This window comes from Anser cygnoides, chromosome 1, assembly GCF_040182565.1.
Source record: "Anser cygnoides isolate HZ-2024a breed goose chromosome 1, Taihu_goose_T2T_genome, whole genome shotgun sequence".
Lineage (NCBI taxonomy): Eukaryota > Metazoa > Chordata > Aves > Anseriformes > Anatidae > Anser > Anser cygnoides.
The window spans coordinates 190,617,864-190,673,878 of NC_089873.1; the positions used below are offsets into that span (position 1 = coordinate 190,617,864).

Below are 56,015 nucleotides of genomic sequence, written 5' to 3' on the forward strand. Positions count from 1 at the left end.
TGGCATTTCCCAAATTGGCTATGGCACGTCACTGAGTAATTTAGACTATGATCTTCCTACAGTCTTCCAAAACAGTAATAAAAATTTGAGGTTTAATTCACTACATTTAATTTATTGCTGGTTTTAAGCCTATGTTTACCAATGCTAATTAGTTGTCTGAAAGCAAATTACTTGCATGAAAGACATGTTACTTTTCAGACCCTAGCATGCCTTGGGCAAGTGACTTGTGTTTTTATGGTCCTGCTGATGGATCATGCATCTGGCACAGTAAACCAGGGACAAAGCCATAGCGTTTCACCATGGGTCCAGCTCCTGGGGCTGCCTGGTGCCCTCACTCCCCACAGAAGCCCTCTGATGCGGTGTGAAAGAAGCTTTGACCATTTCAGGAGGTCCTAATTCTGTAGTATCTAGCAGAAAAAGCCTTATTTCAATTTAAGTGGAAACCTATGGGCTGGCATGCACTTGGCTAGCTAGTAAAGATTTGAAAAACCTGAGCACGTCACTACCAAGGCTCAAGTAATGGTGAGAAAAGCTAGAGTAAGGATAGTAGAAGGGTAAAGAGATACTTGAAATGTTTTAAATCACAAGCAAAGGCATGATGAGGAAAAAAAGAAGACTTTATATCTTTTCAGTTGAGGGTGATTCAGTGATGGGTGCATGATAAAGGCAAGAAAATAGGGCTTTAAAAGGCAACAGCAGCCTCTCCAGGAGAGAGCATACAGTATCCTCTTCGTGCTTTGGTACAGACTTCAACTGCCACCCACCAAGTGTGAAACCTCCCTTCCCCACCTTGCGGGGTCAGCTTTACACACTTTTACATGGTTTTACACACATGCCAAAGGGGAGGATCAAAGGTGGGTTCCCAGCACACTGGTTCCCAGCCTGTGGGCACACAAGCTGGGAGCGGAGGCACGCTGCGCCTCGGTGGCTGTGTGGAACAGGGACTGATCCTGTGCAGCACAGATGCTGCTGTTTGAATTTGAAATGTCACAGGAAGTCGCTGTGTTTGATTCCCAGGTGCCTGATGGGTCTCCACAGACGGAAATCAATGCCATTAGTACTGGAGCACCACTGTTTTCTCACTACCTCTCAGCTCCGATCAATCATGACAGGCTGCTACCATCCCATTCACTGTCCAGATGGCAACATGCAGTGCCTACGTCTTACAAGCTCTTATATGTAAGAGAAAAGGAGGCTCTTTCCAGCTGTAAACAGCGTATCTGCTCAGTAGAAGCCACACAACAACCCTGTGCTCCTGCACTGGGAATACATGAGGGAGGAGAAGGTAGGTACTCAGAGCTGTTTCATTGCACAGAGATTTAGGATCACAGAATTACAGAATCGTTAGGGTTGGAAAAGCCCTCCAAGATCATCTGGTCCAACCACTCCCTCACTACCAATGTCACCCACTAAACCATGTCCCTAAGCATCAGGTCCAGGCTTGCCTTGAACACCCCCAGGGAAAGTGGCGCCGTCTTCCCTGGGCAACCTATTTGATGTGCTTTGGTCTCTCATCCCTGAACCGACGACCATGGGCGCTGGTTCATAGTATGCACCCACTCTGCAGGGCAGTAGGAGTTGGGATAAAGGCACCTCTCTAGCAGAAAGCCTCAGGGAGGACATACACCCATCTGCCAGAAAAGAACCAGTTAATTCCCTCTCCTATGATGCATTCTCCTAGACTATCTTCAGAGCATCACCCAAGCACTGCGTTATTTCTTCCATTACATGTGAAAATGTGCAGTTAAATACTAATAGACTCATCCCTGAATTTAGAAGGGTGTTTACGCCTCTTCTTGCATTGAGATTGGCATTTTTCTCTTTAAAGCAGCAGATTTGAGGATGATGCAGCTTGCTGTGTGGGTATCTCAGGTTTGGAAGTAAGAGGGTGTTAAAAGTTAAGTTTCATGATTTTTAACCTTAGTCAAGAGTCCTAAAACCCTCCTTTTGGTACCAACCATAAGATTTTGGGTGAGGCCGACTGTGGAAGCTTGAAAACTCAACCAGAAACATGGAGATTGCGTAGATCGAGGCATAGAAACTACAATTCTTCATCTACAAAAGGTACAGGAAAGTTTTCTCTCTCCCCCTCAGCCCCTCTATCCCCCTCCTTTTGAAAACTACATAATCCAAATACAACCGCACTCACTCACTGAAGCAGATTAACAGATTTTATCTGCTGCCTTCGTGATGTTTCTGAAACATCCTTTGATAACCATTGTCTGTGAATGACATTAATCATACAAATCAAGAAAATTAGTAAAAAACAGCAACATTTCTGATACTCTGTGCCTTTATCTAATGTGATGGAAATTAGATGGCATTTCAGTAGTCATTAAAGGGATTTACTGGCCTTAAATTATTCTGTGTAAGCATTTATAATCTGTAACTACCAAACTTCCCTTTATTATGAAAGAGGAAATCTTTTAAAAATCAATTTAAAAGATTCCTTTCCTTTCCATTACAGAGGTAGGTCCTATTGTCTTAAAACTGAAAGGCTGTGGTTCACATTTTAATCTTTTTGCAGTTGTGCTGTAAGTTAACACCAATGTACAGTTTCCATGTATTCTTTTGGATGCTGTTTGCATCCTTGTGGACAACTAGCTTAAAACTTCACTGGTCACTTTTGTGAAGGGCTTCTTGCATGAAGACATCACCTTCCATTGCTTTATTCTTGTGGTTATTAATACGAAGTTTTCATCAATGATATTTACGTGTCATTTTGCCAGTTGCTGTTCAGACACATAATAAAAGACATGCCCTGCCCATGTGCATTAGATAACCAAGATTACTCAGTAAATATAACTCTCCTAAAGACTGTGCAAACAGTTTGTGTTTCATGCTGCACTTTCCTAGTTCTTCATTCTCCTTTTCTGGATTCATTGGTTCCTTTTAAAGCCTTTCTTTGCTACTGTGCCTGTTGCCACATTCAGCCAGCTTTCTTCACCGTTGACTATCGTGTCAAGCTGAATTGTCGCATCCAAAGCAAATCCCAGCCTGATAAGAAGTGACAACATGGCAAACAGGTTTTGTGTCTCTTCCATGGGTCGCTTGATTGAGCTGATACAGCCTTAAATTCTGATTGGCTCAGCTTCCCTTGGTTGGTCATCTGGTTATAACGTCCCTCCGGTGCTCAGTCAACTTAACACGCCTGAATAGTGAGAAGAGAGTGGTAGTAAAGACATACAGCTATTTCCCTTAATACCAAACTAGAACTTCCCTGAAAAGGCACCAACATGTGTTGAAAATGAGGCTACGTCTAATGGATATTTTGTCCATTGCACAGAAAAATAATCCCTGGAAATGCATGGTCAGTGCTTTCCAGCTGAGATAACCTCTCTCAGTAGACCAAGAAATGCCACATGACCTTTATGCAATCTCACCACGCTGCTCCTAAAACATCCCTTGTTGACAGAGTTAGGTATGTGAAGCAGAATAAGTCCTTGCTAACATTCTCCAGCCCCGAGGGGGTCCCAGGTGGGTTGGAGCTACTAGCTGCAAGCCTCTACAGGCAGTCAGCCCGTGCTGAGAGCTGGACAGATCACCTGTGAGAACCAGCTGTGATGGCAGACAATTGTCTAAAGGGAACTAACTGTATTGAAGACACTCTGCCTTCATCAGACAGCAAAAATTAGCCCTCTTTACTGACCCAAGTTGCTCTAAACTCTTAGTGTCCAGTGGGAAATTATACTGGATTGCGGCTCTGGCCCCATTCAACCTACCTAGCTCAGCCTAGTAGCTACTAGCTACTCAGCCTACTAGCTCATTTAGTAGCAGGTCAAATCGCTGTGGTTTCTTCCTGGCATTGGATGATCAGTGCAGAAAAAAGCCTTTATCATTCTGCCATCAACAATCATTTGTACTCTGGGGCTCAGCCCGACTCCTAGCATAGCTCCAATGACCTGAGAGCAGCCTGCATCCAGGGCTGTACCCAGGGCTAAATCCTCATCTCTCAAGGGACCATGATCAGAGGAGGCCTCCAAGATAACCTTGGATGGTTCAAACTGCCCAGATCAGTACTCCTGGACGTGGAAATGACTGTGGAGTTATCTGAGAGCACGAATTGCTGCTGTAATAGTTTTGCACGTGACTGCTGTCAAGGAGATGGGAATGTGTCCCCTGCCCAAGATAGACCAGAGACAACAGCTCAAACCATTGGGGATGAAGCCAAAGACCATTACTGTGATGCCTTTTTGTGTGTGGTAGATGTGTAACATTCTTTACTCGTGTAATGTCTGCTTGAACGGCTTCAGATAGTATCTAGCCAACGCACGGGGTGGGGTCGCTGCGGGCGCTTTCCAGGAAGAGAACCGTGTCTTCTGGCCTTCACGCCCTCTGAAGCTTAAAAGCACCTACAGCCAACCCTCTCTAGCTAAAGGGCAGTGGAGATCTGTGACAGGAAACCCAGAGCGAGGAAAATAACGAGTTCTGAGAAGAGACAGCGGGCACTGACCATATGGGACGACCGATCTGCCACGTCTCCCGGAAGGCTGGGCCTGCCCACGGTCACCTTCCTCAAGGACTGCTCCGCCAGGGGGATCTGCTTGTGCTCTGCGGGGAGTCTGGGGCCAGCTGGATTAGTTGCAACAGGCACGAAGCAGCTTTATCCTGGACCCCGTAATAACCCATTCTTATTTCAGGCAGCAACTTGGCTTTGATGAAGACTCCAACTTCTTTTACACATTTCAGATAAATGCTCTGGGCTGACCTGAACACCTGCCAGCTCTGTTTGGGTCAGAGGAGTGTGTGTGTTTGTAGGTGTACCTGTCCCTGAGGGCAGAAGTGGTAAATGTGAACCTCCTCAGGAGCAGGAACACAGCTGGATCCCCTGGCGTGGCCTACTGGGGCAGGCTGACCAAAATCAGTAGCTTCACTTGGTGTCACTCCATGACAAAGGTAGCACTCCTCAGCACCACCACATTTAGAGAAAGTATGCAAAAGGACTGCGTGAAGCACATGTAGCTCAGCATCTCACCCCCCTCTCTCAGCCGGTTTCATTCACTGAGCTCAGTAATCAGATACAACTGTCTGTGAGGAATGATGGCCTTCAGTCACTGGCTCTTCTCCAGATTCTCTCTGACACTTTGGGCAGGTCCTTTGCAGCTGCACTTATGACTTACTCTTGTGTGTGGATGCACGACAGCACCCACACCTGCTCTGGCTCACCCAACTACTCTGCAGAGCTTTAAAACTCCCCAAAATGAGCGTAGGGAGAAAGACGTAATGGCATCTTTAGTAAGCCATCTGAAGAATCTGATCTAATTAGATTCGAGATGGGCTAGATGCATCTAATTTAGGCATTTTCATGAAGAAGTCTGGAGAAACCTTAACTTCTTTCAATGGGTGGTGATTAACGCTCTGATTAACCCCTGTAAGAGCCACCTCCTCTCCAGGCTTTGTAGGAAGGAGGTTCCAAGAGATGTTCTGAACTTGGGTTTACTGGGATGCCCACAGTAGATGCCATGAAGCCCCATTGGGTGTTCCTTCTTTGTCCACCTCAAAGCCAAAATATTCTGTGGCATGTCTCCCAAGGGACATCCACACCAATCTTCCATGCTAGAAGCATTTTCTCCTGGACACCTGCCTGCGAAATGGACACCACTACTCTGGTGCTTTTCACAGATCATGGTTCCACTTGGCACACAGTAAATGCCACCGTCCATGTGGGGAGCCACGGTGGAGATGTTTTCTCTTGGGTACTGACTGGGGAGCTGGTGACCTTCGTGTTTATGCTGCTGGGGATAGGTAGCAGGTGTCAGAATGGTGTGATTTAAGAGCTTTCACCCAAGGCAAAATTAATAACGTCTGCTGCTTTCTTTCACACTTCTGTAAGGCTCTTGATTGAGTCTTGATTGATGGCCATGATTGATGGCATGAGCAAATCCTTGTTGGCGCCGTCTCGAAGGCAGGTGCCTATAAATGAAACAAAAAAGACAAGGAGGAAGGTGTCTTGCAGGGCTCACAACTCCCCTATCAGTGCTGGAAAGTTGACGTGAGTGGCTTGTTTAGGGGGGTATATTTGCTGACAAAAGTCTGTGCAAACAAAGACCTTGCGAGAACGTACAGGGAACAGCTGCTCTGTATCTGGGAAAGGTAAATGCAGTTTGCAGAACAAACTCGCTCTAATTCAGGCAAATACTGTTACAAGCACTGTAGCTGAAAAGAAAACATGTTTACTGGGATGTTAACATGGCTCATATCGAGTGCAAGGAAACGGGGAAAATGCCTGTGTCTGTAAGCTTGCTGCCTGAAGCAAGTAATTCCTGCCCAGAATACCCTTTTGCATGAGGTGTCTTGCCCTGACCGAACAGCCTCAGTACCTAGGATGGAAAGGTGCTCAGCACGTACCGGAATCTGTCTCCACAGACCCAGGCCAAGCACCAGCCCCGTGCTCGTATTTGCAAAAAACACTTGTTACTCCAGTTGCTCATTCTGAGTTGCTCCAAGGGCTGTGCTGTGGAGGCATGGGGTGCTAAGCACCTTCTGGAAATCAGCACCTGTGAGGCATCCCCAAACTGAGCATCCTGAGCCAGTCAGAATGTGATCCGTTGTTTCTCTTTTCCCACCTCAAAGACCACTGCCATCACCCTCAGCACCCCGAAGTGTGAATGTTCATAACCTGTGTTGCTACTAAAAAAAAAAAAAAAAAAAAAGTCTAATTCATTATAGTACAGGTATCCAGATCATGCATTTCTGCAGACCCAGAGAAGCCCTCTTCTGCCCTCAGTAGCAGCCCAGGACAGAGCGGTCACCTGCAGCCCCTGTGCCTGGCCAGGGGACACTTGCCACAGCAGAGGCTGACACACTATTTTCTACTTCCTAGACCTGTCACCAAGCTGGGACGTGGCTACTGAGCAGGTTTCTAATTTACGGACAGCTGGTTGAAAGCCAGGCCACACATTTAAGGAAAGAGCAATTAGGTGTCCTTTTATGTGATTAATCTGGGCAGCAATAGGAAGGCATCACCCAGGGCAGAGCTGAGCCATGCAGACCGAGGGATTTCCCTGCGGTCGGCTCAGCTGCTGCAGGAGTGCTGGCTCGATAAACAAGAGGGATACAGCCCAGGAGAGGCTGCAAACCAGCTCTGAAGCCAGATACTTGCTAGAAACACAGGTGAGGGGGCTGTGTGTTTGGGGAATGAAGTCTAGGTCTGCCACATGGGGCAGAAAAAAAGTCTTTCTTTTTCTAAACCCTGTTTTTCTTTCTAAAAACAAACAAACACAACCCAAACTTGTCAGTGACAGCAGCAAATTCAGCCAAGCACGAATCTCCTCATGACAAACAGAGCGGGGCATGGGAGTGGCTATTTCTGAACCTCTTGCAGCGAAGCCGAGGGGCTGAGCAGCACGTGTGTCTTTGGAATTAACTGTAGACACCCAGGGATGGGGTTTGGGGAGGATTTTTGTGTTTTATGGAAAGACTGAGCAACCATCAGTTCATAGAATCATAGACTCACAAATCATTAAGGTTGGAAAAGCCCTCCAAGGTCATCTGCTCCAACCATCCCCCTGCCACCAATGTCACCCACTAAACCACGTCCCCAGGCACCACGTCCAACCTTCCCTTGAACACCCCCAGGGACGGTGACACCACCACCTCCCCGGACAACCCGTCCCAATGCCTGACTGCTCTTTCTGAGAAGAAATGTCTCCTCATTTCCAACCTGAACCTCCCCTGGCACAACTTGAGGCCATTCCCTCTGGTCCTATCACTAAACAGTGCTTATTAATAATTAAGCTGGGTAGCAGAAAGATGTTTTCAATTGATTTTAGAAAAGAAAAAAAAAAAAAAAAAAAAAAAAGGAAAAAAAAACACAACAACAACAACTGGAAGTTTCATGTCCTTAAGGAACGAGGAGTGAGGAGGGGCTGGCGGTCTCAAGCCATCGGATGCAGAAGGAGCCAAGCCCTGCAGGGAATCCTGCGGGGGTGCAGAGGGGGATTTTCTGCTGGGACGCCCCCAGCCCTGCCCTGACCCCAAATCACCAGCGGGGCCAGAAAACCCTTGGGGCTCCTGTGCCAGGAGCGTGCCCTCGGTGCGTGGGTGACACCTACCGGGGTGACACCGAGCAGTGTCCGGCTTCCCGACTTCTTCTTCGAGAGAACAGCTCGAAAAGTGACATTTTCAAGGCTTTTCGTGGACTGCGTCACCCCCAACCGGTGGCTTTGCGGTAGAGCGCCCGGTTCTCCTGCTCAGCCCCTCAGCAGGTATCTTCAGCTCCATCAGGCGCTTTTATGGCTGCAAATAAAACCGTGCCCATAAAGCGATACTCGAGCCTGTGGGCTGTTGTAACTGCTTGTTTACCTGTCCCAAGGTGAAAGCCGATAATTTTTTATTTGTAACTGTATAAGGCTGCGTGTGCCATGTCAGGAGTGCGCCCCTGGTTTTCTGACAGCTGGCCAAGAGCTGGTGTTCGACTGCAGCGGTGCAACTGCAGGAAATCTTTAAACGGGAGTGGAGATTTGTTCCTCTGTAATTACAATTAGAGCTCGGAGCTGCTGCTTTAATTGAAAATTTGGAACCGGTCCGGAGCTACTGAATGTGTTTTCTGCACAGAAAAATGCAGCCATTGGTCTTAGGATTTCGGTAAAAGTGACAAAATAATGGTCATTTCTCTCAATTTCGTTTGCTTATTTGTTTATTTATTTTACCTTTTGAAGGGTAGAAAGTAAAATTAACAAAAAATAAGTGCTTAAATTAAAAAAAAAAAAAAGCCATTAAAATAATTAATCTAAGAAGCAATAAGCAAAATAGAAATACCCGTGTCCTTTCAAAAAGCAAGTAGATTCAGGCTGGCGGCTTCTGCTGCCATCCAGTAACATCGTCCTGTAGTTAACAGATCCACCTTCAATGAATTGTCCTGGCTGGATGCAGCCTGCTGAGTGCACGGATGTGGGCACAGAGCTGCCAGACGGCTGCAGCTGGAGCAGTGCTGCAGCAAAGTCTCTTGCAGGAGACTGTCAAGCCTGCTCTGCTTGATTACAAGCTCTTAATCCATGCAACAAACAAAAGTAAATAAATACAGTACTTAAAGGCTCATATTCCAAGGTGAATAGAAAGCAAACAACATTCATTCTTTCAAATGTTGTGATTTTAAAGCCTTTTATTATTTTGGCACCTGCCCTACAATTTGTGAGTGCTTAGGCAAGGTAAGGCTGCCGTAGATGTTGTAGAAGCAGCGCCTTGGCATTCGCACAGAATAACACCACTCACAGCCACTGCAATATTTGCAGTGCCGTAAGCATTGATCCAGCTCGTCCTCTCTTCCTGTGTTATCTCTCCACAGATACAGTCAGTTCCTAAAGCACAGGACTGGGGCAGGAGGAGTCCTACTGGAATACCAGCAAGATTCATGTACCCACCTGTGATATGGATTAAAAAGCGAGCTGTTGGTGGGAAAGCTGGCTCAATCTGGGCAAAGGCAGCCTCAAGATCAGCCCTAATCATGCGTGTAGATGGACTCTGCGATACCATGTCTTTTTCTGTGTTGGCCATTCCCTAAAGATGAGCACTCAATTTCTCTAAATTTCTTATTGCCTCTTCCCAAGAGTGTGACTTCCCATTCGATACAGCTCAGCACCATCTCGCTGCTGCTGTTCCAGTCTCCAAGGCCACCCGTCCTTCCCTTACAACGATCCTCCTGTGTGCTGAGCATGCATCTGCAGGTACCATCCCAAGCAGGTAGGAGGTGTTACCTGCCTTGGACACCAAGGAAATCCTGTCTGAAATCAGTCCTTGTGGAAAAGTCCAAGTTACCTGCATCTGTCCCTGAACTCACCTTACACACACACATCATGTTGGAGCCCTTTTTCAATGAGTTGTCTGAAAATTTCTCATACACTGTCCCACGAGATGCTTTTCAGATGTCCACAGAGATTAGATATTGCTTTTCCCCTATAAAATGATGGCAAGTTAATCAAGTTAATCTGGCATGACCATGTTATTTGCAGATCTACTTTTTTTTTTTTTTTTTCTGTTTTCTGTTTTGCATCCACTTCCTTGGCATTCATTATTTAGCTCTTCATAATTTCATCTGAGATTTTGCATGCTAGCAGGTGCAACCTAATGGGGCCATAGTTTCTCTGGTTTCCCTTACTCCTTAGTACCTTCTACTCAGCCCTCCTTCATTAGATCTTCTGCACATTTAGCGGGTCTCTATTGCTGCTGCTAAACCCAATTGATTTGACTTTATAAATTCTGTTATATTCTTTTCTAACCTAAATATCTACAGAGTGCTTCCATATGACCTCCAGGAAAGCTTCCCTATGCTCCAAAGCAGAGCATTAGTTCATCTGTTAATCACTACTCCCCCAGAGTTAGCAGTCAGTGCTATAAATCAGAACACCATAAGCAAGCACAGTGTATTTTACATGTGATACAGATGAGTAATGTTATGCCTCATCTTGTGAAATGTAAAATAAACTCCTGCAGGATATACAGGAATGGCAATCATGCAGAAAATGATTTTTTTCAGACTGTCAACCATGTGGAAAAGAGCATTTAGTGGCTTTAATGTCTGATCTCAGACACTAGACTTGCTGAACTTTAATGCAGATTATTTTGAGGCATTCTTTTGAATAAGATCCTACAAGGAAAAGTCTTGCATTTTAAGATTCTGTGCTATTTTTTTACAATAAGGTTTAGCTTATATGTCCTTTGGTAAAATTCTCACTTCTCCCATTAGATGGTCTGCTCACCTACACCCAGCTGACATCTTCCTGCCCAGAGACAATTTAGTGGTTCTTTACAATTGTCGCTTTTAAAGTCCTTTGGAATTTACAGCTGTATAAATGTCTGTGGTATTCTGTAAAAGACCGGTTAAGTGAAAATCCTGGAAATCTGCCCAGCCTTGATATTACCAGGAATTTGGATTAAAAATCCAGTGTGACTGGTTTGGGTAGGAAAGAGATTAAGAAAAGTCATTTGGATTGATAGTTCCTAATAATCATGATCTGAAAGACAGAATATTTTGCTCTGCTTTTGCCTTGTCCAATCCTTTTAAGCATTTTTTTTTTTCTGCAGAGGAAGAAAGTCATTGTACTCTGCTGAGCGAGGCAGCAACATCATATGGGAATAGGGCATTTGCCTTTGGTCCTGCCTGCTTTGGGATAACTACTAGCTCAAATACCGCAAGGTGGAGCCAGCAGGCAGGAGAAACGAGAGCAGGACGGGACAGGGGAGATGGAGCTGACTGCAAGATGAGCAGGGTTATTTAAATTCGGTTGGTCCTCTGTGCCTTCCGAGGTCTTCTTCTTCAAGGCTGGCTAGCACCCGACCAGACCTCTTTTCTCCGGTTGTAAAAGGATTTTAATTAAAAACTCTTCTAACTGCTCTTATTATTTCATGTTTCTGCACTGCACTTTGTAACTTCTTTAAGGATCCAGATCAGGATGCTGTGGGGCAGTTGGCGTTCCCTCAAAAATTTTGCTTTTATAAAAAGACGAGCACTCCTGTTGTTTCCTCTAGTTCACAACAACTGTTTAAAACCAAGTGAAGTGGAAAATGTAATTATCTGTATGTCTTAATCCTTCATGCTTCATTTCTTTTGGATTAATGTTTGGCCATGACTATTTTTGTTACTTTGTCATTATAAAATCAGAGCACAATCCAATGTTTCTTTTCAGAAATCACTTGTTCTGCGTTCTGCATTTTCATCACAGGCAAAGGAAGGCATTTTTCTCAAAGAAAAATGTTGGGACCCTCCTGACAAGGTGGAACGCAGTCTTTCTGCGGAGCAGGTATTGAGCTCACGTCCCACTAAATTGTTGTTGAGATACTTCCCATCTTTGAGATGGGAGGATCAAGTCCTGCTTTTACTTAAATACTAAAATTCCACTGCATTTTTTTTTGAGAAGCTTGGGATGGAGCTGTAGGGCTGCTGTTGCCAGGGGGTGGAAATTGGGCCAGGTCTTCGAGGCCGGTAACACCCTGTAATTGATCAGTCCATACAAGCTGGGCTCACACACCGTTCCTCAAGCTTTTCTTGTATGTGCTGAAATAACACAAGCATTGCAGTGGATCGAGGGAAAGGTTAGACCACATCTAAATACCGGGTCCAGTTTTGGGTTCCCTGGCACCAGAACGACATTGACTTGTTGGGGTGAGCCAGAGGCCACTGAGATGCTCATGGCTGGAGTACAGCCTTGGGAAGGAGCTGGGCTTGTGGAAACTAAAATACAGCCCATGACAACCTGTGACTAACATGGTCCACCACCAAGCCCCAGTAGCAAACTCCAGGCTTTGCCAGGATGCAGAGAAAATCTCACCCTTTGTGGCAGTATTGCTGGAGGTCAGGAGCTCTGAAGTGTCTTTCTCCCTCCAGAGATGACTGAGCAGCTAAAGTTAGTTCATAAAAACCCAGTGCGAGGTCAGTCCCTAAAGGTCGTGAGGAAATCTGCACTACATGGACTAGAAGCCTAAGTTTCTTGAGTATTTACCTACTACTTGAACAACTGATTTGTTGTTGGCCAGCCAACTTGGTCTTGATTTTTAGCTTTCCCCAGTAAATGAATGGTTTGCCAGGCCTTTGTCATTGGTTTTCACTCATGCAAAAATTAACCAATATACAAGCTTTCTTCACAGGTTACTCATTCAATGCATGTAAGTCCACCATATCTACTCCAGCTTCTTTCAGGTGATTCAATCAACATTTCAACAGCAATATTTACATCTATCTGAAGAGAATAAGTCTTTTAAAATCCACAGCTCTGTCAGATTTTAAAGGAAACAGACTCTGTAGACAATAACATCCCATAGGGTCATGTGTAGTGCTGAAAATGACATGGGTGTGTTCAGCAGCTCCTGCCCTGAGATTTGCATTTGGGTGCCCCGCTGATTGATGCTGTGCTGCTGAGGTAGCCACAGAAGCTGATATTTCCTGCTCCCTGGGCTCAGCCCCTGTTCCTTGGTCAGGCAAGGACGTAATCACACTTGTTGTCAAAGGTGGAAGCTGAAGATGCTTGGCAGTGCAGGATATCAGGCCTCCCGTGCAAGCCTATAAATTCAGCTATAGATGTCAAGCTGAAGTAGAGAAGAAAATTGATAGAGCTGTCTCTAACATAGCTGCTGTCTTACAGGCTCCTTACAGACCATTAACACAGTTCTTGTTGTCCATGATGGTACCAATTGTAGAAGATAAACATCCTACCATCTTCCTGACTATATCTGCAAGCCATAGGAAGGGACAATAAAGATTTTACATTCCATTTTTGTCTCAAAGACACAAAATACGCAGTGAGATTTTCACTTTCCTCAAAGAAGCTGGTATACTCTAAAGTTTAAGCAGTTCAAAAGCTGTTTGCATGATGTAGCCACCCCAAGAAGATTTCAAAATTTTAAAATAATATAAATAAATTATACTTTTTTATTATTATTATTTTATTCTCCTTAGCTTGCTGTCCCTGCAGTAGCGCTGCACCAATGAGGTAATGTCAGAGAGAAGTGTGACATTTCGGAACAAACATTTAAGAGCTACCGCAGGTTATATTTGATAACAGAGGAGGTGCCTGGCAGTCTGTGACCTTTAGTGTAATAAAAGAGTGGAGTAACAAGGATCAAAATCTAAATCCTGAGAATCCACAGGGAGCACGGCTGGTGCTGGGCCTTGGCAGAGAGGCACTCCTGGAGCTGTCTGTCACAGCTGGATGTGCCATATTTGCTGTGCTGTCCCCACTGAAATGTCACAGCCCGTTTCTTCCAGCCCAAGCACCCAGCAGCAGCACGACGTGCTTGTGGCACAAGGCTGCACTGGCTCTGAAAGATTTCCCATCAGTTGGCCTAAAGGCAGAAGATAAATATGGGTGCTCTCTGCCTTGCAGCTCAGCGTAAACAGTTGTGTGCATACTTGCCTGTGTCAGTGTTTAGCTGAAAACAGCATTTCCCAATATGCTTGCCTTCAGAGGAGATGAGGGAAGACACATGCTCCAGATGCATGGCCGAGCACAGCGCTCTATGGGGTTCAGTGCAACTGTATGAGCGTTGGCTTAAAAACCCACAAAGAATAGAGTAAAGCTTTTCCAACTCTTACATTAGCTTCATTTTTTGAAAAAGAAAAAAAAAATAAAAAAGAAAAGAGAGAAAAAGAAAAAAAAGGAATGAAGAAAAAAGAAAAAAAAGAGAAGAGGAAAAAGAAAAGAAGAAAGAAAAGAAAAAAATAATAGAAAAGAGAAAGGAGAAAAGAGAAAAAAGAGAAAAGAGAAAAGAGAAAAGAGAAAAGAGAAAAGAGAAAAGAGAAAAGAGAAAAGAGAAAAGAGAAAAGAGAAAAGAGAAAAGAGAAAAGAGAAAGACGAAGAAGAAAAAAGAAAAAAAAAGTTGCTTTAGAAGCATCCATAAACATCCATAAACCAGAGGCTATGTTATGTCTGTAAACCTTGGTCTACAGTTTTCGATACAAGGCAATAAAACCTCCTGGGAAACAGGAGCTTAGTGTCCTTAAAAAAAAAAAAAAAAAAAGGGAAGAATGAAAGAAAAACCTCCCTGAGTTATTTTAGAAATCTGAATAGCACTGCACATAAATATATTTTCCTCCTCCAAAAGGCAGGTCACAGCAGCCTTAATTATCAGAGGCCGGAATGGAAACAACATAAAAATAAATCCTTTTAAAGTTTGCTCTCATTACCACATTTGGCATATTTAAACACAAACACCATCTGTGTTTATCGGGAAACGCGTCGATAACTGCCGTCCGATCTCGCGGAGACACCAGTGTTTATGGAGCGTTACAGTAAGGGGCACATGCGATGCTTCCTCGGAAACTGAGCTCCCCCGAAATTATTTGCTCAGCCGCCAGCTGCTTGTGTAGATGGGAGGCGCTTTTGCCAAGGGAAGGATTGCCATGGAAGAAAAACAAAGCCTCCGACCTTGCTCTCATGGCAGCTTCTTCTAGCAACCCCGAGGAGGCAAATAGCAGGGAAAACTTGCAGCAATGAATCAAGCTATACAAAAACGCCTGGTGCTTTTAATGCCAAAGAGAGGAGGAGTGCCTGCTGAGCACTGGGGTCACCCCGCTGCTCTGTGCCCAGTCCTGGCACCGTGTCCCTGTGGTGGTCCCTGCCACTCGACTCTGTTGTGACATCCCCAAGAGATACACGGGAGTTTTCTGGGCAAATGGGAGCTGACGGTGCTCCCCGCGGTCCCCCAGCATGGGCTGCTTCTGGGGAGAAACAGAAGGAGAAGACAGCAATGGGAGCAGAACCAGGACATGTCCAAGAGGCAATGCTGCCAAGGGATGACGGCTTCATCACCAGCTTTTCTAAACACCATCATGCTTTTGGAGTCCTCCCATTGGGACTGAACTTGTCCCATGGTTTTGGATCCAGGGGCTGAAGCCAGCAACATGTCCTCTGTGAAGGCAAAGCTACCAGAAACACAACGCCCATGGAGCAATGGAGGGTCTGCCTTCACCCCAGGCAGCGGCACTGGGGCCAGGATCCGGATCTCCTGTGACGACGTACAAGATTTCGGCAGACTGCTCATATTAACGTCCCAGTGTGTGGTTTGCTTCACCACGCGAAAGAGCTGCTTGAATAATTTTGTAAAATGTCAAGTATTTTTAGATGGTAGAAGTGATTATGTGAAGATATAACAAGCTCTTTGACAGTGGAAGATTTGAAAAAAAAAAAACAACACAAAAACCACATGGAGACATCCAAAATGGTTTACATCACCTAAACCTGAACAACCTGAAATGGTCTCTGGTGCCCATTGCTCTCGCATCCTTTGCCCCAGACCAGTGAAGGCAGTGAAGATGGATGCTGGCGTTATTCAGAGCAGAATTCGGCTCATTATCTGCCTTCTTGCAGGGACGGCAGCGAGTGGCCTGATGTGTAACTGAAATACATTGGACCATGCAAGGACATTTGGATTAAAATTAGAACAGAAGCTAAAGCCCCAGAATTAATGTGAATTTGTTCAATTCCAGACTGATGAGTTTATGAGAAGCGGAAGTGCAAAAGTTAGCAAAACTGCAGACAGCAGTTTCACAGTATAAACTCCCTCATCAATAATATGCTCCCAGAGCTTAATTTGAATTTTCCTTTTCTTAATTTCCTCTCATTTACCCTAATTATGTTGCCAGTGTGTTTGCCTAAGCAATTTTTCTCTATCAATGGTGTTTACTCTCCTCAGATATCTACAGACTGTTTTCACTTCTGCCCACACACTGCGCTATATCTTCGAAAAACCCTATTTATCTCCATGATTTTCCCTGATAAGTCAGTGCCTCTGTTTTTCTCCCAGCTTTGTTTCTTTATTCTGGACTCTGTCATCCCACCAAGACAGTGGTGTCGGACCCCACAGCAGCCAAGCAGAAGCCGTGAAGGCACCGAGGGCAATCCGCCTGGTGAGCACCCCGGCCCACAGCCAGAGAAGCAATTTTCAGCCTGTGCTTAACTCTAAGCACATGAGTAATCCAATTTGCTTTAGTCAGATTACACATGCCCTTAAAATAAAACCTTGCTCAGCTGCAGTGCTGGAGGGGGACCAGAGTGTTCTGCCTACTCTGCATTGAAACCATTTAAAAAGTTTTTTTTTCCACCATTTTTTCCATAATGCATGTGTGTGAGTGGAGTTCCAAGTGTGTTTCCTTGCAGACATTTGTCTGATTTGCTGCCCACTGTCACTTCCCATGTCTCTAGGTGTGTTCTCGTATCTGTGCTTCTCCATCCTACAGACATCTGGCGTTTATGTGGTTTCCCAGAATGGGTGCACGTTCTTCCAAGCCAAGCAACATTTTTATTATCCTCTATCCAGATTAAAAAGAGCGATTGGAAAAGTGGGGGGATGCAGAGAGCTTTGGCAGTGAGATTGCTCTGACAAAACGTGGCTTAGGGTAGGAATGTCGGTGAAGAGCTCCCAGCAGCTAGTAGGAAGCTGGGGAGTATGGGGCTGGTCTCACAAGGGGGTTCTGCAGCGTCGCTGGAATATTTTGTGCAGTCTCTAAAGATTTTTCCAGTGGCTGAGAAAGCCCTCACGTCTTTCCCCCACACAGCTTCCTCGGTGTCTATGCAGACATTAGTCCTCTCCTGTTTAGCCCACAGAGACATTCACAGGGTCTCTTTTTCTTCTATACTTAGACATTTATTGTCACGAAGCTTGTAAAAACCACGCTCTGGGACACATTGGCTCACATCAATCACAATTCAATAGCGCAGCAATAATCAGGAAGGCCTGCATGCATGCCTGCCTACCTGAGCCACGGTCCCGTAGAAACCTCATTTCTGTAGAAAACTGGGCCGAAAAGAGACGTATTTGGGGAAACAAGGAGTTACCCAAGATAACTGATGAGCTGTGGAGCTGTACCATGCTAATCGCATTCAGGTTCCTTTCAACTAAACTCTGACAAAATCAGGGAGATCTGAGGTACTGTGTGCCCATAAACACTGATCTGCTCTCTTTAGATGTCCAAGTGTGGACTGAAGGAGTGTGATGTTAGTTCTTCAGATTTATGGCTTAGGCCATGTTTTCTGACAAAACGTGGCCTGCAACAAAGAGCTAGGACTCTCCGTTTCTGGTGGTGCAGCACTGGTAAGGCAGACAGATGTTGGCAGCTCTTTCAGGCAGCACAAGATGAACACATGACATTTGTGGCACGAGGGACAAACAGTAGCAGTGTGTTTGAACTCTAGGGGGCTTGATTGCTTCCTTTGCCCCTTCTGTACAGAACAGGTTGTGTCTGGTTGTCTTGAGAGCAATCGACTGTGAGGGGAGCAAAGAAGAAGGACGGACTGAATTGACTGCAATTTATGTGTGAACAGAACGTGTCTGGGGCATCTCCACTAGCCTTTGAGGGCAAGTGGCACAGCACAGCTTGCACTAACTTCACCTACAACTAAGGAATCGATCTGTCATCTGTTGGGTCTATACATCCATTGGGTCTACTGGGAACAGTCCTTGGTCTACGCTGTCCTTGGTCCTTGGTCCATGGTCTACGCTGTCCCTGAACTGTACCTAGGCATATGCTGCATAGATGGGTTGCTGCCAAAATCCAAAACCATGCAGGGAGTGTGCTGATGCTGCATCTCATCAGGACAGCTGCAGGCCAATGGTCAAAACTCATGTCCTGTCCCTGGCCTGTTTACTTGCACAGATGTAGCAGGAGACCAAAAAGGATGCCCAGGAGGAGATGGGCTGTGCTGGAAGCAGTGTATGGTGGAGGTGAGAGAGGTAGAGCCAAGCCACAGCTGGAGTCACAAGTCAGGACACTGCCCCATACACTTCATTTGAGCTGCTGACCTTTGAAGAGTGAGCAGGAGGCATCAGGCTGGGAGAAGCAGGCAGGGTGGAGGAGGGATGACTGTACACAGTAGGGCTGGATGGACCAGCCATGCACACGGGGACTGTAAGGACAATTTCTTTAAGAAAAACCGTCCTCTGGCTCAGAGCCCAAGCTCTCAAATTTCGTCTGAAGCAAGCCACCCCCACAGCACTGTACATACCTTACATATTTTTTTTCCCTCAAGGAAGTGTTTTGTGATGATTAATGAATGATGAAGGTCAACTTCTGGGTCTTCAGCTTACAGTGGACTCCAAAGAAAACAAAATCTGGAAGAGTTCCAACTAAAAGTGTCATAACAAATGCATCCAGTTTACTTTATTTGTGATGATGTTCACAATGGACTTACTAAGTCCATTCTTTAAATAAACAGAACTTGAGACTGTTTGTGAAATGCTGGGATTTTCAGTCTTAAAACATCTGCTGCCTATTTCTTAAGGGATATTTAGATGAAGCTAGAGCACGTCCAGATCTGTATCGATTTCCTGAAAATTGTTTAAACATCCTTCAAAAATGCAGAAATCTGCGCCTTTACCACCTGAGGAAAACCTAAGACTGAACCAAATGAGACTGGGTAGCCTCTAGCTGGGAAAATTCAATAGATCTACCCTGAACATGAACTGTGTTGGTATGTGAGGCTGTAAAGCTTGCTGGCAGGAGACAGAGAAGTTGATGGTAAATCTACATAAGTCCAACGAAAAATGCTTGTTGTTGCATAAAGCACCACGGCTATTTCAGCAGCGTGTTTTTAATAATGATGTGCCCATTGAATAAACAACTGGGCTCTATCTTCCTCCTCAACTGTGTTGCTCTGGACAGGAATTTCCTGGTAATAGTCTGTCCCATTAGGTGGATAATAACTGATATCCTTGGAGAATCTTCTTTGCCATGCCAAGTATGAAGAAGCACTAGTAATACATGCAGGATAACCTATCTGTGAGAGGTGATCCTTGTCAAATATCTCTGTGAAGTTTGATGTCTCGCCTCCTCTCTGGCAATAAGAGTCTAACTGCACTCTGATATCCAGTGGTTTCCGGTGGACAGTGTTAGACCTGTTTCAACCTAGCTTCTTTTGGGCTTTCATTTTTTTAGCCATCTTTTCCCCTCTTGCAAGGTAGTCAGGAAATAAAATGAGACTCGGTCTTACAGGTTCAGCTGCTGAAAAGTATTCCTGAAGAGTGCTCCACAGCACTTATTGCTTCTTCCTTGCTTCCCCATTCTTCAACCCATCACAGCCTTAATGTCCCCCTGGATAAGCATGTACCTCACTCCAGTTTGCTTAAGCCACACCTAACTGACTTGAAGGATGAAGCTAGTGTCATAAGAACCTCCACTGAACTTTCAGTAAGCTGCTGTCATGTGGGATATAGATCTCCCATCCCATGTATTTATACTATTACTTTTCCAGAAGGAGACAAAGGTCCAGTGGCTCCAAGTACATGCGGGAAACATGGCTAGACTTCATGAGTACCTGCCTTTAACACCTGTTAGAAATACCACAATATAACCTTTTCCTGATTTTGTTTTTTTTTTTTTTTTCAACAACATAGACAGAGCCCATAAAAGATTACTAGTCTTGGGTTAAAGCTGCCCTAGACTACCATTTCCCTCTCGCAGAACTAGCACACCTCATTGGAGACTAATCCCCTGGCAGACCTGGGGAAAAGAAGAGAAGAAACAAGGAAACACCAGAGCTATAAAGTCTGGCTTGCAAGAGAGGCTTGAGAAACACGCTTAAGGACTTTAATAAGGCCACAATTGGGAAAATCCTTGCCAACCACCCTTTTGTGGCCTTAAATGATAACCACATGATCCCAGCAATGAATAACCACCCAGGTGGCGAGTCTTTAGGATGTGTGACTTTAAACAGCCTCCAGAGTCCACAGATCTTCATAGCTGCTCACATCTGTGCCCACCACACGCAATGTGTTATGTACTTGGTATGTGTGCAGAGGGTAAACCGATATCCAGATTGTTTTATATTTAGCTGGAGAAATAACCGAACATTATCAGAGCCCCTTAAGGATCATCTTAATTATTGCAAACGCACAAATTCAGAGCACCTGGAATCTAAAGTGCCTCTTTGTACTTAGCAGTTTTGATTTCGATTCCACAGTTTCTTTGGCGTTATCCTGCACTTAGCCACTTAACTGAGACACTTCAGACTCCTTCCTTGCAATGTCGAAAGAAACAGCTGTATGCCAAACTCCCTTATTCCTGCAGATGAATAGGATTTGTCACTTGATCAGCCAGCTAGCCTCATATATAAGATAGTGACATCTGGTTTTATGCTGGTGACTGACAGCACATACCTTTCTTCCTTACTAGCGTTGTCTCCATAGTCACCAAACCGGCTGCATCTGCCAAACGGCGCACACTGCATGCCCTCACTGCTGCTGAGCCGTGCCAGAGTGTAGGTACCTTAACCTCTGGACATCACTCCAAACACTTCATATCCTGGAAACAGCTGCAGAAACTTGCACATATGTCTTGAAAGAGCATCAGGCTGTATCCCGTGTTGTCTGGATTTGTTACTAATGAAAATGCACTGATTCTACTGGAGTTTCTTTTCTCTATTCTTGTGTGGCTGACAGGGAAGCTAAACCTGGGCTAAAAAGTGTGACAGCATGCTTGATTGTTCGTATTAAATAACTACATGAAGCTGCAACAGGGGAGGTTCAGGTTGGATATTCAGGAAAGGTTCTGCACCCAGAGGGTGGTCGCGCGCTGGGACAGGCTCCCCAGGGCAGTGGTCCAAGCCTGCTGGAGTTCAAGAAGTGTTTGGACAGTGCTCTCAGACACATAGTTTGGTTTTTGTGTGGTCCTGTGTGGAGCCAGGAGTTGGACTCCACAGTCCTTATGGGTCCCTTCCAACTCAGGATATTCTGTGATTCTGTGATGCCTCTGAGCCCTGATGTATTTTTCCTTCTGCTATTCAGGAAGGTTATTAAACTCTTCTCCAAAACATCTGAGTATTCTTAATTCTAGGAAAAGGGCCTCTGCCTCATGTAGGCACAAATTAGTAATTCCCGTTCTCCTCTTTACAGAGTGCATGGCAGAAGGAAGGAGAAATCTGGCAGGAGCACTGCCTTCCTTGGCTTGCAGAGACCTAAAGGTTGGTGTGATCCAGAATATGCCACCTGGAGAAAACCCTCCTTGTCAGAGTCTCAGCAAGAGAGGCAAGGGTCCTTCCCTGGATTAATCTCATTTCAGCATAAATTAGAGGGGACCTAAAGCAACTCTCATGTGAGCTGCCAGCTAGCAGGTAAGAGGCATTGCTGCATCATCCAGGGGTCACTGGAAGAGAGAAAAATCCTTTGTCTGAGGGACTTCAGCAGCCTGCCAGCTGGGACACTCTTGTTTTCCTGGCAGCAGCAACTGATGGTTGATGTGACTTCTGCCTCACATGCGAAAAGAAAATAGTAGTCCTCTCTTGGGCTTTTTTTTTTCTTTTTTTTTTCTTTTATTTTTTTCCCCTGTGTCAGAAGTTGTGGTTAAGAGCAGAACCAAAGTCAGGAAGCCTGAGTCCTTCCATCCCCCAGATGCAGAGTGATGGGTCTTCTCCTGTGTGGACCAATGCAGGGTGGGCAATCCTGGGTAGGGTTTAGCTCGTGTCCTTGATCCCTGGCTGACATCACCAAATCACGTCCGTTACAAAGTGCACAACACTGTTAGGGATAGCTAAAAAGGTGAGAGAACAGGCTGGGCACAAGAGCTGACCTTGAAAAAAAAAAAAAGATCCTCAATAAAATTAAAAAAAAAATCCTCAAATGAAAATGAAATGTAATGTCTTGATAACAAAATCAAGAAGGTTTTTATCAGGCTCATCTGGATTTATGGGGTAGGAAGCGTTTGCTCTGCTCTGATTCAGTTAAATAATGATCTGTACCAGCTGCCGTAAACTGGGTGAGTTCACCTCGTTGATTCAGTTATGCCTACGCAATCTGCAGCCAGCATCCTTCTCCTGCCCAGGGTGATCTTCAGCAAGGTCCGTACCCCTGTGGGGGAGCTCACGCGGACACTGCCTGCCACCCTGCCCCTCGTGCATAAATAAAGCACGAGTACCCACAGGGAACAGCCACAGCTTGCAGCGAAAGCTCCCTTAAAAACTTGTCTTTGCTCTGATGGCTTCCAAGCTTGATCACTGTCTGCGCCACCAGGCTGTGAGAGGGGTTGCTCCATCACCACAATATCTCAAGATTTCCGTCCTGCTCCGTTCATTCCAGTCGCTCAGCTGATGGATGGCCACCTCTTTGAGGAGCGACACGTAGTTCCCCGAGGCACCTTTCACCCATGAAGATGTTCCATCACACGCAGACAACGCTCCTCCTTGCTCCTGGAGAGAAAACCCCTTAGAGGAAGGTCTGTACTGTCAGATACCGAGTGCCCTGGACGCAGAGGAGGCAGAGCAGCCATAGGCAGAGGTCATTTCAATTTGCTAGGTAGGCTCAGCCATCCAGGCAGAACAGTGGCATTATTGCCGTCACGACCTGTCTATTTCAGGCCTTTGTGCCCAGGTCCCTGTGACATGTACCACGAGTAAATGTCGTACTTCGGAGACATTCCTGCCAAATTTACTGACGCCAAAGTGTTTGGAAGGGTCACTGGTGATTTCTTATTGTGTTTTCCGCTTAGGAGTTGGGATGTCTTTTGTAAACCTTCAAAGATAAGAAATACAGCAGTAAATAGCTTCAGGTTCTGGCCTCCTTTTGTTCTTGATTTTAACAGCTCCCGTCCTAATTATAATCATTTGCCATGTGATTTTAAAGCAATTATGAATTGACTGTAATGCATGCAGATTACCGATCTCTTTGTCATGCACAAAATTCATTCACTCTGCCAGCAATTTCAGACACTGAACTTCAGCTTGTGACTCACAGCTTTGCGTAAATGATTCTACAGTAAAACCTGTGAAATAGTAAAGCTTCGATAAACATTTTTCTTTAACAGATTCTTCAGTGTTATTACTCCTTATAAGGACTCTTTGCCAGCAGAAAAGAAAACACTCCCACACAAACATGGGCAATTTAACTGGAAACCTTTTATGAGGTAGGTGATTGTTTTATACCTGAGCAGATATTTATTGCAAATTACTCTTAGCTACAGCAAAAGAATCACGTGGGCAGAGAGGCACCAGGGAGCTGAGAGCAAAATCTTGCCAGGTTCCTCGTCCAGGAGTCACTGGGTCACCTCCTTAGGTGCTGCGTGTGAATCGATGCAGGTCTAGTAGCAGTGGCTGGAGGATGCAGCCCAGGAGAAGAGGCTGTCAAACACAGAACATTCCTTAAAAACTAGAGGCCCCTCCAAAAACCACAGGCTGTTAATGAACCCAGCCAAGTCATCTAAAACAATCAGCGGTTTTACTTTGCAAGCAGAATTGTCTGATGAGACAACGGAAAGCTTCATGGAAATCTAGATGTCACTCCCCAGGGTTGGTCAGCATTACAAGATCACTCAAAACAATTGCAGACAAGATTGCTACAATCTCCTGTTAGCCCTTTATATACCAGCACTGGTACAATCTCCCTCCAATGTCAGGGAAGTACCAGATCCATCGTTTACCTAAAAATGTCATTCGTCTGGAATCTAGGGACATCGAGGAGCCTGGAAAGCACGCCTGTAAACTCAGATCAGTACCCAAGGCAGTGGCCATCCATCCAAACCAAGAGGAACTGATAGATTGGTGAAAAGAATATTACAGCTGCTGGCACTACAAGGATTGGGAACCAACCCCCGAACTATTGTTTGCCTTTAAAGTTATGCCATGCACTTCAAGTGGCAGAATTAGACCGGGAACCTGGGCAGGCTTTGTCACTGCCTACCCAATACTCCTTTCAGCACAGTTGTGGTGACAGCTTTACCACAGTTTCATAAAAACATCGGGTACAAGTGCTTGTTCATAAGCCATGTTATAGCTCTTCTGCAGCAGAAACTGGCTTCTAGCAAGCGTGTGCTAATTAAAAGAATCATTTCAACACAGCCCATGGCTGCAAACACCCTCGGTGATTCACGTGGACAAATTAGAATGCAAGCAGAAAAGGAGCTTCACCAAGACCAGCCCCACTGACCAGAGTGCCTAATACCCAGCTCTGAAACAACTGTGTTTATGTGTATTCTATTCTTTTGAAAGCTGGGCTGCTTTTTTGTTTGTTTGCTTTCTTGTTTTGCCTTTGTTGATATCAGCATCTGAGGCTTAATTCACATCAAAGCAGAGTCCTACCGGCTCCAGAGATGGCCGAGCCAGGTCCACACTTGATGGGAATTCTTTATTTTGTAGAGTGAGCGTGCAGCTGCCTCACAAACTCTGCAGTTGTTAGCAAACAATGAATTAGTTCTATTTTAGCTCCCCATAACAAATGCCTCACTGCAGTGCAGTAAGGGAAAGGAAACACAAGAGTCACTTGGGAGGGAACAACGGCACTGCAGAGCGAATGAAGCCTTCATTGCACGGTGGTCCAACAAAAACAGGACTCCGTGTCTGCTGTAGAGGAGCAGCAGCTCGGCAGCGTGCAGCCCTACAGCTGTATCTTCAGGCAGTTACATAAGCTAAGATGCCACAGGTTCCAACATGATTAATTGAACGGGACCATTATGGGGACAAATTGTAGGATGACTCTTGTTTTATAGATTTTGACCACATAGGTCAAAAGATCCTTGCCTTATCTTCTGCCAGGGGGCAGCCAGAGCAAGGGCTCAGTGGGGTCATGGCCAAGTGCCTGAGCCTAAAGGCAGCCCTTCAGCAAAGACGAGGAGGACCCAGGGGTGCTTCTCAGCGCTCCTCTCACAGCAGGCTGCACCCAGCTCGCCCTGAGCACAGACGTGGGGCACGAGGAGGTTGCACTCAGGGCACTGACATTCACCCCGCTGCGCCCCTAGAGCAAAGCAGAAACTGTTCGATAGCAAAGGCGCTTCATAGGAGCTCCTGATTTGCTAACTGAGACAGTGCCAAGGAAAGAGAGTGTACAAGTGTGCGGTGCAGGTGTATTACAGGGAGATTCCTGTGCAAGGGCTGATTTGGGGTATTCAGTGCATGGACAGCTGGTCTATCCTCAGGCCATTGTATCCTTAGACTTGGAAAATGAGAAGGGGGTTCATGACCACACATTCACGTATGATCCTGGAAACAGGACAGGGTTGAAAGCTCACAAATGAGTCAAGAAGTGCAAATAGAAGTGAGGTTCTGAGCATAAAGTTTGAGAACCAGTGATTCAGTGCTAAATAGGACTTAGCATGTTTCCTGGGCTGAAAGCAAACACAGTGCTCTGTAAGGAGACATGTACACTGTTTCCCATCCCTGACCCAGGAATACATTTTTATTAAGCTAAAGGCTACCTGAGTTTGTTCTTTCTCCATTGGGAAGGAAAAGCAAGATGAGAATCATTTGGTGGCAACTCCTTCTCTAAAATCTCTGGATGGAGCTTACATAAGCCTCGTACAACATTTTCTTCTGTTCAAGGGAAATTTTTTCAGCAGCTAGCTGATTTAGTCATGCTCCACTGCCCAAAATGTGACTGAAGATGACAAACCCAGTTCAAACCCTGATTTCACCTTTAGAGCCTCAGACAGTACCTTGAGTGTGCTCCCGGGGAACCAGGAGTTGGAGAATTTTTGGACAGCTGAGCTGCCAGCACCCAGTAAGACTAAGATGAACATCTCTTCCTTCTTCTTCTTTGTGCTGTTTAGGTTTTTTTTTTTTTTTATTCCATCCTTATAGTTATTAAAAGGAATGTAGGATGCTTTGCCCACCTCTGTGGCATACTTTGGATGACTAAGAAGCAGTCTGTAATTTTATGGCTTAAAAGATGAACAGGGAAGGGCAGAACTACTGTACTTAAAGCCGTAATTGTGTGTGAGTACTTGTAAATATCAAGGCCACCTTCGGGAACAACTGTGTAATGGCTCTTCTTGCTATATTCCATTTGTTCAGTACAATATAATGGCTAAATCGATGTAAAGTGTCATGTATTTCTTTCTTCTACTCTCCCTGGGGCTATTCTTTTCAGTTATGTATGTTCAACTTTGATCCCCAGAAAAATCAATGAAAATTCAGTTGTTCTCAAAAAAATCAAACCAAACCAAAATAACAACAGCATCAAAAAACCACCAAGCTAAGCATTTAAAGCATTTTCTGTCATCTTGGTGTGGATTAAGTAATCCTTCTCTCCCTCAGGTTGCCACAGAGAGTGCCCTACTCAGCAAACTTTTGTGAAAAGAGCAATAGCATGAAAACAGGTTTATACTTGAAGGTTATTCTTGGTCTCATTCATAACCATAATCAGTGGTGTTTGTACTTGCATTCTCATAAAAGAATTGTAAAGACTTTGCTGTTCCAGAAACATAAAGGCTGTTTTCACACATGCACACACACAAATGTATAAATAAAAAAAATCTAAGTACCATGCTCCGTCACTCTCTTTGTGCCAAACTGGCTTTTCTGTTCACTTCTACGCATGGCTGTGAATACAACAGAGGTGTTCATGATGCAGTCAGCCCCTGACTGCAAGACGACACAGCACACCTTTCCAAGTGCATGTGGGAGTAATCTGAAAATAATAAAAAATGAGAAAGCACATTAAGCACAAACTGAAATTTATCTATGTCTATAGAAAAATAAATCTTTGCAGAAGACAAAAATATATTTGTAATAAAACCTTCATTTTGGAACATAGGTCTTCACAGTGGCTTTTGTCTCCTGTGCAACCTTCTGTGCTTTCTAAAGGTCAGATAGCACAGCTTGATAAAATGATGCCTTACTTCTCAAGCAGCCTTAAGAAGTGGTAAGATTTCATGCTCTGAGATATAATTCTGGTCTTATTACAGAGAGCAATTTTGGGAAATGATGAAATACCATCAGAGCGCATCTCTGCGAAGCATATCATGGCCTCCAGGATTAAAGGCATTGCACCCAGAATGTCTCAGCACTGCAGCCCAGGGGCCAGCTGCTCAGCTAAGCAACCGAAGTAGTTCCCTACCATTTTGGAAGGGTCTGATTTAAGCAACTCAAACCTTGGAGTTGACTGGATGTTGGAAAGGAAAAGCATCCACTTAGGAACATCAGCAGATCAACAGATAGAAAGTAAAAGCTGTGAACAGTACCTTCCCCAGGGCTCCTTGATCCACTCCTTTAATTATTCTTCCCATGGGTTGTTTGGAGGTTTGGGAGGTTTTTCTTGGAAACAACATCAGACTGGGGCAGGTTGGACAATCCAGTTCTTCCAGTTACCTGCACTTCTTACAAGGAGGGAGGAAAGAAGCCAAATGTAGGTGTATCACCACACCAGCTGTGTTATTATATACATTATTTCCCAGGACATCTGTGATGGCACTGATCACACCCTCCATGCCCCAGCACCCTTGGCTCCCAGGGCACTGAACGCAGTGCTGGCGTGGGGTACACTTGGGTCTGCTGGGAGGAAAATCAAGTGTAGCACTGTTTCTGGAGGGAAAAAAAAAAAAGTTCTGTTTATCTGCAGCTGCTTGACAAATAATGTCATCAAGAGTCTGTTTTATTGCTTTAAGTGGAAAATGTTTGTGTCAAGCATCTTCCCCAACGCATGTGTAAGGATGCAGTACTGGGGGTGGATAATGCCAGGAACTGGTACACCCCCATGGCTGTGGTCGCTGGTGCCATCATCAGCACTTGCTCTTGGCAGCAACTGAGTCAGCAGAAGACAGCAGAGAGGAACTCCCGAACTGAAGAAGGTTTTTCACGGAACCACTCATCACCTGTGATGACCTTGCAGGGTTTCTGCAGTGGGCAGATGAGTGAAGAAATGAGGTGGGAGGTTAAGTGCTGTTTGCCTCTGCAGGGAAGCGATGGTGAAACAGCCCACGGCATCATTTCCCAACTTATCCCACTCTCTCTCTCAGCTTCACCATCTCAGTTGCGCAGCTGAGCATCAGCAGCCGTGCTGCCAAAATCTTGTAGCACTTAAAAGCCACCACAATCCAGCTGCAACTTGAGTGGTGCCTACAAAGTAATCCACGGGAAGCTGGAATTTAAACAAGCAAGTTACTCACATTCCCTCCTCATCTGACCAGCAGAAGTTTCTGGAGGGCGAAGCAAAGCAAACCAGGTGCTACTAACAGAAAGAGGAAAGTCTGGGCTCCAGGACATGCAAAGAAAAGGCCCTGCCAAAACCAAGAAGCAGCTGTGTTTATCAGAGAAGGCTCTGGAGGAGGGGGTCAAGCACACATGAGTTGGAGAAACTGTGTTTAAGTCTGCCTGATGCTTCTGAAGAAAAAATAAACATCAGCCAGCACTTCAAAGGAGGTGTGTGGGACCAGAGCAAGAAGGTCCAAGTGAAGCTGGCAATTCCCAAACCTCAGTGTCCCCAGCAGGTGTGATCATGTGGAGGATGGTGTAATCATTTCTCCCTTCCAGAAGGCTGCTGGACGCTGCCCCTCCAGACACTTTCCCACAGGAAGGGTGAGAAAGGGGTGACCTCAGGACAGAAGCATAGCCTTCCCATGTGGCTTGGTCATCCATCACACGTGTGGGCTGCTACAGCAGAGACAATCCCAATTACCTGCTGACCCAGCAGCTCCAGATAGAAAAAACATCAGGCTCCACAGCAAGCAACAAAACCACCACCCCAGTAGCTCACTGGGGAAGGACAGGAGGAGAGGGTGATGTCCTGCGCCCCACCACAGGGACCAGGAGTCAGTTCTTGGCAGGCCTGGAGCCAGTGCCTCTACTTGGTGGGGAGCTCAAGAGAAATCCTTGTGCATACATAGACATTTAACAGAACAATATTACACACAAAGAAATACGGTATAGTTATGCACTGCCAGCATAATGCTTACAAGATGAGAATATTTATTCCTTATATGCTGGAAAAGAGAAAAAAAAACAGCTTGCATTTTTCACAGAATCACAGAATCATCTAGGTTGGAAGAGACCTCCAAGATCACCTAGCCCAACCTCTGACCTAACACTAACAAGTCCTTCACTAAACCATATCACTAAGCTCTACGTCTAAACGTCTTTTAAAGACCTCCAGGGATGGTGACTCAACCACTTCCCTGGGCAGCCCATTCCAATGCCTAACAACCCTTTCAGTAAAGAAGTTCTTCCTAATATCCAACCTAAACCTCCCCTGGCGCAACTTTAGCCCATTGCCCCTCGTCCTGTCACCAGGCACGTAGGAGAACAGACCAACCCCCACCTCGCTGCAGCCTCCTTTAAGGTAACTGTAGAGTGCGATAAGGTCACCCCTGAGCCTCCTGTGCTCGTATGAGCTCAGCCTGATTCGCCATGTGCTTTGTGACTTCTGTGCTGGGTGTTAGCCTGGCACAGGCAAATAAGGCTCAGAAAGGCTTTACTGAATATTACAAATTTGTGATGGGGATGGACCCCGCTGGCCACAGCGTAAGAGCCTCCCATGTTGTTCCCATGTCATTGATCACTGTGGTGCTCATTGAGCTGGTTTTAGGAGACAGGAGTAATGCCCACATGCCACCAAGCTAAGGCTCATGGCCACAAGGTTTCTGCTTCCTGCAGGTTTCCTTCCTCGGCTGCCTGTTCTGGCTGAGCACAATCCTCTGCCAGGTTTTGATTGATAGTGACAAGGGCCTGGTTCAAATTATAGATGTTGCTAGTAACAGCTTGCTCAAGCTTCCATGAACAACCCTAGGAAGATTGAACAAAGCTGTCCAAATCCCCAGTGAGCAACATTTCCTGTGAGCATAAGGGATAAATCAAGCATCTCAGTAATCCTGGGGGAAGAAAAGTCCAACAGGAAAACAAGCTGGATGATGAACAGTAACCAGCCGTTCCTTTCCCTAAGCACAGCAGAAATTACTTCATGTCCTCTGCTGGGATTTCTTGGTAGGGAGACTGCGAGGACCAACCTCTGCCTGCCCCGCTGCCCTTCCAGCTGCCATGTCCACCTCCTGCTCCTGGTCACCAACAGTTGCAAAACAAGGAGCATGCGCTGGTGCGGCCTCACCTCAAGCACTGTGTGCAGTTCTGGGCGCAACAATATATGAAGGACATAAAACTATCAGAGTGTCCAAAGGAGAGCTGCAAAGATTGTGAAGGGTCTGGAAAGGAAGGACATATGAGGAGGGGCTGAGGTCCCTTGGTTTGCTCAGCCCAGAGCAGAGCAGGCTGAGGGGAGGCCTCATGGCGGCCTGCAGCTCCCTCACGAGGGGAGCGGAGGGGCAGGCGCTGAGCTCTGCTCTCTGGGGACAGCGACAGGACCCGAGGGAACGGCATGGAGCTGGGACAGGGGAGGGTCAGGCTGGGGGTTAGGGAAAGGTTCTGCACCCAGAGGGTGGTCGGGCACTGGGACAGGCTCCCCAGAGCAGTGGTCACGGCACCGAGCCTGCTGGAGTTCAAGGAAACATTTGGACAACACTGTCAGACACATCGTTTGGTTTTTGGGTGGTCCTGTGTGGAGCCAGGAGCTGGAATTGATGATCCTTGTGGGTCCCTTCCAGCTCAGGACAGCTGATGATTTTGTGATTTTTAACTGGAGTCCTCTTCCTTGAGAGCAAAGGTGCAGGATGGCTGACCAGGATTCTTACTTTGTACAGCAGTTGTTTTTGTTTGCTTGTTTGTTTGTTTGTTTGTTTGTTTGTTTTGCTTCCATAGAATCACTTTAAAAAAAAAAAAAAAGTCTATTTTTTAACGGAAAGACCTCCTAATACAATACAACATAAACTGGACATACTTCAGTCCCACCCAGTGCTGTCTTCCATGCAGTTCCTTCTCCCCCCCCCAAATATGCCAGGGCATTCTGCCTCCAGCCTCTGCTTGGAGCTCCCAGGAGGGTCCTCTCAGGAGCCTCAGCTCCCAGGGTTTTGTGAGCCAAAGACTTCTGCTTCCTACACTTTCCCCTTTTCCTTCAAATACAGAAAAGCTGCAGAAGGGAGAAATCACCATGAGCCATTCTCACTCCTTTTGAGTTCTGTCTTCGCATCAGCGGAATGATTTAAAAATCATATGATTTGAAAAATATGATTTGGAGCTCAAGGGTGCCTTTTCTTTCTCTGGACCTTGAGGTCACATTAGATCATAGCCCATCACTTTTCTTTTCAAGCTTGAAGGCTAGAAATGTTCTGTGAATGGCAGCAGAGATTCATCTCTAGCAGCCAAGGTTTTTAAGTAAAAGTCATGCCATAGGACTTTGTGAACACAAAAATGTATAACATTTAGAAATAATTTAGAAAAAAATTAATAAGAAAAGATGTCTGGCTTGCCTTTGTGAAGGGTTTGTGTTGAGGAAAGCCACATTTTCTCGAGGGCAGGCAGCAGTAGCTACACAAATCTATTTTTATTATTTAGGCAGGAGAAACACTGTGAGCTCCTGTCTGTCAGCAATAAATCTTCTCTCAGTCTACCTGCTGGTAGATAGATTGTACAGAGCTAACGGTCAGGAGCAGAAAGGAAAAAACGTAAGTATTCCATGTTTCTTTTCACTTCAGGCAGTCTTTCCACATGTTTCTGTATGTCCTGAAGTTTACCAGTTTTAAATGCTGTTTAAGTGCTGTACGCTGTTACAGCAGTTGTGTAGCAGGTCCCTAACTTCCCTGCTTGAGTGCATGCTGTTATATATAGAGTACTCAACCTATAAAAGAAACATCATCTTCCTTTCCCTCACCATTCGTAGCATGCAGAATACCATCCCAAAATGAAATCCCACCTTGCATGCAGTTTTGTAGCAAATTCAGAGTATTCACTGGGAAATAAAACCGAAAAAGGAACACCCATAGGTTAATACTTTTATAAACTACTTTAGAAGAGCTGTGAAGCTGCAGGTTGCAGAAGCTCACCAACAAATACATTGGTCTTGATAAGAGATATAGAGGGTTCATTTCGCTTTTATCACATCTGCCCTGAATTAGGCAGGACAGATGCTATATGCTCTGAACTAGGACAGATGCTATTGCCACGTGTGTGACTCAAGGTGGCAGAGAGCGTCTAGATCCTCAGCTGCTAAACCTAAACTGCAGGAGGGCTCAGAAAAGACAGCAACACTGTGTTCATGCCAGCTTGTTTATAGTTCTCTATGAGCACTTCAGACCTGGGCTGCTCTTGTAAATCTGATTAGATGTCACTGTTTTTCCCGGAGAAGCACCGACTGAAGTGAAGAGCTGCTGAGTGCTGCTGCTTTCCGGGAAGAGAAAGATGGAAGTGCACGTGGGGGCAGCTCCTGCCCGTGTGGGGTGGCAGCACTAGAAGGTACAAGGAGGCCCAAGGGCAGCTCTGTGCATCAGGGTGGTTCACCCCAGAGCAGCTGCCCCCACAGTCTGGGGAAGGGTGCTGGAAAATGGGAGAGTTGGGGAGGACTCCTGGGGAGATGGCCATGGAAAAAGGAGCTGAAAAGAGCAGAGACTCACAGATGAACAATGTAGGCAGCACACAGAAGTCATAGAAAAACAGGCTTGAGCAGGGCTCAGAAACTTGTCCAACTTTCCTTGCCACCAGCCCCAGAACAGCTACCCTTACTGCCTTTTTTTTTATTATTATTATTTTGGTATATATCTCTGGATTATTCTTAAAATTCGGAAGGGCGAGGTTTTATGGTCTTCCTGGGCTCCTTTTCCGTTGTTAACTGTCCAGACTCTTATGAAGTATTTTCAATTTCAGCCTAAACCCCTGTGCTGCAGCTTAAATCCATTGCTCCTTGTCTTCTCTACAGCTGACATGTGAAGGAGAGAAGACAAGTCCCACAGGGAGAAGCTGAGCTGGGGAAATGCCCGAGGGCAGGAAGGCTCCTCAGATCTAAGCCTGTGGCTCTCAAAAATGAGGTAGGATCTAGGCTGGCAGCTAAGCCCAGCCAAAGGCATGGGAGGTCAGCAAATAACAACCATGGCATGGGGCAAGGTGTGTGTGAAAATGAGAGCTCAGGAGTAAACCATCCACTTGTGCAGAAAGACCGGGAGTGTGCTTGTTGATACTAAGCAAGTATCTTCTCAGTGAACTGAAATGCAAAACAAGAGTTTACAGCAAGTGGAAGCATGAGAAAGCAACAAAAAGGAGCATGCAAGCATTGTTTATTCATCCTGGGATGAAATCAGAAGGCCAAAGCCCAGCTGGAGCTAACCCTGGCTGGGGACAAAGAGAAACATGAAGGGATGTTCTAAATGCATTAGCAGAAAGAGGCAATTTGGAGAAACTGTGGGTCTACTAATGAAAGGATGACTCAACACACTGACAGACGATAAGCAAAAGACTAAATTATTCAATGCCTTTTTTGCATAAGTTTTCATTGGCAAAGCCTACTGCTAGACCTTCACATGTGCACAATGACTTGTGAAGGAGAGGGACAAACACTGGGAGGAGCAACAAATGAGGGTCTACCTAGAGAAGCTGTAAGTATTCAAATCCAGGTGACCAGATGGGATTCACCAGAGGGTGCTGATGTGACTGTATGGCTGCAGTCCATCACCAGAAAGTCACAGGGACAGCTCTGACAACTGGAAAGTCTCCCACTTTGCAAAAACTGAACAAATATGGGTTGGATGAATAAACTGTTAGATGGACTGAAAATTAGCTGGATCATTAGGTCAAAGAACAGTAATCAATGTTGTGATGGGCCATCTGGCAGCCAGTGATGAACAGAGGACCCCAGAGAATGATACAGGAGCAGATATTGTTCTATATTTTCATCAGTCACCAAGCCGATGACAGAGAGGACACTTTCAGCCCATTTGCAGATAATAGATTAGAAGAGACAACTTCCATCTCCATTTGGCATAGCTGGTAGAGCTTCTGACCAGAGGGACTTTGAGAAACTTGGGATCTGGGTCAACAGAAAGTTGACCAATGGAGTTCAACAGGAGCAGGGAAAAGTTCTGCAATGGGGGCAGAGCAACCCTATGCTCTGGTGTGAGACGGCATCCTACAGGCTGCATAACAGCCCTGATGGAAACGACCTGGGATTTAATAGGAGACTTCAGTGGGCTTTTACTGAGAGAGAGGCAAACCATATACAGGGTCTGCATGAGTACCAGTGTGGCTGGCAGACAGATGGTAGTTGTTATTCCCACTCTATCTCATGTCAGTGAGGCTGCCCCAGGAGTATTGTCCCATGTTGGCACCCCCACTTCAACAAGTCACTGAGAAACTGGAGAAGGTCTGCTGGAGTGCTGACAAGACAGTCAGGACCTAAAGATCCCAGGATCCCATGGGTTTGGTCAGTCTGACAAAAAAAAAAAAGAGCCACACTCTTCAAATCAATGGCAAGCTGTACAGCAAGACCTTGGTCTTTGCTGGAATGATCAGGTTTGTCTATTTAGGGCCTGAAGAATGGTCATGGAGTAGAACTCTACGGAGCACCTCTGACCATGCACTTCAGCTGACAAGTCTACCTTGGTTGGCCCCAACCAGCTCCCTCCAAGCTGAGGCATTTCTCTGGGAATAGCTCAATCCCACAAGTTGTCCCCAAAGGGCAGCATGAAGGGGATGATGTTAGGTTCCTGCCAGCAGAAATTTAACAGGGCCCCATCAAGCTTTGCACTCTGAAACACCTCCACAACCTCATACCATGCCTCCTGGCATGCAATGCTGAGGTCTCTCCCAGCTGGCTGCATAGGCACAGCCTCAGGGATTTAGGATGGATGCCCAGGGAAAGCCTTGTGACTGAGTTAGAAGGATGGTGAAGACCAGGGAGGGCACAAACGGTGAAAGATAGAGCATGGTGTTACCTGCATGTGAGCTGCTTTCCTAAGAAGCTTTCATAATTATTGGTTTCCTTTGCAGAAAGGTGGAAGGCAGCTTGGAAGCACTTGTCTGTGCAGCACAGTGTGGGTCCAGGTGGCAGAGAGCAGAAATGACCACACTTACATCTCCTCTGCTGTGTCTGCATGGAGGTGGACACATGGAGGTGCTAGTTTCCTCTGGTGTTTTCCCCTTACCGTGCAAGAGGATGATGCAGGCAGCAAGACAGCTCATTGCCAGGTTAAAATGACTCAGTTCTGCTTCAGATCTTGCTTATATTTTATCAGCTTTTTATCTGAACATCTCATTAACAAAAGCAAATGGACTATAACATCTTCTAAGCAAGCTTGCTCAGAAATCCCTGAAACAATCAAAAGATGGGGAAAACAATTCATTGCATCTTATGCATGAATTCTTGGAATTTTAGATATATCAGGCAATACCTCTCTTTATTCACTCAAATTAGTCTAATTGCATGCATATTTATTGTCCACTGTTCCTTAGTATCTAGGCAAATCAAAGTAGGCTGCTTCACTACTGAGACAGCAATTTTGCATAAGAAATATGGACAGTTTTGCATCAGACTAATAATGCTATTTCATTATTCAGAACCAGAGCTAAAATTAGCAGGCACCTCAACAACCAGCTGCATATTTTATCTTCAAAGTACAAGCCTGAATTAGCACCGGCCTCTGCCTCCTACCGGTAGCCCTTAATTCCCGATGGGCTCTTCTACGCCAAGATCATTGACATGAGACAGGCATGTGAGACTCGGGCTACCTTGTGTATTTGTATCCCTATTTAAACACCAAAGGGACTCCAGAAGTCAGGCTCCATTTGCTATGTGTCAGAAAACTACGTAAAACTTCAAATCTGACTTTTTATATAGCCTTTTAAGGAGAAATCAGTCCTGTGCTGATACCTGTTTAAAGGTAAATGCAGACAAACCCACCCACAAAATTGCACCTGCTCACGCCAGAAGCACCAGCCTTTTCTCAAATCCACCCTTAAAATGATGCAGCCTCTTTCTCCTCAGGCTGGACAGGTGATGAGGAGCCCCTAGCACAGAGCAGGCGCAGTAGCTCACCCTCACTCTCTAAATAAATGCCAAAGCCTTTCATTTTGTTGTGCAAAACCCACAAAACAGTCCTTTTGGAGCTCTTTTAATACACCATGGACAGATGGAAAAATTCCCTCTTGACCAATGCTGTGTTTTAAGCACCCTTAATCTGCAGGGACATTGCCACTTGTATGGGAGACTGGGCACTATGAAGGATGCAATATACCCAAATAAAAGTCTTTTTTTTTTTTTTTTTTTTATTTAGCCTCTGTACACTGGGGTGAGAGAAAGGGTAAAAAAATTACAGTTCTGGAATAAAATCCTTCAATGTCCCTTCTGCCTGTGCTTCAGGTCTAAACCCCAGACCAGCTTTCAGAAACCTTGGCCCCTACCACAGACTTGCCTCCTCATGGACAGGATACCAGGGGTGTTTGCACAAAACAGAGGCTAGGTAGGGGAAAAAATGTTCACCCTGCTATAGAGGAAGCTTTCCCAGAGGCTGTTATCAACTCCTGGATGCTGGGCAGGACCCAGGGCTGACCCCAAAGGGCTGGCAGCCTGGCCTTTTCCTCCCTGCAGCTGAACACAGCCCCCCTGCTTTTACCCCATCCAGCATCTCCGCATCCGTACTGATCACCTGCAACACCTCCTCAGCTGCTTCAGGCCCTAGGGGGCTGCTGATATGCTGCTGCTGCTGCTGTGACTTCTCCATCACCCTTGTACTCCTTGGGCTCTTGCCAGGTCACCTCCTAGGTGAAGTCTGCTTCCTGAGCACGGTTCAGATCAAACCTTGTTCCTAAAGCCCTTGGAAGGTTTTGGGGCTGAGAGCACCGTTTTGCTTGTTCTGGGATTTGTTTGCAGGAGGAGGAGGAGGTCACATCTGCAGGAAGGGTGCTCGTGGTTCACCTGGCTGCCCCAGCAAGTGGGGCTCAGTCCCCTCTTCCCAGAGCTGTGCTCAGAAACAATATTTACTGATATTAGCTATAGCCCAAGGCAGGGGTGTGGGGGGGGATTACTATGAAATGTTTACGAGGACTGTTTGAAACCTGAGAAGAGGATGTTTTTAGTTACGGGAAAAGAGCCAAATACCTTGGAAGAGAAATATCCCAGCTTTAAGAATTAATTACTGCTTCCCAGTAATGCAGGCTGAACTATTAAATAACCTTGCGCAATTTCCTGGGCAGATGCATTTTAATGGGAGCATTGTGCACAGATCAACAGCGAAATAGGGTTCACCAAGCCTGGGCACATGGGCAGAGCCCTTCGCACCTGTGCTTACCCAGCAAAGGGCAGAGGATGCTGTGGGGTCCGAAGCAGAGGCTGATTCACAGCATCTCACAGCTTGAGGGCCTCTCGGCGAGGATTTCTCTTGTGGATGGCCAATGCCGGTCCAGGAAGGAAAATGTGGCTATCAAAACAAGGGTGATCCTAAACACCACAGCTGTAACATCTCTGGAGCTCTGAAATTATTGTGCAAACTTTGCTACATTGCTTTTCAATTGTAAATGAAGTCAGTGAAACGGGTGCTTTCTGTACCCTAAGTTTTCTTTCGGAAGAAAAAGATAGGAAGATAGGATATAACTGGTTGTGCTACTCAATATACACTGGCCTAGCAAGTGTATGATATGCATTTGTATACCTGATCCTGCTTCTTTTAGTAAAGAGCGTCAAGCAATGAATGTATTACGAAAGCCTCTTAAACCAGTTATCTTTTTTTTTTTTCTTCAATAAAAGGAATTAATTTCTCCTTATCTTTAGATATGTGGAAAGAGAACAGTGGATGAGCAAGGCTGAGAATCAGTGGGGTTTTTCTGGGAAGTCTGAATTGTCACAAATTATCCAAAACTGAAGCTGAGCTGCTGTTTTGTGAGCCATGCTTCAACTCATAATAAGGTTTTTGGGGGCTGTCACTGCGGAGGTATCTCTGTGAGGCAGCTCTTTGGAGGGTTGTGTGGTACCTCAGGGCACTGAGGCAGCATCACCCCTGGTGTTAGTTCATTCTGAACCTGTTCAGACCTTCCTAAATAACCAACAGTTCCGCCAAAAGCTATTGAAGTCCACCAGGACTAACATTGTGTTATTGGAGGTCTGGGCATGGGATATGGACTTGTTTCTAGTTGTTCCTCCATCCAAGCCTTGGCCACTTCTGCTCCCGGGCCAAAGCTGGCACTCGGTTCTTGCCCACAGGGTCACCGTGGTCTTTCTTGTCCATGGTCCTCCATCCAAACACACCACAGAAATATAACCGTGAATACATAACTGTATAATATTATAATATATAACTGTATCCAAACACACACAGAAATATAACTGAGTGCCATGTGTGCCAAGAGGCAGTGAGGAAGCAGCCTGGGTCCAGGATTACTCAACCACAGCCAAAAGAGAGGAGGACGTCCATGAAACCTCCCGAAGAAGATATTCCTAGCTCTACCTAGGGACCTGTGGCTCCTGAACAGAATCGCACGGAGCTGGTTGATGGCAGCAGCTATTTTAAAATTCATGAAACCTTAAAGCATCGCTGGATGATTTCATTTCTGGGAGATAACTAGACAAAATAGCCCAACGGGGGGGGAGATGCTGATGTAGTAGCAGCCATAATAGTGTGTGATGCCACAACGCGTTCCCGCTTCTGAAAACCCACTCATCCTTCTTGTCGGGGGAAATTGCTGTGATTCTGTTCCACAGCGGAGGTGGTGGGAGGAAGGAGGCAGATTCATACTTCCCTCTGATCGTGGAGAAAGGCCAAGCTGAGCCCTGCCATGCTCCTGAAGCGCTTAGGAAGAAGCCACCCCCTGCCCAAACTGCCCCCAGCACCATCCCCAGCTCCAGCTTCCCTCGGTCAGCGGGCACCAGGGCTTGGTGCTGGGCGTATTTTCTGTAGATGTACGAGGTGAACACCTTTAGCAGCTCGCTCAGTGAAACCCCATACTGGGTGCTCAAGTAGGGAATCAAGCTTCATCATTTCCAGCCACAACAGCCACAGTTTCAAAAGTAACCAACACGCAAACACAGTGAGTTTTTTCTTGAAAACGGTTTGTTTTCCCCAACTTCAGGACAGTGAAATGCTGCCTAGGTACCCCAGTTGTTATTTTTTAAATTCCCCTTCAAATGTGTGTCCCGTGCAGTGACTTCGAGCTCACTATGAAGGTATCTGTCCCCGTTAACTGCATGCCCCCACTCCCCTCAAGCCCCCAGGACAGAGTCGTGGACCTGGCAGAGCACTTCTCAGGCTGAAGAAATATTTTCAATGTATTTCAACCACTAACGTCCCTTGTCCAGGCGGTCAGCGTGCTTTGGCACTTCCAGTAATTAACTCAAGAGGTTAGAGCCTAATTTGCAGCCCTGCTTTGGGTCTGCCCGTGTAGGTGTTGGGCTGTGTCCCTCCAGCCCTCCTGTTCCCCTTGTTAGGCACCGCAGGGCCCTTAAAGAGCAGAAGTACAGACCTTACACCTGCATTCATATCGTGCACATGGCCCCCGTAGCGGAGTTAGGTTGGAACAGGGACAGCAGCGAGTGAAACACTTCCACGTTTTCTGCTCAGCGTGGAGCAGAGCTTTATTTTTACCAGCACAACGCACGCACTTCAGAGGCAGATCTGAAGTGCAAAACCCACGTTCTGTGCTTAGACAGCCGGCAAACGTTAATAAAAAATAAATAAATAAATAAATAAATAAAACAACGCTCTGGTAGGGTGGGAGAGCTGACGTAAAACGGGAGGAAAAAGCCTGACCCGTTTCCAACTGGCTACAGAATTGCCCTGGGGAAGATGGAGATGCGATTCCTCATAAACGTAGCTATTTTCTCTAAAGGAACCTACGCATCAGTCCCTCCTATCACACGGCTCCTGAGAAAGCAGCAGCAATCCCACACACATCCCAGCCGCGGATTGCTCAGCACTTTGTCCCACGGTGATGTGCAGCAGAGGCTCAGCCCTCCCCGTTAAGGGCTCCGTGGGACAGACCTCTAAAGCAGCGGGTCAGAAATCAGAGCTCATTGCTAACAGCTCGTCAGCATTCGGGTGGGGACAGGTGCAAGCAAAGCAGCAGTCACTGAAGGAGGAAAGATATAAGCAGTACTCTTACAGGCAGGTCTCTCTTTTCATGTTTAATAAGGCTGTTTTTTTTTTTTTTTTCCCTTCCATATAAAGCTTTCCAACAAGGGCTTTCCAAGCATTTTATAAAGGCAGGTTACATCATCATCATCATCACCATTTTACAAGCAGGAAACTGAGGCCCAAAAAAAAGTCATTTCAGCAGAATAAAACAGCAAATCCCAGCCCAAAACAGAAAAAACAAACAAACAAAAAAGAATCAAAACCTCCTGGCAAAAAGCCCTTTCTCCAACCACATCTATTCAGTTGCTATGCAGCATTATTATTATTTTTTTTTGAAAAATAACCCTACAAGACCAAACAAAAGGGAACAACAAGGAAACTGCAAGCTTCGACATACTTACTTCCATTTTTTTTGGCATTAGTACAAAAATAAAGATTTTTTTTTTTATTTGTTAACTAGCTTACAAAAATAAAGAGTCTATTGGGTCGCCCTGGAGGCTTTACTTGACTTTGGAAGACAAAGCCTGTTTGAAACGTCTCTTTAGATCCTGCATGTTGGGGGATCGGGGCCGAGGGATGATGGATGCCCGCCGCCTGTCCACGCCGCCGGCGTGCTGCAGCTTGCTGACCTCCTTGCAGAGGTACTGGAACACGTCGCAGACACCCTGGGAGTTCTCGCTCGTGGAGATCTCTAAAAACAGGCTGCCCAGGTCGTTGGCCAGCTGCAGTCCCTCTTTGGCCTGCACTTGCCTGGCGTGGAGGAGGTCGGCTTTGTTCCCCACCACGATGATGGGAGTCCTGGCGTCCGGGTGGAGCTGGCGGATGTGCTGATGGAGGGGTCGGACTGCCTGGTAGCTGCCGTAGTCCGTGATCGAGTAGACCACGAGGAAGCCCTCTGCCCACTTCACGCACCTCGACAGTGAGTCCAGCACCTGCACGCGGTCCCCCTGCACCTGCGGCACGACAGAGCCAGAGCTTGACATGGGGCTGTGACAGCACGACGCCTGTGCCACGGGCAGCACCGTTAGACGGGTCCAGAGAGGTCTGAGCTCTGTCCTAGGGGACCGAGCCTGGCTGATTCCCTTTTAGGAAACACAGGCTCAAAAGCTGAGCCCTCAAGCGGCAGAGAACCGATCTAATTTAAGGAAGCGAGGCACAACCCGGGGCATCCCATGCTCAGCTGGACGGCAGCGTGCCCAGCTCCAGGCGGCGAGGCAGAGCCCAGGGCTTTTTATTTCTTAGGAAAAACGGCTGAAAGCTAAACCTACCAGAATCACGAGCTCATGCCCCCGCAGAATTCACGGTTTTTGACCCAAACCTTATTCTGAAGCGAAACCTGCCTCCCGTTTCGCTGCCCGCTGCCGCCAGGATTTGGGGCGGCTCCGGAGCGAGCCGCCGAGATTTTTGCCCCCCCGGTTCCCAGGGCTTTGGGGCGGGGGGCGGCGGGGCCGTACCTGGAGGCATCCCGGCGTGTCCTGGATCTGCACGGCGACGTGCTCCCCATCCAGGCGCACCAGGCGGGAGTAGAGGCTGCCGGTGTTGGGCTCGTAGTCCCCGATGAAGCGCTTGGTCAGGAAGCGCACGATGAGAGCTGGAAGAGAGGGGCTCGTTAGGACGGACGGAGGGACAGAAGGCGACAAGGGGGGACAGGGAGGGGACAGGCGGGGACATCCCGGAGCGGAGCAGCCCCGCACTCACCGCTCTTGCCGACGCCGCGGGCGCCCAGCACGGCCAGCCGCACCTCGCCGCCCGGCGGCCCCGGGGCGCACTCGGCGATGGGCGCCAGCAGGAAGGGCTGCGACATGCTCGGCAGGCGCATGGAGGGGCTCGGCTGGGCTCGGCTCGGCTCAGCCCGGCTCGGCTCGGCCTCAGCCGCCGCCTTTTAAAGGCTCCGGCGGCGGCTCCGTGCGCGGCACCGCCCCGGCTGCAGCGCCCGGCCCCCGGGCGCCTCTCCCCGCCTTCCCCATCCTTCCATCGCCTCCTTCCCCAAAGGCCCCCGCTGCTCTGGGTCAAGCTGTGGGACCCCACGGCACTGGCCCGGGAAGGTTTTGGGGGTTGTGGTTAGGTTTGGGGTGCACCTTCACCCCGCGGGATGTGTCGTCCCCGCAGCCGGGGATGGAGACGGGAAAGAAGGGGAATGATTTGGGATTGGATCTCAGGTCCGTAGCTGCATACATAAAAGAAGGGAAATGATTTGGGGCTGGATCTCAGGTCTGCAGCTGGATACATCCCTCTACAGTTGGTGTAGAAAGCCCAGCTTGCAGGTCAAGCCCCGGCCAGCCCCGAAACCGAAGCGCTCTATCAGCTCCCAGGGTGTGGATTAAGCCCTTCGCTTTTTCGGAGTGGAGGCAACTTGAAAAGGGAAAGGATCGCACAGCCCAGCAGGTAAATTAGCCTCAAGCCTGCTAACAGCTGGGTGCACGCTCCCATCTCTGTGCAAACCGTTGCCTTGGCTCCTGCAAAATCGCCTGTGCGGTGTGCTGCTTCTCCAGCATGTGAGTGTTTACAAGTGAAATAATTCATTTAGGGGATGCTTTGGTTTTATTATTATCTGGGAGATAGCACAAGGAAGCAGGAAACAACATGGAGGTGCCAGCCAGGGAGCAGGCTGGTGCCAAGGGAGATGCTGTAGGCTCCCCGTCGTTCACAGGCACCCTTTGCACACTGGGCACTGAGACTCTCCATCCCCTTCCACAGAATCACACAGAATGTTAAGGATTGGAAGGGACCTTGAAAGATCACCTAGTCCAATCCCTTTCCAGTGGAGCACAGCTCTCAGCTCCATGGGATGACAACAGGTCACGTTTTTCTTTACTTTCTCTTGCCCTCCCTCCTGCTTTCTCCCCAAGTCCAGGTAAAAACCACGCCTGCTCAGCACTTCTTGGGAAACCTCCGGTGACATGAAAAGTCAGGATGAGGGCACTAGAACATCACCAGCTCTGCTCTACCACAGCAAAAGTGTCCCCAGGGTAAGTAACCCTGGCACCAGGGACCACAAGGATGGGCAGAACAGCACCCACTTCCCAGGGGCACAGCCCCACAGCGGGCAGGGACCCACCACCCCCCAAAGTGTGCCCCATCTGAGTTCTCCCCTTGTGTCCCATCAATCCCAGAGTTTTTCTACCCGATAAAGAAGCCACATGGCTCTTTAGCTGGTCACACATGATTCACAGCAGTTGACACCCTCAGTTAAGGCTGTGGAGGAAGTGCTGTGTATTATTTGTGTTACTTTGGTGCCCAAGAGCCCCTACAGGAACATTGAGGCAATTTTTCCCCTCAGAAAGTGATTGCCTCTAAAATCTCTGCACCAACACTCCCTGTCATGCCAGTTTTCCTTTTGTAAACAAGATTTTCTTCCATCGCTAAAAGCTTTTGGTTTCCAAAGGTTCACGCTATTGTCATCCGCTCCCATTGTCATGCGCCGCTTGTCTCTGGCCTTGTACACAAACAGGGGCTATTTTTAAACGTTTCTTTATAAAAGAGCTATCAGACTACATTCAGCGTGCCCTTGAAAGAGCGGCGTTAAAACGAGCCCGTTCCAGGCAGATGACTGCCAGGCGCTGGGAGCTGTGAAAGCAGGGAGCACTGAATGCCACCCCCAAACACCCAGCTCCTCGTCCCTGGGCAGCTGTGGGGCTCACGCTGCCTTCCCGATGCCAGGCACCCCCAAAGGTTGAGCGGTGACGGTCATTTGCACGAACCCAAGCAGGGACCACCATCAAGGAACTCGTTTCAGGGAGCAACGTGAGCACATCGCTCGGTGAAGCAGTTGGGGCTCGGGTTCTTTATGAGAGCCCTTGTTCTGTGGGCCAAGTGCTCCCCAGGATCTATGGGTTCAAATCTGCTCCAAGGAGCTCCTCATCCCTCAGCTGCAGCTCCCAGGTGGAAGCACCACTCTGTACTTCCACCCACCCCACACAGATACTCCATGCCCCAGCAATATGGTCCCTGTAAGGCCTTTGATGCCAGTCCCACTTGAAATCCCAATCATGCAGGACACCCCGGTGCTGCCTGACCCACATCCCTGTTCTAGGCTCTGGGAGCACTCGGTACCCTGGGAGACGTAGGGGGCTTACTTGGGCAGCTACAGCAGGGAGGGCATTGTGAGGGCCTCTGGAGCTCCTTTCTCCACCAAGAAACAAGCAGCAGTGCTCCTCTGCAAGTCTTCACCAATGGTATAGACTCCACGCTGGTTCTGGTATGGAAATCCCAGAGGCTACAACTTGATCCTTATATACGTCTAGGTACTGCATCCACTGAGGTAGATGGACGGCCACAAAATGCAACACGCCAAATATTGTGGGGTTGCTGGTACAACGCTCCCATAAAAGGGGAAGTTTGCAGCAGTACGATGTCCCCTGCGCTGTGGGAGACCCTAAGAGCACTCCTGAACCGTGAGGTACTGCCCATACAAACAAGAAGCCCAGTTTAGTCGTGTCCTTTCTTCCCACAGCAAAAATTATGGGAACCACTGCACCGCGTGGTCTCTGCAGGGACACATGGGACAGCGAGGATCACTTTTGCTGGCAGGTGTAGCCACGCAGCTCTTGGCATGCTCTGGGCCAGCTGGGCCACCCCGACACAGCACCCACCTGGGACACAGGAGACAGCTCAGCCCTCACCTCTGAATTAGGCTCCTGAATGGAGACCAAGCACTGCGTGGAAGTGCAACGGCTTGGGCTAACCCACAAGCACTTCACTCTCTACATGCTGTACAGGGGCAATGTGACCATCAGCTACAACTCACAGGTCTGATGTGTAACATCCCATCAAGAGTAAGTTGAAGGGGAGAACTTGCAACTCCAAACATGAACAAATATGCCTCACCCACCCAGAGAGGGACGCTGAAATCAGAGATCAGTCCCCTCCCCAGCAGTTTGCAACTTATGTACACACCTAAACTTATTTTCTTCTATCAAGGAGGCACTTCAGTTTAGGAGCTAGTTTCACGACAGCCACTTCTTCAACAGCTGCTCAATCCGCAGATCTCCCTCTTTTGTCAGGACTGTGCAAAAACAGGACAGCTAAACACATGCAAAGCAAACTTCTACAGCAGATCCTGAGGTCTGTGAGTACCCAAAGCTGTGCTTCTCCAAACCTGAGATCATCAGGAAAACCACCACTCCACTCACAGCAGCTGAAAGGCAGTCCCTATAAACCCGAGTCAGGCTAAACCTTTGTCAGTTTGTCCTTCTGCCAAACACTGGAAGAAACCTAAAAAGACTCTTGCTACACAAACCCAACCTCGTTTTCAGTCAGTTCTGGGAACCCAGGCCGAGGAAAGCATCCCCTCCCTCCCATCCCAGCCCACGCAGATTCCAAATACGCACTTATGAGCATTTACCACCTGCAGAGTGACCTTGGAAATACAGAGGCTAAGTGGAAAACTTGTAATCCACAGGGTCTCCAGAAGCACAGCTCTTAAACAAGACCTCTGCATACTGCCTGTTCCTATTACCCCTAATTGCTGAAGAAGTTCCCGAAGTTGAAAGCTAGCCACCACCTAATTTGTGCTTGTTAAACTTTTCATCGTGGTGCTAGTTCATCCACTTCAATCTTGACAGGGAAGCACAAAACAAATACAGAAGCAAGGTAACTTCGACAAGCATGCATCAGAGGAGAAATGGATGAAAACTGATGAAAATGTCAGCACCAAAGATCACACCCACAAAAGCCTCCCACTTAACTCCTTCAGATGCGAAGCCTGATGGAAAATGCTTATCCTGCTAGACAAATATTTATTTTAAATTGCTGTTGAAGTTCACAAGCCAAATAAGCTGATAAAGGTCTAAGGTTAGTATACACTTCTGCCTGCTCCAAGAACACCGCACTTGATCATAAGAACCAAGTGCATGAATCAGTAAAAGTTAGGACAGATTCATCAACCTTGCTCTGGGTGATGGTGGTGCACTCCATGCCTAACACACTATGTCAAAACCCAGCACTAACGCCCTTTATCAATCTGCTAAGAGGTAGGAGTTGTTCCACCTCCTGAAAGGCACCTGAAGTGTTAGGTTAAACATGCATCAATCCCTTAATTTCTAAGCAGCCTGTATGCAGCTTGAAACTTCTGCTTAAAACACCTCAGAATTAAGAGAAAAGCAAACCTCAACTCTCCATTTATTACTCCCCCCAAAAATAGTTGTCCTACAATTGAGTATTCAGTAATTTTTGATAATTGACACCTACGAAGTGCTTGAGATCACTAGCTTCTCTGGTATTTTACTCTCTACCTGTGGACGTTAGTTTTACATCATTTACTTGAGGTAGCTACGCAGCGCCTTACATCAGACTTAGGAAGTAAAAGATAATCCAAAACTATAACGAAGCTATGTTTGAGTTCATGCATTTTCAAAGCTAAGCACGTTGCCTTCAGCAGATTCTTCAGCAAGCTTCAAACAGAACTTGAAAAATAGCATTGGTTAGCACACAGTTGGCTGTTCTTCCGCTCAAACACTGGGCAACTAGCACCGGGTTTTTGTGAAGCATTACTGAAGTTAATTGGATGGGAGAAATGCATTAGGACATCCAGACAGACATTTAGATCCAACAGATAGGCAACAAACATACGAAATTCAAGTGCTGAACTATGCCAGCCAATTAAATAAAGAACAAGTGACAAAGGCACTGTTTTGACATAAAAGCTTTGTTACTAAACTACTTTTTCTAAGAATGCTTTTATTGGCCTGGGGATGCTCTAAAAATCCCTTTACACATTACAGTGGTGAAACAGAAGCCCACCCCACAGCCTTTTTTTTAAGAAGTTGTTTTCAAAAACCATTTTCTTCAAGTGACACTGTACAGTTCTTGCTATACACTTTCACTTCGTCGGTGAAATATCCAATGTCCTCTCTTATTACCCCACTAGGTAATTAAAGAAGAATGATTACCATTGAGCATTAGCAAGTTTCAGTGTCCCTAAAATTTATTGTCTATGTAAGTGACCGAACTGAGCAGCAAAAGCTGCCAATGATTTAAATGACCAACTATCACGTAAAGCAAGATAAATAAACTTCAATTAAAAGAAGCTTTCTGAAGAATCTGTTCAATAAAAAATACTTAAAGGAATCAGCCACAATTGCATACACTTGTCCAAAAACAGATCTTTAATTTATCTTTTTTAAATGTTCATTATGCCATGAATTCATAGGGAATTGGCTCCAGCAGCTCTGGATCCTTCCCATTAGTTCTCACGAAGTGCGCTTCCCTTGGTGGAGCAGGCTGTAAACAAAAAAAGAAAGAACTTTTAACACTAAAACTCAGAAGCAGCCTTACACAAAATTAATTTTGACACTTAATACATTGCTATATAAACATTACAGCAATTTCATCTTTCCTTGTCTCTTTAAAATTTGTTTCAAAGATTAGCTGCAAAAAAAAATGATCTGCTAGAAAATTTACTTGTCTTCCACTGCTGAATGAAGAAAACTACGCTTTGTCCGCTGCAATTTCCTAATCTAAGTTAACGAGAAGTGATGTAGCCTGGGGTTCTAGAAGAAACAGCTGTTACTTTCTCTAAAAGTCTAGTTATTCTTTCTTAAAGGGTTTTAACAGAAACTGCCGCAGCTGAATTCCACTAAACCAAAGACATCACTCCTAGAAATCAGCCAAAGCTCCTGCTCCAAATTAGAAACACTCTACAGCGATATCTGAACAGGAAGCATCTGGCCCTTTGTTCACAGCCAAGGACTTCGTTTTCATCCAGGAACAGTGCACAGCTGTTCAGGCACGAAGCATTACAGCTCAGATGCAGACACGCTGCATGCTGTCACTCTACTCTAAATGAAGAAAAAGAAGGAACCTCCTACAAAAAGAACACAAACTAAGTGAGGCTGGTAGCAGACACCTCTAACACAATCTGCAACAGACCTGGATTTTGGATTTTTCAGAGTACTGTAAGCAGTTTCATTAACTTTTTTTTTTTTAACAAATAAGTTCAGTTTGCAGCATAACGTTTTGTTGTTTTGGAAGAGAATAACATTTTAGTCAACTAGTTTGGTTCTGGGTGGTTTACCCCCCCCCCAACTGAATGAATAATGCATGAACTACAATAAAAATACTACCTGGCGTTTCAGTTGAACCCAAATGCCTTTTTCTTTTGCTTCCTTTTTCTTCTTCTCATTCTCCTTCACACGCTGCAGAAAGCTGTCTCTGCTCTTGGAATGTTTAATATGCTCAATACGCACATTAATTCTCTTGGCAAGAATCTTACCCCTAAGAAAAGAAATCAGGTTTTAATCTACTGCACTTGCAAAAAGGCCATTTCAAGGCCAGCGTTATGGCATTTCCATAAGTAACTCCATAAGCTCAATTACAGATCAGTTTTCTTTAAGTGGCAATCACTCAGAATACATTGCTGCAGACGCAAATCAGAGTTAATTTACGTAACTGAAAGCTTATTAATATATAACAATATGCTGACAATTTAGCATTAAATTGCAGGAGAACAAATTATTTTAACCTTAACCTTGTAGCATACAGACAAGTAACTATTACCACTGTACTTCAGTCTTATTTCTGGAAAAAAGTAGTATCTTTTTCTGACTAAATTGTACAAAAAGATGAATACAGCTGCAAAGTAGTATTTTAAAAAGCCTTCAATATAAATGTGAAAGTCAGCTGATAATCCCCATTAGGTAATGTCATTAAGTGCTGCTCAGAAGAATAAAGAACTGTTTCCTCTGACAGGATCCAAGTCAAATGACCATCATTTGCTTGGGTTTTAAAAGGAGATACACTTTACCCACCTTGAATGACCAATCAAGACAAAAAAAATGTCTAATTGGCAAAGTGAAAGGAGGGTGCCATTACAGATCAACTTCCCCCAACACAAAGTTTAGATGCTCAGAACTTCATTACTTACTTAACCTTCTTGTTAACAATAACGCCCACAGCGTGCTGCGTAACATTATATACCCTTCCAGTCTTCCCATGGTAGCACTTGTGGGGCATACCTTGTTGAACAGTACCCATACCCTGTTAAGAGGTAAAATGAGAAGAAGCCTAAACTTTACCTTAAAAACATTCAAGCAATGTCAAGGGCTTTCCATTCAGAAGTTAATTAAAGCACAAATATCACGTTACTCAAGATTGATTTAAAAACACTCCTGTTTTGTTCATACCTTAGAATTTCTAGCCACACATTTTGTATCTGAAGACTACCAAATTCTTCTATGACTATTCTGTTGCTTTCAGCGTCGGTGAAATGATTCGATCACTTTGTTTTTAGCAAGCAATCACAGGGGACAATCATCATCAAGCTCCAGAATGTCAAGAAGTGATAATTCCTGAATGCTACAGCTCTCCAGGAGTTTTAAAAAAAAAATTACACTTCAACCTCTGAGAGTTATGAAAACTCAGCATTTCAAATTGAAATTAAAGGATTCAACAGAGTAGGAAATCTTAGTGAAACATTCAAATTTAATACAGTTTCATGCTGAAAGTATGGCTCATTTTAAATGACAAGTCCTAGAAAATAACGATTAATGGAAAATGATGCTGCATAAGCCATGCAGCACGAACTATGGCTCTTCCAAACAGCAGGTGCAAATCAGGCAAAACAATATCTACTAGAATGACAGGTGGGGTTCCTGTGAGCTAGCAGGCACAATGCAGCAACCCAAGTATTAGATATTGCATATTTCACTCACTTTTTTCAGCTGAGCGCACAGTAACAGAGCACAGCCTAATATGTATCACAAATACAAAGTACGTGACACTGAAGCATTAATATTGGCTCAACAGCTTTGTCGTTCCACTACTGCTCCAAAAGAAGCCGCTACTTGTGTTGACACATACGACACGAATAACAGAAAGACTACCACAAAAAATGGAAAGCGGTAACACTACTTCATTTTTTTGTGTTTTGTTTTTAATTATACTGCATTGTAGAAAGTACCTTGATATCAACTATATCGCCCTTCTTGTAGATGCGCATATAGGTAGCCAGAGGAACAACTCCTGTTGAGAGATGCAAATACGGACACTGTGAAGCTCACAATTTCACACACACACAAAAAAAGGTGGGGAGGAAGGGGAGTAGAAGCGGACCATGCATTTCATAAGATTTGATTTAAAAACTCAAGTTCAAAATTAATTTGAAAAAAAAACATAAATCAAACATCTTTAAAGCAGTAATTACCTCTTCACACCCCAAAATATAGAAAAAACAAACTGAAGAAAACTACGGCTTTAATCTCATTCCTAATGCAGAAGCTGAAAAAGCATTCCAACTATTTACTATGTCACTGTGAATACAGCTGCTATCACTTCTCATCACTAAAAGGCAACAAACCATCCATTTTAACTAAGCATGACTTTTGACGTATCTTCTTCACTTTCAAGCGTTAACAGAAATAGTATTGTTACCATCGTCAAGCACTCAGAAGACTAATAATAACCTGTAAGACTTGCAAGTTTACTTGTGTATCTTTCTTTGGGTTTTGACCTAAGTTGCCAGATATCCTTTGAAGCAAGCTGGTGTATCCATACACTACCTAGGGACTGCTGACATCCAACAGGACAGTAACTTAGTGCAGTTGTTCTCACCATACGATGTACTTACCATGTTTGCGAAACGGCCTTGAGAACATATAACGTGTTCCCCTCCTCTTTCCCTTTGTGTTCGTCATTTTGGCTGATTACTGTAAAAATGAATGAAGACTGTTCAGAACTACTGGTTCACTAAAAAAATTGACTAATGATATTTTCAGGAATTTCAGAAAAAGGAATCCTTTAAGTCTTCAGAATGACACCATTTCCAAACTGCTGGGTAGGACCAAGCAATGTTATTAGACACTGACCGTAAACAAATACTATATTTCTATAGAGCCATCAGATAACTGAGGTTACATGGGATGTTAGCAAATCACCAGCTCCACCTTCTTTCTCCTCAAAGCAATGCCTGCTATGAGAGAGGACCAAGTCACTCGGGGCTTTGCCTGATCAGGTGTTGAAACCCTTCAAGGACGGAGGCAGGATGCTGAACAGCCTCCCTGTGCAGCCTGTTTGGAGGCCTGACTGACCTCATGACAAAAAAAAAACCTTCCATTGTATCTAATTAGAACTTCTCTCTTTTGGACTTATGACAGACATCTTTCCTGTCACATGTCCCTAATTAGGCACCAGGACCCATCTTCTTGATAACAGCTGCTGTTAAGTGTCTCCCAAAACTGCTTCTTGCCCCTGAGTGCCAAAGCCCAGTTCATTCAGCCTCTCCTCACAGAGCTTGCCAAAAAAACAAGACCTCTACTACCAAAATTATCAGATAACTACTCTTAGATGTATCACTATTACACGTGGTGTAACTGACCACGGTCTGGTATTTCTGCTCTGACTGCAATAATGCTTTTTAACATGAACTCGAGCCTCTTACCACAGACGCCCCTCAGCCACGACCCTTCTCACCACGCACTCAGCAGCCCCATGCCGCCAGCCACGTTAGCGAACCCCACGTCCTTCTGGGCCCTGCTACAAGACCTACGCTGGGAAACTACCTCAAACCCTCCCTCTTTTATTCCTTCCTTCTTTCCCTCCCTCTGGAGCCTCCCGGTGCGGTGCGGTGCGGCCCAGCCTTCCAGCCGCCACCCCACGCCGCAGCCTGCAGCCCACAGCCTCTCCACTCCCCCCCTCACCCCCCAACCCCACCGAGGCCGTGCCCACAGCCCCCCACCCCGCTACCGGAGCGCCCCGGCCGCCCCCCGGAGACACCTGCGGGACGATGGGGGGCTCGGCGCGGCACCCCGCGTGCCCACAAAATGGCGGCGCGGCCCGAAAGGAAAGGGGCGGCGCCGCGGCCGCGCTTAACTGCGGGGCCTCGGCGGGGCTGCCCGCGGCGCGCCTGGCGGAAAGAGACAGGCGGGAGAATGGCCGCCCGCCCGCCTGGGGGAGGAAAATGGCGGCGGGGGGGGGGGCCTGAGGGAAATGGGGGCGGGAGGGGCTGAGGGAAAGGGCGGTGCGGGGTGCTGTGGGGTAAATGGGGAGGGGTGTGGGGGGGGGGGGTCAGCGCGCCCTGGGTAGGATTTTTGTGGGAAGAGAAATGTGTTTTTGCGGAGTTACATTGTTTAGAGGGAAGGAATGTGGTATTGAGGTATGCTTGCAGTGATACGAAAGTTTAGCAGGCGACCTGGTAAAATGCAGACAACCAGAATCCTTAGAGCACTTAGGCGGAAATCACTGTGTAAGAAACATTACCACCTCAAAGAGTATAAAAGTCAAAAGAAATGTGACTTATAACAGGCCGGCAACTGAAAGCCACGTATTGTCTGTGAAGCACCGGATAGATGGTGAACCTGGATTACCCAGTCAATGGGGAAATGGGAGGGTCCTGGTCCTCGAGAAAAAAAGTGTATAAACTGTGTTATGGACTAGTAGGTGCACTCCTGCTTGTGGGATGCCCGCCATTGCAATCGTGAATAAATTACTACTTTACTGAGATCCTTGCCTCTGCTTATGTTATTGGGTACAGAGTGTTTCTCACACTTTTGTTAGCTTGAAGTATAACTTATTAACAAATAACTTTTGTTAATTTGAAGCATAGTAGTCAAAAAGGTGTTTCACGACATTAAAGTGTTTTGATTTAGTTTCCAGCACTGTGAGCCTTCTGCTACTCTATGTCAGTCACAGGTGCCAGAATTGAGGTCCTGGGTAAGAAGACCCAGTGGGAGAAGCAAACCAGGATTCAGCAGCCATCAGAAGTAAAGAGGCTGCTCAGGTTTGTTTGTATGTACATATTATTGTTATTAAATGCTATAACGTCTGATTTTTGTGGTGGATGTTTTCACAGAGATAACGCACGGATCCTGAATAAAGAGCCTTTTGTATGGCCACAGGTTGCATCAGCTGTGCAGTGCCTGAAAATGAAGCAGGCTGGTGGGCAGCTTCCCGAGCTGACAGCGTGACTCATTGTGTTTGTGCATCCTCGACATCGGAGCAGACAGGAATCGCAATGGGAAGCGGGTTGTAGGCAGGAGTGAGTCAAAAAGAGCGCCTCCCTCCCTTGGTCTAAACACGCAGGGACAGTTCAAAACTTGTCTCAGCTAGAAGTTTGCCCTACTGCAGGAATTCTTGTTTCGAATGAAAGAAGCACTTATTTAATTTAGGGGAGGGATGATTACTTAAAGCAATATATAAAAACATACTTGATCCTCTGACTAACTTCACAGTTACTCTAAGGTTGTCTTGCAAGGCTTAGGCCTAAGTCCTTTCTATCATCATTTTAAAGCTAGTTTAATATTTATAGATCATAAGAACGGATTTGGAGGATTAAATGTGCTATCAGGTTCTGCCTGCAAAACTAGCTGGCTGACATGTTTTGACAGATAAACACCCTGTCTATACACAAAATCTCTTATATTGTTATATTTAGAAAAAATGTATTCCAGTTCTGTACCATGACAAACGTAGAATTCACAACACCTGATATCTATGCAGTGGAAATCTGTACATTCAGCCTAGGTGGATCTTTTCCAAGCTTGAAGGTAGTTATGAGCCTCAACAGCTCTTAAGTGGAGAAGCACATTGGCAAGAGAGAGATTTCAGGAAGGACATCAAGCAAAGTGAAGACAGGAAGCCGAATCCTAAAAAAATACTATTAAATAAAGGAAGATAGATATTTTCAGTGAGCTGAACTCTCTACTCTTGGCAATGATTTACATAAAGGGTAATTTTTTTTCTCCACATCAAGCAGGAAAGAATGGGGAAGAAAATACACATGTTGAAACTTATTTCAACATACAGAGCAGGTAAGTATAATTCATAAGGGAGCACTAACTGTGAACTTAATTGAACTCTGCCTTATTTGGGGCCAAGTAAGACATTCAGGATTTGCTACTTTTTTTTTTCTCTGCATAAATTGCACAATACGTTTATTTGAAATTTCAATGATGTTCTCATTTGTAAAATTCATCTCGATGAACACATTCCCAGGATCCTTCTTTAACGCAATATTTCAAAGAAACTGCTGTGTTTCAGAATTTGTTACCATAGAGTCATGTACTGGCCATGCTTTCTGGGTCTGATCCAGAAGTCCATCCTATCTACCAACACTCTGCACACAGTTTCACAAAGCTGTTGCCTACTGAGCACTCAAACTGCAGAGCATTTATAAGCTCCTCACAAAATAATAAATAATAATGATAGCTGTCTCCAGCAAATAAAGCTGCACAAGATGCTTGGTGAGTTCTGGTCTGGAATCCAGGGCTAACAGGCAAGCAGATATAGGGGAAATAAAGATCTCTATTCCAGACTGCAGGTGCTCCCCTTACTGCCCTGCCTCATCCCCTCAAAAACTCAGCCTAAACTGTCCTTGTTCAAACTGCAGTTGTAGGATTCTGATTCCAGTTTCTCCTACACTATATAGAAAGAAGCCTGTTACACAGCACCCTCAAGATTGGAGTGAACATGAGTAGCAACACGCAGCGTAGCATGAAGATCTAAAATCCCATGAAGATCTAAAACCCCAGTCCCAGGCTGGTGCTCCACCTGTTATGTACTTTGGAAATATTTCTACGCTGTGGTAGACCCAATTTCCATCCTAGTCTTTCTGGCATGAAGGTGGAACAAATCTGAAAGTTGCTAGGGAGAGAGTGTTGAAAAGCAGGGCCCATTAGAAGTCAGAGGAGTGGGGACTAGATAAACATCACTTTGTTTTTCAGAGTTGAAAACATACCAGAAAAACATTTCCAGTCATTGAGTTCCCATAGTCAGGATTCTGTTATCTTCTCTGGGAAAATCCCATTTTGTTTCTGACACTTCCCTGCAGCATCTGTCTGGACAACAGCTCTTTCTAAATAAATGAGCTATGATGATTCTGCGCATGGGGTTGTCAGGAATTCTTCACTGAATTTCTAATGCGCAGTGGGATCTGTCTTGTTCTTAAGCTCAGAGGACCAAATGATATACACAAAGATCTGGAGTGTGACATTCCATTTATGTTAGGTTATCCAACAGGGGTGTGGAAAGAATTTAAATTAATGAGAGTTTGTAAATTGCTTTGAGGTGAAAAGAAATACATTCCCCTTCAGTAGGGTGTAGGTTTTCCCCTGTGTCTCACATAACACGTTCATTATGTGGGGAAAAAACAACAACAACAAAAAAAAAGCTGATTATGACTGGAGCAAAATTTTAACAGAAATAACTGAGATTAGGTGTCAAATAAAGAGGATTGAAATCTGCAGTTCCTCTCGTGATAACACTGCAAAACCAGGAATCTAAATGGGAAAGTTTAAAACAAGATTATGAAGTTGATTGGTTACCCCATAGCAGGCTCCCATCCATAGAGTACTGCATTTACCCTGTACCATTGATCAAAAAGTTACCATCCGAAGTTATAAGTCAATTCTGAAGTTGATCCTGTTGTTCCACTGTTTGCTCTTTCCAAAATGATCCTCTTACTTTGCAAAGTCATACTTCTGTCCCCTTTCACAGGTCTCTAGCCTCTCAGTGATTCTGGTTCTACCAGCCTGTTTATTTCTGGTAGTTGGTCCAACTCCTCATCCACAAAACCAACTCTGTAAATATTAAAAGTTGGAGCTTTAAGTGAATAAAATTTGTGTCAGAGCAACCAATCACTTTGCAAGAAGATGACTACAAACTCCTTGAGTGGGCTCACTGTGGCATTGCGTAAGTGCCAGTGCAGGTGCAGTAACTGAGCTGCATCACCAGTAAAGCATTTCATGGAGAGAGGAATGCAGAATGGTGACAGTGCACCTCTGGAACACTGGAAAGGCAAAAAAAATATGCAGAACAAAAATTATGATGGGGTCAGCAGGTCACACATCGGTGAAAGTTTTCTGTATGCTGCTGTTATTTGTACATTAATTGCTACTCCAAAGTGTTACTAGATACAGCTAGACTGATACTGAAGCCAAACAAATGGCTTTTTTCCACCATTATCTCTTGATTGCCACATAAAATCTGAAATACTGAACAAATTCCGTCATTCAGCTGCTTATTTGAATAA

At 45.8% G+C, this 56,015-nt stretch overlaps 2 protein-coding genes and 2 non-coding genes across 4 annotated transcripts; all 4 read right to left on the reverse strand.

Moving 5' to 3' along the window:
• Window positions 1-39,727: 39,727 nt before the first annotated feature.
• On the reverse strand, window positions 39,728-41,925 carry RASL11A (RAS like family 11 member A). Its single transcript, XM_048072815.2, has 3 exons — window positions 41,753-41,925; window positions 41,509-41,645; window positions 39,728-41,007 (listed from the first exon to the last, which is right to left on the reverse strand). The coding sequence occupies exons 1-3, from the start codon at window positions 41,871-41,873 to the stop codon at window positions 40,555-40,557; spliced, it is 711 nt and encodes a 236-aa protein (XP_047928772.1). The 5' UTR covers window positions 41,874-41,925; the 3' UTR covers window positions 39,728-40,554.
• Window positions 41,926-47,137: 5,212 nt separating this feature from the next.
• On the reverse strand, window positions 47,138-51,920 carry RPL21 (ribosomal protein L21). Its single transcript, XM_066989741.1, has 6 exons — window positions 51,764-51,920; window positions 50,619-50,697; window positions 49,953-50,014; window positions 48,918-49,030; window positions 48,118-48,268; window positions 47,138-47,275 (listed from the first exon to the last, which is right to left on the reverse strand). Exons 2-6 carry the CDS (start codon window positions 50,683-50,685, stop codon window positions 47,186-47,188), a joined length of 483 nt encoding a protein of 160 aa, XP_066845842.1. The 5' UTR covers window positions 50,686-50,697; window positions 51,764-51,920; the 3' UTR covers window positions 47,138-47,185.
• On the reverse strand, window positions 48,725-48,858 carry LOC125183860 (small nucleolar RNA SNORA27). The gene has a single exon (XR_007166583.1). It is a non-coding gene; the product is annotated as a small nucleolar RNA SNORA27 (small nucleolar RNA).
• On the reverse strand, window positions 49,241-49,316 carry LOC125183859 (small nucleolar RNA SNORD102). The gene has a single exon (XR_007166582.1). It is a non-coding gene; the product is annotated as a small nucleolar RNA SNORD102 (small nucleolar RNA).
• Window positions 51,921-56,015: the final 4,095 nt, after the last annotated feature.

What these genes read in the sequence shown, in the direction of transcription:
- RASL11A (XM_048072815.2), bottom strand. Translation starts at nt 41,873, where the DNA reads ATGCGCCTGCCGAGCATGTCGCAGCCCTTCCTGCTGGCGCCCATCGCC. An exon ending in CCGCGGCGTCGGCAAGAGCG is followed by an intron (nt 41,646 to 41,752) that starts GTGAGTGCGGGG and finishes CCTCTCTTCCAG; the next exon opens with CTCTCATCGTGCGCTTCCTG. An exon ending in ACACGCCGGGATGCCTCCAG is followed by an intron (nt 41,008 to 41,508) that starts GTACGGCCCCGC and finishes GTCGTGCCGCAG; the next exon opens with GTGCAGGGGGACCGCGTGCA.
- RPL21 (XM_066989741.1), bottom strand. Translation starts at nt 50,685, where the DNA reads ATGACGAACACAAAGGGAAAGAGGAGGGGAACACGTTATATGTTCTCA. An exon ending in AAGGCCGTTTCGCAAACATG is followed by an intron (nt 50,015 to 50,618) that starts GTAAGTACATCG and finishes ATCTCTCAACAG; the next exon opens with GAGTTGTTCCTCTGGCTACC. An exon ending in GGGTTCAACTGAAACGCCAG is followed by an intron (nt 47,276 to 48,117) that starts GTAGTATTTTTA and finishes TTTTGTTTACAG; the next exon opens with CCTGCTCCACCAAGGGAAGC.